The sequence below is a fragment of the Phasianus colchicus genome, chromosome 13 (genome assembly GCF_987193195.1).
Source record: "Phasianus colchicus chromosome 13, bPhaCol1.hap1.1, whole genome shotgun sequence".
NCBI lineage: Eukaryota > Metazoa > Chordata > Aves > Galliformes > Phasianidae > Phasianus > Phasianus colchicus.
The window spans coordinates 13,056,408-13,128,496 of record NC_143448.1 but is presented as its reverse complement, the minus strand read 5'-3'; the positions used below and the strand labels follow the sequence as shown (position 1 = coordinate 13,128,496).

The 72,089-nt window shown below is 35.4% G+C and overlaps 2 long non-coding RNA genes across 6 annotated transcripts in view; one reads left to right on the top strand and one right to left on the bottom strand.

Annotated features, from left to right (window-relative positions):
• Positions 1–16,111, top strand: part of LOC149916164 (uncharacterized) — an 18,862-nt gene extending 2,751 nt beyond the window's left edge. Inside the window, exons 2-4 of one of the 4 annotated variants that reach the window (XR_016470779.1) lie at positions 2,932–2,998; positions 3,634–3,685; positions 15,682–16,111. This is a non-coding gene — a long non-coding RNA (uncharacterized LOC149916164). Of the gene's footprint in view, positions 1–2,931; positions 2,999–3,594; positions 3,686–5,340; positions 5,537–15,681 lie in introns of those variants that run through there. The other 3 variants (XR_016470777.1, XR_016470780.1, XR_016470776.1) reach the window with 3 other exon arrangements.
• An 18,826-nt stretch (positions 16,112–34,937) lies between these two features.
• Positions 34,938–52,565, bottom strand: LOC149916163 (uncharacterized). 2 transcript variants are annotated; one of them, XR_016470589.1, is made up of 4 exons: positions 52,481–52,565; positions 44,733–44,822; positions 41,836–41,922; positions 34,938–35,000 (listed from the first exon to the last, which is right to left on the bottom strand). It is a non-coding gene; the product is annotated as an uncharacterized LOC149916163 (long non-coding RNA). The 2 variants fall into 2 exon arrangements; XR_016470588.1 differs by lacking the exon at positions 34,938–35,000 and adding an exon at positions 38,910–38,941.
• Positions 52,566–72,089: the final 19,524 nt, after the last annotated feature.

Below are 72,089 nucleotides of genomic sequence, written 5' to 3'. Positions count from 1 at the left end.
TCTTCTCAAGTACCTGGCTGTATGTCTCAACAGCCTCTGTCTACCAAAAAGGGGCAGATTTTAGCCACTGAATAGAAGTTATACATTGGATTAAAGTTGGTAACAAACTGCAGAGCACTAGTAAACTTCACCATTTCATGTAAATCATGTCTTGTAAAATACATGTGGCTTGCACATTCATCAGCTTACCAAGGAGTTCTGATGGGTTGCTAGCAAACAGGCAAGGAAGCAGCTAAACTATGCTCTGCAAATCTGACTTGATTTGTCTGCCAAATAACATTATTCATCTGGTTTTGCTGACCTTTGTGTGCATGTTGTGTAACATGAAAAAGGTCTTCTGTGGACCAGTTACAAACAACTTTTGTAATAAAATAAGAAAATAAATAGTGGTCAGCATCAGTTGCTATGAAATTTGAAGAACATTAATGATTTCAGAGGAGAAGGCCATTTTAAAAATTTTAAGTACAAATTTCAGTATGACTTATGTGTTCTTTTTAATACATTTTTTTAGAGTGCTAATAAAAAAACAAAACAAAACAAAACAAAAAACTGGCCAAAATATCACAATGTAGGGATATAATTTGGATGATTAATACCATGGAACAGTGCAAAAAAAGGCAGCTATAAAGCATACGACATGCTTAACAAGAAGCCACAGGCAAGCTTTGAGCACAAATCCCCTAATCCTATTGATCCTGCTTCTGAAAAAAGTGAAGCTTTTCTATGACTCAGAAGGGTGACAATATACAGTAAGAGCACACGGCAGGCAATGTATGCTTCAGGAAACTTAATCGTATAACCTTCTTCATTACTTGAAAAATCACTTCTGTCAATACTCAAGCCACATCCTCACTGACTGCTGCTGTTTAAGATGCTGTCAGTCTTCCGTATGATTTTGTGAACCAAATAAATTCCAAGTCATTTAAGGCATTATTATCTCTGCTGATTACATTACCCTGTTCAGGATTAGCAAAAATAGGAAAATAGAACTTCAGTTCTGGCAGTTTCTCAGCCTCCCAGCATTAAGACATGAGGTTAGAATGTAGAACTGGAGAATGAGTATTTAAACATATCCCTATAAATGTACTTGTAGCATTCAATCCTTAATATATTTCTATTATAAATCAAACAGAAAGGTTTTATTTAATAGATATAATTATCTGTGAAAGCACATATTTCACTCATACAGAATATCTGATATGCTTGTACAACCTGTTTGGTTAATTGTTCTGTACATTATACCACTTGATTTTATACACATTTCTCAGAAGAATGTAAATTCATCTCCCTAAGTTATTAGCCATGTCACAGATTCCTGCTGCTTTATATGGTTTGATATATCACTTAAACCAAAAAGTCATTATAAAAATTACTGTTGATTCTGATTTGATTAAAAGCATGTTTAAAAACTCGCCCATTTGTGAGAAGAATTTTATCAAAAGCTTTTTCAACTAGTATAATGCTGCTTAGTTGTTTGGTGGTTGTTTTTTTTTTTTCTTCAGAACTTTAGCAATACAAAATCCTTATCAAAATGGAGACTGAAATTACTGCTTTAATGGTAATTACTAAATGACTGTTTCAGAAAATAAGATTTTTAGTTTATGGAAGGAAACTAGGGAAGAGATTGTAAATACATTTTCTGACCCTTGAATAAGAAGGAACAATTGTCTTATGTAGTCGCAGCAGCAAGGAAGAATAAAACATGACTTTGATCATCACAAAATACACGTATCTCCCTATGCTGCAGAGGAGATAATCTGCCCAACATTTCACATTCTTTGTGTCAGAATCAAGGTAAGTGATAAAAATTAAAGAAAAAATTACTTATCCTTTTATGGCTCTCTACCTATTATGAGCATTAAAAAAAAAAAAGTGATAATAAGATACTTGTTCTGCCAGGTATATTGTAATTATTTGCATATCCAGAAAAAAAAAACAAAAAAAACTAGCCCACTATTTATTCCTACTTACTGTTCTGGAAAGAACAAAGAATTATAAAAGGTGAGGAGAAGAAAAAAAGGAGATGATGGTTCATCTGTTTCTTGACTCAACACGTAGTCAACAAGTGGCAAGCAACAATATAAAATATACATAAAACAACAGTGCAAAAGTTATCGATGGCTTTGTCACTACATGTTTTAACTCTTAAATTTAACTACTAAAGTAACAATTATTTATTTTGTATTAAATTTAACTTTAATTTAAATACATATAAAATAATTAAAAATATCTTCCTGGAACAGTGGAAAGAATCAAATTCTGTTCAAGGAATAGCAAAGATACTACAGTCTGAAAAAGGCAGGCATTCTGTGTATGGTTTTTACACAGAGAGAAATTGATAGACCTTGAACCAGATCTCAAGTTGAAGGTCATAAGAGTTTGGAATGAAAACCAGACTACAGTAGCATCATTGTGATGTTTCCAGAAGATTATCAATGGAAAAATCAAGCAAAAAATCTTCTATGGAAGCTTCCTATTCTCTTGAGCAGGCATTATGTAATCCTGCACTGGAAAATCTGATTTGCAATGCTCAGATAAATAAACACAAAATTCTATTAGTTATTTCAGCCTTTCCTGAAATAACTTTCCACCAGAAGCCTGCTTCCATGAATTTCATATGGACTCAACATTCACCTATGTATCTGGCAAGAAAAAACATGTTAATACTTGACAGACAGAAATATAAAATGCCAAAAGTCACGAGATCAGGAATGTTCAACAGCACAAAAAAGATTACCATCTTGGAGATACTTTTCCCATCCTCTTAATTTTGCATGAGAATAAAGGATGCAGAATTTTTTTCCTGCATTTACATATTTTCCTATTTCTCTTACTGTGACTGTGATGATTAGTTAAGCATGCAAAATTGGGTTACAATGCCCTTGAGGAACTGAGGACCTTCTTTCACCATTGCCACATTTCCTCCTCCAGAGCGGAACATAGCAGCTGTGTGTATGACAGAAGACATCACATAAAATAATTGCTGGAGAGATTCTGGGTAAGTAGGCAACCCCTAGAGCTGGTGAGTAATTTGAAAGAAATAATTACATAGGCAAATTTAACCTATTTTCAAGTTTAGTACTTTTCACTGTTTTACAAAAATTCACCAATCTTTTCAGGTTATACCAGAAGATACACTGCAAATTGACATTAATTCTTACAAAACATTTAAGTTTAAAGTTGGACACTTAATGGGCATTCTACTAAAGTTTGAGTGCAAGGATACTTCTTGAGATTTATTAAAAAAGCTCACTAAAAATAGTGATACATTTGCTTTGAAATTTAAATGAGAGCTCACCACTTTATTATTGCGCAGTTCAGTCACTAATTATTTATTAGGGCTAACAATCACTTGGCCACTACACCAAGGTTAATGGTCAGGCTCTTAGCAGAAGAGATCAATGGAAACTTGAGGGCCTACAAATCGCTATTAATATCATGTTGGAAAGGCAGCACCTTCATTGCTCTCTATATGCCAGAGTAAGACACTGTTCAGAAGAAAAAAATGGCACTTATTGAATCACCTTTATGATTTTCTGTGGTCTACTTAATGACTGTTCAGATTTCAACTTCTGTTTGGCAATGATGAAACAGGTGTCTTAGAGATGGTCTGTGCTACCTTCTATTCTCCAGAGAAACTCACTGTGTGGAGTGGAGTTCTGCATGAAAACAGGTTGGAGCTGAGGTAAGCCAGGAAAAGCTGACTGGGTTAGAAAGACTAAGTCTTTTGGAAACAAATTGTATTGGGGGAGCAAAAAGTTTCTATAATAACTTACAAGGTAAAGCTCTTTACCGGAGCTGAGGCTGTTTTCTAACTATATAGTAATTACTTGGATCAGCACTGAAATGGTTTGAAGGACATTATTTGCAGTGAATCCTACTGACTAGAACTGAAACAACTGTATTAAAGGAAAGGAAACAAAATAGGAAAACAGCCAAAAAGCATGGATTTCTGGTTTATTTTATTTGCCCCTCTATTTCATCTAAAAAAGATCATTCCCTTACTTAGTCTTTCTAAACTAAGCTTCACCCCAAGTGGAATTTCCAAAGGTATCATAAACCTCTGAAAAATAGGGTTTATAACAGGAATGTTGACAGCTGGCCCTTAACAATAGCAGAGTTACCCACCACTACTGTAGTGTAGTAGTCTCTAACTACTCTAATTCTAATGAAAAGTTATTGCAATGTGACTCCCTATCTATAATAGGCCCCACCATTTTTCTTCTTTATGAGCCTCATTATAGTAAGGAAAATGCATTTGCCCCTAGAGAAAGCTGGTAGAAGAGGATCTTCTAGTTATAAGCTTCATTTAGTTTTGTTTTTTTCACGTTGGTACCTGAATATAAAGTTAGGAGATCTAATGTGCTTACTGTAATGAGAAACTTTATCAACACTCCTTAGAAAATGCAGACTTAAACGTACTACAAAATTCTAACATAAGATAATCTATATTGCTTTTTATCTTGAAGGATTCCTAGGTGTTTTAATGAATAGTATCCCTGGGTAACTTCACTTATCCCAAAAAACACAGCTGCCTGTGGAATGCACAAAGCATCTTTTCTCCATCCACAATACTGTAATTCTCCCACAGAGGAGGAAGGAAACAGAAAACAGGTTCTCAATTGAACACAGAGCTTTACATAGAATATACTTCTAAAATTAATTACCAAGTGGGAGGCACAACAGTTTTGCATCGAATGGTCTCCAGATAATTTCTATACATGAGCCAATTGGGTATTTGTTTTTATTAGAAAACAGAATTCCTAGTGTTAATTCCACCATTTTTCGTATGGAACAGCTGTACAACCACACAATGCCACTGTTATAACTGTGCAGTTGCACTTGCTGTCTTTTGTAAAAAAAAAAAAAAAAAACCAAAAAAACGCAAAATGATGTAAAGTAATTTTTGTGAAGTTAAAACGAAAAGATGTTTCTACATTACTGTTTCCCATGCATTTTAGTACACTTTTCTTGCACTCCTAAATATTAGATATTTTTGACTTCATGTTTGTGTTCATGAACACTATGTATTTATATGTCTGTTGGAGGGAGGGAGACTTTTTGCACATAAACTGTCATTTCAAGGTCAGATTGTGAAATGCAATTGGTACTAATGACAGTAAACAACGGAGGTAGATAAATATGGGTTGCTTTTAGCAGATGAGCAGCTTAGACCATTGTTTAGTATTTTTCAGAATAGACAAAACTTTTTGATGTGCAGTAGAAAACTAGGAAAGACAGAGCAAAGTCAAACCTATAATCAGAATGTACTGTGATTAAAAAAGAATAAATCAGATGGATATAGGAGATTATGACCATCTGTGTATTTTTGCCTTACAGGCTACTCCTACTCTTCCTTAAGGCCCCAAAGATCTGATCCCCAACATATTTGCCAAGAATACATCCCATTTCAACTTTGTGGAGTAACTTCCCTTCAATAAAGCTCGCAGATCCAAAAAGGATTGATCAACATTAATATCTAGTCAAAAAAGGAATTACTAGGAAATTGAGCATTCCAGTTGTCTACACTACATCACCTAGCAAAAATCACCTCCATGAAGTAAAACTTTGTTAAATGTGAATTATCTGATATCAAATCTATAATTGGTCTGGCCTGTTCAGTTGTGAATGCTCTTGGACAATACTCAAACATTCACGGTAATTACCGGTATAATTCAATCACAGTCAGCTGTAAGTATAACACTAATTCTACACAAAAGATAGAATGTTCTGTTATTCCAGTCTATTTCACATTTTGAAGTAAATGCAGCAAATTATTTACTCTCTTCCAGTGGGTGACCAGACCTTTTAATCTTTTCTAAAATCACACAGCCATGTGACACAAGTAAGGTCACTTACATAATTAGGATGACTCATCTAGCAACGTTTGGCAGATCAGCATTTTGAATGGAAGATTAGACTTTTTTACTAGGAGACTGCAAATTTAGACTCTGATCAACAACCACTGAAATATTTGAGAACTTTCATACACATCCTCTCCCTACTTGAAGGATCAAATAATCCATATTTGTTTTGCTTTTCATTAGGGAAAATATCAGTGGCCAGTTGAAAGTATTAAGGATTTAAGACTACAAAATGTCAACAGGGCATATCAATGGCATAGTCATATCGAATATCTAAGTAGAATGTATGATGCAGCTGAATCAGGAGGCTTATACTGGAAACCATGCTCCTAGTAAAACACTCTTAATGAGCTACAATTAATACAATATAAGGTACACATTTTTTGCAGAGGTCAAAAAAACATTAATTATTTGTTGCAATTCCTAGCAGAATTACTTTCCATACATTTTTCAACAGTAGGAGTAAGAAACTCACATACTTAAATTACTGAAAATTTGGTAAGAAGGTTTACTTCTGTTGCATTTAAATGAAATCATGCAAAAATATTTTTAGATCTTGGGTACTTTACATTTATTAATAAATATTTTATGAATTTCTACCACAGATGCTATTTAAACATATGATAAGCCTGAATAATTAGTCTACAGCACATATCATGTATAAAACAGATTACTGAGAAAAAAGAAGAAAAAATGCCAGCTTGCCAAAGACACAAAATGAGGATCTGAAATGAGGCACTAAAATGACATTAACCTTGACTAACCTTTACTGCCTAAAACTGATTGTCAACACAGGATCATTCATTGCATTACTCTTACTCCTGCTCTTATAGTTCATCTTAATCTGAATGAAATTTTAATGCACTTAAAAAAACACATTAATAATTACATGAAAGAAAGAAGGTGTTAGAATTAAATATAAATTCTTCACATAGTAATTTTCTCTTCATATTACTCTCCCCTCTGCAGTGGCTTTATTCCATTAAAGCAGGACTTGTCCATAACTGTCAGGCTACGTACAACAATTTCAGAAAGAGTTTTTTGGGTCACTCAGCTTTGACCATCTTGGATCTTGTTTTTATGTGAGAGCTGGGTATCTGACAGGCTGACATGATTACTGCTGTGTTTTCTTCTGCTTTTTTTTAAGCTTATCTGCAAGACACACTGGTTCTGAGACCCTGCCTTGCTAACATCAGCCTGACAAAAACCATCCTGTTAGTGACTGATTACCCTCCCTGCCAAGCTGCAATGATCAATGAATGGATGGACTTGTCAGACAGTTCTTTAGACATCTTCATGGCAGGGTGTGTGGCAAGTGTAACCATGGAAAGAAAAACATTTAGGGACCTATTTCTTCTGTTCTAATGTGTTTGTGTGGTCCTCTGCTCCAGAGCCAGTGACTTCAACCTGGCCAGAGAAATGGCTTTAGACCTTTGTATTTTAGAATGCAGAGCTGCAAGCTAGATATGCTTAAAATATTCCATTGTAAGTGTCTGCAGAACTGTAGTACCACAAAAGCTATGGGCTTGTCAGATGTTGATAAAAAGAAAGACATGGAAGAATGGGACGAAGGACATGCTAATTGTAGTACTAGTGAAGAAATCAAGCAGTAAGAGAATTTGATTTGACTTTGTGATGAATAGTGAAGTCTTAAACTGGAGAAACTGAAAGAAATAGTACAATAAATTGGGCATATTATTAGGAAACATAAGACTTTCTCTGTAAGGATAACTCTGACGGTATGTGATTTTCTTTTATGATCAAAGTGGAAAAGCTATTAGCGAATATACAAGCAATTTAAAAACAGAAAGAAAAAAAAAAAGTCACAACCTTGTGTCTGCAAGTAGTCCTATTAACATTTTTAACTATTTTTAATATATGGATAAGAAAATTTGCCTTTCTTTCTTGCATTATTCTGCTGGAAAAATCTCATACTAAGGACAATCACAAAATCTTAGACATCAATTAAATCCTTCAGCCCTGAAAATAAGACATAAGTAGAGTAGTCATTTTGCTGGTCCTCCACGCAGACATTTATTTCATCAGATTTTTTTTTCCTAATCTTAAATGAAAGGAAGAGATTAGTATTTAACATGAACAAACAAAGACTGAACAAACACTGTAAACAAATCTGGTCTTGTTTTTCTTTCAGAAGTCCCTAAATACATAATGGATTTACTCTTTAAAGCATCTTGATTATACATTTCAAAATAAGCATTTAGTTTGTGGCCTGCTAGTCTTGTTTTGATTTTAGAGTTTTGATATTTCGTGCTTAGATGTGATTACTCAGTATCTGTGGCCTGAGTAGGGAACACTGATTGAAAGAGAGGGAAAATTAAGCTTGATGAAGTAATACAAAGTAGTCAATCTCAAATTTCAAAATGAAATTAAGACCTCTTTTTTTGGAGTATTTATTGTTATTTTGGTTATATTTCTAAAACATTTTTTAACACCTAGTCTTTCTGCTCTTACTACTGACATTCCTAGAACTGCTTGATATTTGTCAGCCTCGCAGATGTAAGAACATCTCTAGTTAAGAAGCAGGGTGAGCAAGTCTGCAATATGGTCAATACAAGGATGCTTTGGAACTATCTTGAGAACACTTCAGCTGAAATGCCAAGGGTAAAAATTCAGGATCTAGTAAAAAAGTGTGAAGCAGGCTTCAACAAAGCTACCCTCTGACCCCTGTGCTGAAGATATGCTTGTCCTTTGGGTGCACACTCTTTCCCAGGCATTCTGAACATAAAATTGAAGAAGTTGATGCAATCAAGCTGTGGATATGCCTCTACGTGCTCACTCATGGGAACTGGAGATGTCTAGAACAGAATTTATTGATATCCTGTAGGATTCTAAGGTTCTTACAGTGATTTTAAGAACTGGGTAAAACTGTGTGTCCCATCATTGGCTCTAGCACAGCTGGAATGTGTTACATTATGTGTCACAATACAATTACAGTGAACTTACAGATGAATGAAGCAGTAGATCGATAAACTCAGAAACTACCTAAATAACAATAGCTGCAATGGACTCATTAATGCTAGACGGCTTTAGAGGTGGCTTATGAGTTTGGCAGGCTCAACAGCTCCTGGATTGGGATGGGAGCCTGCAGAGAGGAATCTCTGCAGAGTATCCTGGTCCTGTGAGGGGAGACTCAGATCTAAAAACAACTGCATGGTACAGAACAATGTCAGAATATTTTATATGGGTTGAAATAAAATAGTGGTTCCACAGTTACACACACTCATTCTGTTAAGACTACTCCAGGTTCAGTTTTTCCTGCATTTTAAAAAGATACAAATTCCACAACAAAGTACAGATGCTTATATCACCTATCAGGACAGAATTATACCTTGCAGAAGCCTCACAATTTTAAAGAATACAAGATTTATCCACCTTTCTTTGTAAGATTTTTGCTTTCCTCTGGGCTTATTAATTTTTTCACTGCTTCTGTAATGTATTCTATCTATTTCTAATAAGTAATGTTAACAAAAGGCCTTCACTGCAAATGCATATGCACACATTTATTTCCTTGACTCATTGTCACATCTATTTTTAGCTTCCTGATGAATTTAGCTTTTTCATAAAATGCACAGGGAAATAAAGGACCAGAAAATCCACAGTACTTTAGACAGAGGTAAAGCAAAGAGTAAATAGATTCATTGCTTTCCTCAAAAGAAATGTATTGTGCAGCTCCTGAGGAATACAATATTGAGATGAAAATGAAGCTGCAATGGAAATGGAATGAGAAATAGGTATTTGCTTCTGGGTGAGCACAACAAACCTATCAGCTACATAGTTAAAGAGCAGCAGCCCTATCACACCAATTCCTGATGACTAAATAAACTCCAGGTAGAAAGACAGGGGAATAAGACAGAAGGAAAGAAGGGAAATGAAGCTGCCAAATGAAAGAGAAGTGTTTCTGCAAAGGTCAGTAAAGGATAAGATTAGTTTGGAGTAAGCCAATACTACAGTGTAATTTGCAGTATTTTCAAAAGCTACAGAATAAGCATTCCTTGCTATTTCTAATACAGGCTTTGAGCCATGACTATCTACGTAAACAGAGTAGGCATTAAAAGTTCATAGGGCTTGATATTGCCTGTAAAGAGGGAGCCCCTACAGAATTTTATTTTATTACTAACCTTTATTAGTCTTGTAGCCAATGCTGATTAAAGTGTTGTGGCATATCTGTCAGCATGCATGAATGCATAGAGATTATTAGCATCTGCATTTAAAAGTCTAAGAGCCAAGAGGTAGAGTCACAAGCCTGGAATACTAATTCCTATTTTATTCAATGTAAACCGTCAAAGGGATAGATAATAGCATATTTGCCTTCTTTTATTGGCATGTTTACCTATCCTTTTGCTCTTCTCTCTCAGAATGTAACTAAGACAACAGAAAATAATACAAAATATGAGATATCCATGCATGGTCTATATAGATTTCAATGCAGAACATCCAAATTTGGATGGTCAAAAGTAACAATTTCTAGCCTTTCTGGGCTGATGTCTCTGTTCAAGCTGCTCACAGAGAGATTCATGGAAAATATGGATTCTGCAAAGGCAGCCTTTTAACATAGGCCTGTAGACACATCCTAGAGTTTTACTGAAGTATTTGGTGACTGTAGGCATAGCTACTAAACAGTTAACTCAGTTTTTTTGCACTGAGAATACCCAGACTTCACCACTCAAACTGATCTGCACAAACACTTCCTTGATTCACAGTCAATTGTTTTGTTTAGGGAGTGATAATTTTAAAAGTTACTTAAATTATCGGTTTTAATCCTATGTTCATTTTTTGTGATGTCCCCAAAAATATTTGTTCCACAGTTAAGTTACAGGAAAATGTCTGTTTTAATCAACATTCAAATTAACAGTATTTATGAATTCAAACCAAATGTAAATAAAGAAGGTAGCAATCTGGTTCAAAGCAGAAGCCCACTTGAAAATGACTAAATGGTGAATAGTATCATTTGTTATTTGTGATGCTCCATTCAGTGATGTGGTTTATAAAATCCAGGGACAAGTAAATCAAAATTAGACAGTGCTCTACTGCAGAATTTAAGAAAACACTCTGAGCACAGTTCAGATAACGTAACTTTCCTGATATACACCAGAGCTGTTTTCAACTCTGTGGAAAGATAAAACCCTATGACTGGAAACATTTCTGTCTGGCACAGTACAGAGTCATAAACCACTGCTGAGCATTAATTTAAATGAACAAAGAGATGGCTTCTACCCAAGACAAGCCAGTTACTCAAATGTGAATCACAGCGGTAACTAGAGATCACCAATGATGTTTTTGTGCTGGATATCCCCCCCCCCTTTTTTTTTTTTTTTTTTTTTTTTAGAAAACACTCCATTTTGATGAGGATGAGCATGACAGTGTAGCACAGGGTCTCAAAGCTTTAAATAAATATTCTCTCAAGTTCCCTTTCAAAATATCGTAGAGAAAAAATAATGGAATAACTGCAACTATGCAGACTGCAAAAATATGTATAACCTTAATTAGTTAAATAAAATTAATCAAGACAATACACCATGTTAGCAAATTTATAAATTAAAATTTCAATAATTATAATGGAAAATGTTTCTGAAGTTAATTAAGAAAGCCGAATGTAGTCTACAAAACTGTGTGTGTCTCACAGTTCTATTTCTGAAAGTGTTCTGTAATTTGAAGTTGACTGACAAATTTCTTCATTTTAACATATGAGTAAACATTCTTTCATCTTGAAAATGTAAGCCTTGTTAATTTAACATCCTTTTCTTCTTTATCACTTAATGATTTTTATGTCTGTCTATAATAGTTTAGGATACTCATAATTCCAATTCAAAGTTACATTTTAATGTGTTTCTGTAGACAGTTAAATATTTTTTGTTATCTCTATTCTAATATTCCCTAAAGACACTAGTTAAGATGAAATGCTCTACTCTAGGCAAACTATATTATAATGTCTAATCAGTACATGCTATCACCCAAGTGATCTTTGGATCCAGCCATTAAAAATGGTTGTAGATCTAAGCCTGACAGACACCCAATACTCACAGTAGCATCTGGAGAGGTTGATCTCACTTCCTAAGCCTTTAACATTCTAAGATGTCAGAGGAATTGATATCATGAATCACTACTGTTTCTCTCCTGAAGAAAAAAGTAGTTGAATTAAATTTCCCTAGTGTTCTCCAATCCTCTGTAGCATTGCTATTATGCTCTCTAACATGGATTACTGTGATTTTTCTGCTCACTTTAAAAAGAGCTATCTGTATTATGGTTTTTCATTTCCTTTATGCACCACCATTTAGAGACCTCCTTGTCAGCTCATCATAAAACTTACTGGAAAGTTCAGATTTGTAGTTGATATATTCATATTCTTAATCCTGAATATCTACGTAAATTCTATTCAAATGTCTGACTAATGTGTCTTCTTACAAAATATGAAGTCTTTGTTTCATGATTTTATTTATCAGCTGTGGTTTGCAGTTCTATTTACTATCTCCTGCTCTTATTCTTCTGCTTTACTTCCTTAAGAGCAGTTTCTTAATGGCCTCACCACATGCTCGTATCTGATAAACTAAGAGTTTGAAGTGTTAATTTAGATCTAAGATTAACGATTTCTAAGATAGGCTGTTTTTGTACAGCTGGTCAATGCTGCATCCATAAATACACTGGGTTTAAACTATACAAGAGCTATGCTTTTCAAGTAAATGACTCAACATGAAGATGAATACCAAATGAGAAGTGTAAGGACAAATGTTTTTTAATTAATGTAAAAGTTACTTAGTTAATGCATGTTGTTTCATCAGTTTGGCAACTATATCAGTTTAGATAAAGTAATTAGGAGTTTAGATGAAGTGTTGATGTAGCATGGCCTGCAAAACTCAAGCTTCCAAGATATTTTCCTTAATGCAAACACTTATGTTAGTCTGTTGGCTTTGCCAGAAAAAAATATTTGAATTCTTTAAAATGCAAATATGAATGGCAAAGATTACTTCTTTTTTCCTCTGTATACCAGCTAACTGAAGTTTTATCTTTGAATTTTAGGCCCATCTATCCTTTTCTGTTTAACTCAGATTTTCTGGCAAAGCTTGTTTACAAGCCTGCAAAAAATATGTTTAGTATATTGAGAAGCAGTATTTTTATTGACTTAAAAACAGAGAGGAGATGCACTCCTTTTAAATTTTTACTTTAAAGTATCTGCAGAAAAAAAAAATCTAACTGGATTAACTCAAGTTACATCAATAACTAACACTTTAAGATAGTTTTAGAATAAATATTAAGACTCTAGATGTTTCATTAAATCTTTAGCACAAAATTCTTAGCTGCATGTCTAATCAATGAATCTCATAAAGTATGTTTCTGCTGAACTTTTACCTGAATTAACTCTGGTATGGAATCAATGAACAAGGCTACTATGTGTTCAATTTCAGTGCTAGCACACCCTTTGGGTTGATGTTTCATCTAGCCTAGAAATGATGACATGAGCAATGTCAGTACACTAAAGAGCAGGACATTCAGTGTTTGTGTCAGATACCTTTACCTACAAGAAAAAAAAAACTCTTTTAGGTGTCCTTGTGTAAGCCACTACACTACCCAATTATTTGAAACTAACATTTGATTTTTAATTATATTGAATTTACTGCATACACCTAGAAGAATAACCAGCAAAAAATATTCAATGGCTACATCAAGAACAGTCAAAAATTGAAGGTTACTTTTTTACATCAGAGATCAGTAATGTAAAATGTAAAACAAAGCAGGCCTGTTTTAAATGGGGATCTAATTTTGCAATCCACATTTGGTCCAGAACTGAACAAAAACAACTGAGGGTACTCCACTTTGATCCTGGCTGGCTACCAACATGCTTATTTTACTCAGTTATTACTATTATCATTATTTGATACTTAATAGTGCTTTCAAGTTCAAGTTGTAGCTTTGTGTGAAAATCAGATAAGAACTGTGTACACTGAATTGTTAGGTCTGTTCTTCTGGAAACCAGGGGAAATGTCTTGCACTTTGCTGGATTTTCTTACCACAACACACGCAGATGCAGAATCTGTAAGAATTCTGTATTACACTTTTAGACACTGCATTTCTAAACGTTTCATGAAAATGGGAAAAGGTTTTCCTCAGTTTCTTTAGAATCCAAATTGTGTAAGGAGTATTTAAACTTTATGTTCTTTGTACAGCTGCACAGCACAATTCCTGGAGCACTACAGTTAGCTCCTGTAATCTTGGTGGGTAGAATGTAAATTCACTTATCTATAGATAAATGTAAATTGGATCATATATTAAAAATGGATTAAAAATAGAAATATAATTATACTAGCACATCTTTAAAGATGATTGCTTCTGTTCACTTTAAAAACACATGACAACATAATGTGCACTTTATTTAGCTGTTGTGAGAACAGTTTTAGTTTTAAGAGACCTAATGAGAACACATATTACACAGGTTTTATCTCAGTGTATTTAAAATGTATATTAGACTTTTTAAAAAAAATTATTTCTGATATTTGACTTGAATCAAATATATAGAGATCCATCTAAAACTCAAGTGGACACCAAAATTAGTTTTTGTTGCTGCTGTGGCAACAACTATAAGATGAGGCAAACCTTACTGATGTAGTTCTTATGTTGCAGTTGGAACAGTAACTTCATTTTTTCCATCATCTCCATTTCTTAAATATTCTATTATCTATCAGTATTTCTATGGTAGACTCATATTCATAAGCTTGTAATTGTGTATTTATTAACACCAATGTTAATTGTATTGCCCTATTTTGCACGGTTAAGACCACTTGATATGTTTTCCTGGACAAGATGAACCTAAATAGATTTGCTTCCTATTCACTTGCCTTTCCCCACAATACAGAAGGTACTGGTTCAAACTGGAACATAACTTTAGTATAAAATCTTCTTCCTGTGAAAATTAAAGTGGCCATTTCTTTCCACTCTTTTTTTTCCCCCTAAACTGTTATTGATTTGTGAAAATGCTGTCTTACACTACCCAGTCATAGCTTTTCAGTAACTTCTGTGATGCTGTCATTGGGCCCTAAGGAGTTTAAAAGGTCAGGTGGTTCTCCTTTACACACTGTTTTACTGACATCTTCAGTTGATGGAATACCAGGATTAACAATGGTAAATAACTGTTTGCTGAAAGCAGAACACTTCAGACCCACTTTTCTGGTTTTATAACTAATTCAAAAAAATTGAAGCTATTTGTTGAGTAAAGCTATTAAGTTCATTGTTCTCCTAACTTTGGGTCACCTTTTAGTTATATTTAGAGAATATACTTAGAAAATATTACTGCTACAGTTCCATCAGAATGTCAGTCTTAAAGCAGTACACTCCTACGTAAGTATAGCTGCTGCCTCTCTCTCCGAGTCCTTAAAATGACAGGCTTTCTCTGAAATTAAATAGTTTATCCCAATATAAATCAGCATTTTAAGAGGATACATTTTAGTATAGAGCCATTGTGCATCACATAAGCTATAGAACAAACATTTTCTAACCACGGAGTTGAAATCCAAGGTTTAATTACATGAATAAAGGAAAATACACATTTCAGGTACTCTGTGAGTTCCATGAAGCCTTGTTTGCTCCTTAATTCCTCAAGACTATGTCCTACCACCTGACCTATACAAGTGAGCAGAGTAAGGCTCTGCTTCTCGACAAACAGATGAACACTACTAGCTAAGGAAAGTAGTTTCTCCTTTTGCTTCTGTACAGCCTTTGATTTTTTGTTTTTCTTTTCATTGATCTGCTCCATATCTCAATGCACAAGCTTTTATTTATTTGTTTGTTTGTTTGTTTGTTTCCCAAGGTTTTTCCTCCTTCTGTCCTTCTGAGGAGGGGCAGTGAGGAGCAGCACACTGGTGCTCAGCTCTCTGTCAACTGTTCAACAACCACCAGAAGTCAATTTTTTGCACTCTGTGACAACTGAGCATGTACATCTGATGACTCCTCACCACTCCTTATAGCACCGAGGACTCCATACACCTCTGTGGTCAATAAGTAGCTGAAAAATGTACCTATGCTGAGTACTTCAACATTGTCAAGTGGTCGGTCTGCATTTGATTAAAACCTACCATTGTCTGCAGGCTCCTTTTTACTACACCAGCTGCTCGAGGAGCAAATGTCTGCTGAATCATACAGCAGTTGGCAAGGTGGTATGTGAAAGAATTTCTGCTTTTTGAAAATGGAGAAAACTTTAACCCTAACATTCAGCTTTTCATTAATGGAATTATATTAAAAGAGCTTTTCAGACAACTTTAATTCCAGCACTTCTGAACTCTTGACTGTCTTTGAAACCTTAACTTTCTTCTAACATGTTGGACAGGGCCGAGTTTTCTAGATTAGAACAAGTACTTCTAAAAACACTCAATCTTTCATGTTTCTAGGAGCAACACTTGCAAAACTTAGATGACTGTTTTTACTTTGCACAGCCCACACTTTAAGGTAGCACAGTATTACACAGAAAGGGAAGGCTCATTTATCTGCTAATTTAGGAGGATCTAAACAGCTGTGAACTGCATAACCTTTTGGACATGATATATGTCAGCAGGGTCAAACACACACACAAAATCCACTGAGATGCCTTTCAAAGGCTGCAGAAAAGTCAAGCCAGTCTAGCCTTCATACCTACTTTTCAACAAATACAAATATTTTAGATCACCAAGTATTAAGTCTAAAACTGGAATTGGACTATAAAAATATTAATTCCTATATCACTTGTGCCAATAATTTATTTTTTTTCCTGGAAAATCCCTCTCTGAACACAAATGGATTAATATCTATAATGGTATGCCCTTGTTCTAAAAACTTTAATATGGAAAGTGCTATGCTAAGCCACAGCCTACTTAAAAATAGATGTTATAATGAAAGAGCTTTGGTTGTAGATGTACACTTCAAAAAATCTGTTTAATGCAAGGTTTCACAGTACACAGCTGGTGATTTTATATCCAGTAAACACACTTGCCCTATTTCTAAAAATGGCGTGTGGATGGACTACTGAATACATTATGTAAATAAATACTGTAGCACACTTTTCCACTGAAAGATGGTTTGATATCATCCTTATAAACAACCTTCATATTTATCCCTACAGCCTTACACTGACAACTTACATGCTTATCTTCATACCAACTAAGAGAATGAAAAGACATTTTCTGGCAGACTAAATTTTATTTCCCATCCTCTAATACAGCTGACTTGGACTATTTCATTTTAGTTTTAAAATCTGTGGCTGAAAACACAGGGTGAGAATTTGCCTAGAAGAAATGGATGAGAACAGAGACAATGAAGTACTACTGTTGCTACAGTGCATACATTTAAGTGAGTTCGTGCAGAGTTTTAGAGGAAACTGTGGTTAAAAAATTTACTGATGGATTTAGTATATAAATTCATCTTGAAACCCTAAATAATGAAAGACAATCACAAACTAGAAAGTAATAACATATCCACAGATAATATAAAAAACCTAGGAATAGATTCTAACATTGATCAGTTATTTCTGGATAATTTGTTGTTTCATCAATAGTTATGAAAGATGGTGAGAATTGATCAAATACTGTGCAATATGAGGCTATCTTGGGAAATATATATACACAGATCCATTTTTAATTTTAGAGACACTGTAATCTCTTTTTATGTCAGTATACAATATGCTGATGGAAGGTTGCAAGAAAAAAATGCAATTAGGATTACTTGTTCATACCGTTTTCCTCACTTAAATGAATTGATTTTCCTACTTATTTGATTTGTGACTTCAGAGTTCTCTGTGGTTTGTTCAAGAACGTAATCTCCAAAATTCACAGAAAATTTGGCACTGGGACTGACACTGAAAATAAAGAAAAGGTGCAAAACATTTCCCAGCATAGTTCTGATATATAACATACTTACTTTTCCTTGTACTATTCTTATTCATCTAAAGACATTCCTAAGCCTTGTTCCAATGTTCTCTTAAATGAATCTTCTAACACAGGGACTGGGATTCCAATACAGGTAACCTTCAGGTTTTCCATGTATCGAGTTATTACAACCAATGTATCTGAGTGTTACAGGGAGAGCTATAAAGACAGAAGTTCTGATTATTATTGATCCTTTAGCACCGTTTTCAAATTATTCTCTTTAAGAATTACCAGCATGTATTTCACAGAGATAACTTAAGGCTATATGCGTACCAGCTGAAGGAAAAAATGTTAAAAGCTGAGGAAGAACCAAGACAAAGAAGGAGGGCACTAAGCTTTTCAAGACAGGCTTGGAACATCTGAGCTAAATAAAAGAGAAACCAAACAAGATCAATAATACAACACAACTATCCAGTTTGAGTCTTACTTGTAAAGGTGATTTGTTGGTACTTCTAGTTAATAATCACAGTAAAAAATAAAAAGAGAAAACATGGTTAAAAGCAACTGTTCTGAGAATTAGTAACATTTTGGGGAACTGAAGTAAAAATGAACTTTCTGAGGGAGTGCTGGAAGTCTGCAGCTGACAAAATGATATTTTTTTTGTATGGATTTGTGTAATGCTGATATACAAGCCCTTATTTACCAACATAAGCTTCAGAACAGATACTCTGACTTAGACTGTAATGTGTTTTTGCACATAATAGCTATCAAGTCTCTTCAATGACAGGCTGGGGAAAGAACTTTGAAGATTATACATGCATATTGTTTTTAGGTAATGGTGAGAACCATGTAGAAGAATATTCCAGAGAAATAAGACTTCAGGTAAGTTATTACACAAGATATCAGTTGTGCAGAAGAGTACACTGAGGTAACTTTCCAAGTGAGCTTATGTATTACAAAAGTAAAAGAATGAGATAAAAAAGTAGAGAGAACAGAAGTGTGTCTCTTACTCAATCATTTGGACGAAAGACCACTTGGATTTGGACACAGAGAATTCCTGAAATTTTCTGGTATATGGTGCAAGCTCTGATAGGTACCTAGCTGTATCTACAAGTGGGCCTGAAAGTCTATTTCAGTAACTTTATTTCATGGTACATTTTTTGTCAATGTTAAAAGCAGCCTACAAAGGGTAGGAAAAGAAAGGATAAATCCATAAAAATATTATTCTAAAATCTCTCCCATATGTTTGGCAGTTTACTAATGGTTTTTGTGAGATTTTTTTCTTTTTTTGTGACTGACTTTGATATAAGTGAATTTCTCTAGAAAAATCTGAATTCACACTACAAAAACAACTTGATTATAAACATTTCCAAAGCAATCCTGAAATCTTAGAAAAACCAATTGTGTTTATTACTGAGCAATAAGCACTAGTTCTGAGTGGTCACAAGATTCCTAGCAATTATTCCAAAAGCAGTAATTTGAAACTGAAGATTAAAATAACTACAATGAAGGAAACTGTTGTTTATATTTGAAAAATAATAGACTATAACAATTTTGTCCCATGCAAGGTGCTAGCACTGTTTATGAAATCTTGAAAATGACAAAAACTGAAGCGAGTAGTGTCAATTACATACAAATCTTCTGATCAGACTATATTAAGTACAATTGAATCCTCATTAATGTCTGGTCATTGCTATCAGGGACCAAAAAAGGTACAAAGGCAACTAACTGCCTGTCTTCCAGGACAGCCCTGATGTTGTAGCGCGTACGCTTTGATAAGACTTTTGTTAACAAAATAAAACCAAAAAAAAAAGAAAGACAAAAAGAAAGCTTGAGAAAAACCTGTAAGAAGTCTTGCTGAGGGTCCACATTTAATCTCAGGCTTCTGACCTGGACCTTGACTGAGTTCCAATAGCATGTCTGTGTGTCTGGTCATGCACATTGCTGATCCTGCTGCTCACCTGCTGATTTGACTGCAGATCTACCTCACTGCAACAGACACATCTGGCAATCACTGGGCTGTTGGCTGACCTTGGTAGCAGACCTGCCATGCTCCTCTTTGTTGGTTACTGTGCGACTGAGCTTCTTGGTGGTGATCTCTGTGACCAGCAGGTCTCAGCTCACCTGCTCTAGCAGAGCTGCCCTCTCATTTGCTGCCTCCCTGACATTGAGTCAGGGAAGTAATTCTCTGTTAAAAGCTATTTGTGGTAGACCCATATTGTCTCTACAATAGGACACTATCTCACAGAGATTAGTACTAAACATTGCACTAGTCTGTAGCTTCGCAAAAAATAAGAACTGGAGAAAATTATTTTCTATTCATTGCTGTTTGAGGGATTGCAGAGATGCTTATTGTTATTGTTGGTTTTATCTGAGACCTTGGTGCCACTCAAGTGTTACTCTTACAGCTGAGAGAATTTGCTCTGGAGCAAGCAACAGAAGGTTCTTACCCTCACTGCAGTTTATGGGAAAAATCATCTTGGACAAATACTCTGAACATCATATGTTCTGCACTGAAACTGCTGAGCACAGCCAAAAATTCTTAGCTGCTCCGGCGAGCATGGGAGCTCTCTGATGTCCTTCTTCTTGGAGAACAGCATTTGGGCAGCAAAGAAACACCGTGTACAATCATATAATTAGCTCTGACTGCATGTGTGTATGTTTGTGTGTGCATGCTTATGCTGGAGGCATGGAAGAGTGAGAATAAGTAAGACTTCAGTATCTGAATTCCTAAAAGTAAAAATTCTATGAGCGCTTACTAGCTCTTCTAGAATTTGAGAAATGATAAAATGAGGAAAATTGAAAACAAAGAAATCACCAGAAGAGCACAGGCTGAGTATAAAAGTATTAGTAAGCTGAAGTGAAACTGCAGTCTTTCCTTACACTGCTACATTCAGTTAATAACTGTTACATTTAGAGGAGTCCTTACCCTTCTACTGATCACTGTATGGTACTGAAATTGTCAAATTTGTGAAATCAAACAATCCCTTCCCCAACTCAGAGTCTTGTGCTCAGAATGCCAATAGTGTTCTTATTCACAAAATATGCACAGCTAGTTATTTGCAGGTTCCAAACACAAATTAATCAACTCTAATGGTACCTCTCTTCAGTAAGCTTCTTATATTTTAAATACGTACTAGTTATATAGTATGTAAGCCCCAAGCTTAGAAAGGTCTCTGATCTGAAAATAGTCTCTTACAGAAAGGGACAAAGGAAAAGATAGAAGGCTACCTTGACAAGAGGAAAAAAGGTAATTTTATTATGTTGCATTTTCAACATTCTTAATATCTGAGTTTATTTGTATATATGTCCCCTTCTCTTTGTAAGAATGTGCCATGGTTTCTAAAACCAGTATTCTCATTCTGAACAGAGGTTTCTGTTCTGGGAAATAGATATATTAAAACAAAGAAACTTAACTGATATTTGGGAACAAACGGTTGCCCAAAATGTCAGTGAGAACTTTCTTGCACAGCTGTGCACAAATGTCACATTTACTTGAAGCAGATAATGCTTCAGTTTGCATTTAGGACACCCTCACAAGCAGCAGACAGCACTAACTACAGGTGTTTTCCATCCAGCCACACAGTGACACAGGAATAGGCTGCAGTTTGCTGAAGCTGACCCTGCTAAAAGGCAATGCGTATGTATGTGGAATACAAAGTGCAGATTTCTTTCTGTTGTAAAGCTTGTATATTTGGCAGAAATTCAGGGCTGGACCCTTCTCTGGTTATTTTTTACTTTCACCTTGTGGCCTCAGAGGCAAGAAGCAAACACACCTTAACACAATGGGCAAGAAACAGACATTGTGGCTAACACAGCTGTTGTGAGGTCATGTTTGTAATTCCTTTCTTTTGAACTTCCATAATTTATTAAGCAATATCCAGAGAGATCCAGGGAGTTTTTACATAGCTACCACAATTAATATATAGAAGGGAAAAGATGATCTCATTTAATTGAAACAGAACCCTTTTTGCAAGTTAATTTACTGATACATAAATTACATTTTTACACTCTACTTGCTGTTTTCCGTATAAATAAAAACTGACCTAACTTACACTAACATCTAAATTTATAAACTAATGTGACATCTCAGTGATGATAGAAATGAATTTGGAATACAGTTTTTACTCTGTAAAGCATTGTCACTAGCTCTATAGACAGTGCATCTCTCTGCAGCAAGATGAGCAAGGAGAAAGCTTGCTACGTACCCATGGACTGGAAAACATTCTCGGAAAATGTAAAAAGCTGTTCTGAGACATCTCTGGATATTGATCATCAAGAGGGAATTTAATTCAGATGTTCCATATAAGTGTCAAGGTCTGAGAAGCTCTTTGGATCACAACAGCAGCAATTAACAAATATACTGTTGGCAGTCAAATTCATCCCACAGGGCATGGGTTCAGAAAAAGCACAAATCTCGCAGCTGTTTTACATTTCATTTTTAGTGACCTAATTTTTTAAAAATGCTTTGATTTGTAGCTGGATTTCTCCTTCTCACCTAAGAAATACTCTGTACTAAGTTTGGAAACCAAAGGTCTGCAAAATCTTTAAACTGCAACATTTCTATTTGTCCAACACTGCAGTTTTGACAGGTCTCAATAGGTATAGCATCGCATATTGAGCTTAACAAATCTGCAAACACTTCAATCTGCATTAACTACTGGGACTTTTTATTGTCTAAATACTACAAAGAAGCCATAAAGTTTTGCTGACATACCCAGCACAGTCAATACACTGCGACTTTAAACGAACTGGTAAAGCTCCACTTCAGGTGCCTGGGATTCATTAAGTGTCACAAATAGCCAGTCTTCTCTCACAATCATAGATTCTGTATTACTGGGCACATTTACCAAGTAATTGTACTTATTCTGTCATTTCAACTAAGATATTACAGACAAATACAGATACAAAATCTCTTTTTCTGTAGTACAATACAGAAAAAGCTTTGCACTGAAACTCTTCCCATTCCTTCAGAGAGCAATGACAGAATACAAGGTGGAAAGAAAGAAAATAAAGTGCCTGTACTAAACTATGGTTATGAGTAGCCCAAACTAATTAACAAAACAACACAGCCTATCTTGATCAAGGAGACAAGAAAAAATCCTATTAAGGAAAGACTGAAGAGATGTAAGTGACTGCCTCAACGTTATTATGCTTAACGTATAAAGAAATTAAGTAATCTGATTTAACTTTTAGTAAGATCAATCGAGTACACAGAATGTATAACTTTATAGAAGGTAGCAACATAGCACTAGAAAGTGATGGAACCAAGACAGTTACTAATGACTAGCATAGGTTTTAGAAAGGAAATAGAATGTCTCATTATCACTGATATCCCACACGAACACTCCTTCCAAATTAAAAAAAAAAAAAAAGTCTTTAATCTATAAATTAACACTTTGGTTATTTTGTTTCCACAAAAACCATCACAAGGTTTTGTATTCAATGAGAAAGAAACAGTAACAACATTTCAACAGCATCTGCAAAAAATATTCTCTGATCTGCTTTACTGAAAGGCAGTTCACTGAACAGCTCTAGAGGAGAGGAGGTCATTTTGAATCAAACGAGATCATGATGAGATATTTTGGAAAAGAAAACTAATTAAGGGTACTAAGATAAGTTACTTGATTTCTGAGGTTTTGAAGCTTTATGTTTGAAGAAAACCCTTGTTCTGCATCCTGGCAGTACTTCTTTGGGCACTATTTTATAACATTAACAGGACAAGAAGGGAAAAGAAAAGCTACCTGAATTAAATTAGTACTGCCAATTATGCCTCTTCTTGGAGTATAAATAATGAAATGGCTGGAAAAGAAGTACTGTGGTCTGCTAATGCTTTATTAACAGGCTTAGGTCCTCTGTTAGTTACCAGAATCAGTCACAAAAAATATTGTGTTTATTTCTCCCAAAACTCTGAGAAAAAAGTGAAGAAATAATATCTCCTGCAGCTGTCAACGTGACTTCTGGCCAGCAGTGGAAGAATAACTCCCTGCAAGCTTTCATATTTCCTTTTCTTTTTTCTTTTTTTTTTTTTTTTGGTCAGAATTAATGTTTACTGTCAGAGTTACTTTAACATTTCAGTGATAAACTAAAGACCATAATTATTGCTTTCCATTATGTTCCTAAGATCAGGACTTTGTGTGTACCACTTCAAAAGAATACTGAACTCTGGTGGGTATTCCTATATATTTGTTGCACCCTTCTACTGAGGCAGTAATTGTACCTGCTGTTTCTTTGTGGCTATGACCTTTCGTTATCCAAAATTAGTCTAGATAAGGCTATGCCTCTGGCACAAACATTGCTTTGGCTAACTTTTGAAAAGGGCAGTGCCAAGGCAAGACACAGCCTTGACAAAATTGAAAGAAGTCACAGACAAAATAAACTTTTCATTTAGGTGAGATCTGACTAATGAATCTTCTAATTAGGGGAAATACTATTAGGAGAAACAATTGTGCTGATTAGTGATTTGGAAACTGTGAAGATATGGGGAATTCTTTAATCATAGAAAAAGAAAAAAAATACGTAATGTGATGGCCATTTTAAATATTATTGGCTTTAATGCACAGTATCATGTCTAACTAGTAATTAAAAAATAACAATAAAGTTAAAAGTCACCTGCCTCAACATGCTTTTCTGATTTTAGAGTCAGAGCTCTTCATATACAGGTCTCTTCACTAGAAAGGGGCAGAATTTATTCATTTAGTATTTTATCCTAACAGTTCAGATTTTATTTAACCTTTTTATATTGTCTATTTTGATTTCACAGTTTCTTATCCAGACAGAGGGAACTCATCAGAATAAAAAACAAAATCTTTTATTTCACAAAAACAGTGGTGTCACAAGTGCTACCTTTCTGGATATCTTTGAATTACCAGAAGGTAAATTAATGTAGCAAAACAGGTAGATGAAATACTGTCAAGGTGCTCTTGATACCAGGCTGGGTTGCCAGAGGCCATGGAGATCAACTTTGCAACTCAATAATGTATGCATATCTTTGATTATTTTAGCACCTCAAATAGATATCTATGGTTTTACCTTTCCTTAAACTAGATTTCACGCCTGATGACATTTCTAAATTTAGTTCACTGGTTCTAATTTAAACTGGTAGGTGGAAGTTGTCCCATGTGGACTACAGCTGTGATGTAAGAAATTAAGGAGATAGAATTTATATTTTGAGAAAGTAGATTGCAAAAACAACAGAGTTTTTGTTGATGAATACTCTATACACAAAGAAGGCAATTGAGGGGGATGAAAAATATGTGCAGTAGATAAAAGACTTTAAAAAAAGAAAGCTTTTTTTTTTATACAAAGCTTATGTCATAAAGGGAACAGCAAATCTCTGTATTTCTGCAATAGACAGATCACAAAACACTTCATAGAATGACGATAAAAATCCTCACTGAAGAAACACATACTCTGTTTATCTGAATTACTGCAGAGAAATACTCTTAGCTAAAAAGCCACAGCTCCCTCCACTTCCCTTCATATATTATATGCTCCAGCCCCTTAAGCATCCATGTGGCTCTATGCTGGACTTGCTCTTATTCACATGGACTCACAAACAGATAAAACAATCCAAGAAAGAGTTTTCCCTCTGTAAAACTAGAGGAAAGAATTTTAAGTTATTTTACAGCAAAAATGCAAGCTTCCTTTCAAGAAACAACCTTTTGTACTAGTTTTGAAATACTTGCTACATAAAGCTAGATAAAATCTACTAGTGCTGCTTCAAGAAATCTGGCATCTCTACGGGGGTAAGGGTAGTCTGAAATAGTAAAAGTTGATAAAGATGGAACATAGCAAGTCATTTACCTTCCATTTATGAAGACTTTCACATGAATGACTGCAAGATTGAAAAATATGATGACTGAATTGTACTCTGATAAGGCCAAAACACGAGACAATACTTCTACCTTAGAAAAATAAAGAGTTGAAATGTGCAAGTATATATATATACACACACACACACACAGGTACACATGTACATAATTATTGATTACAAAAATTCTCAAGTGACTACTTTAGATCATTCAATTTTTTATTTATTTTTTTATTTTTTTATTGTTGTTGTTGTCTGAAGTCATTAAAATATGCATTAGTGCAATTGCTAGGAAATGGAGCATGTGTATGTGTTCAAAATGGTACTCATACATTACATTAACCAAAAAAGATAGGAGGGACTGTATTTTTAGCATAATGAAAATGATAAAAGGTTAGGTCTTTTGTTGTACTTCTTCTGAAGTATATAATTTGTTACAAGTTATATTGTCTGTGAAACGAATCCCTACTGCAACTCTAATGTGTTTTTTTAGTATCAAAAACATAAAAGCACACCAGAACACATCATGTGCAAACCATGGCATTAAACAGATTAGAAAACTAAATGTCATACTGTAACTTGACCACGGTTTTTTTTGCAGTTAATTTACAAGAAAGACAGAAGAGCTCTGCAGGAAACACTTTCTCCAAATATACACCCTGCAGCTAAAATACTTCATATACATTATTGTTCTTATGGGAGGGGGGAATATAAAAAATATCTCCCCCATTTTTCCTGCCCTCCCCCCAAAAAAGTTGACTGAAGTGATAAATGTAAAGGTGATGCAGATTTTTAACATGACTAAATAGATTCCAAGTGAGATCATGTATTCTAAGCATCAAAAAAAAAAAAAAAAAATCACAATTTTAACTATAAAATACTTTTATAATATACTATTCAACAGTTCACACTGCAGTTCTATTGAAATATTCGTAACGTTCTGAATACTTCAATTATTAGTAAACTTCTTACTGAATTGTTATTTAATTGTATTTTATTCCATGCCCTTCTGTGACACTGGGTTTCTGCAGATATCCTTGAGAAATAGGCCACTCTATAGTCTGTTCTAGCCACAAAGACACTGTTATTGCTTTATTCACTAACAAACTGGAATTTTAAGTATTTTTTGCTACCAGACATGGAGAAATTAAATGGGACTCTGTACACTCTTGAAGAGACTTCAGTAAAAAGGCCATCAGTCTTCTTAATTAAAGCTTTTCATGTAAGCTCTGCCTGAAATCACATTAGCTGCCTTTTCAAGTTCTCACCTGATTCTAATTAAGCTCCCTGGAACATTAACCTGGATTTTTCCTTATGATTCATCTCATTAAGAAAAAAAAAGGTAATGACTCAATATTTATGGTGGCCTTCTACTGGAGTTGGTGAAATCCTTGGACTGGGACCTTAAAGTAATTTTTCCTTGGAAATTAAGAGATCAACAGGTTTAAGGAAATCCCTGATGAAAAGGAATAGTTCTCTAGAGTAATTAACTGTATAATCACAGTGCCCACTCCATTTTACTTTCTGACAACTAGACATGTCAACAATTCAAATGTCTCTTTCAACAGACCTGGTTGAGCCAAATACCAAGAAGCATCCTATTTAATTAAGACTTCCTGCAGAAGATTTATACTCCCAGTCCAAAACCACATGATCTCACCTGTGAATATATGCAGTCCTTGAAGCTTAATAGGCAACATATGTTTGAATTTTGAGAAGGAGCATGGGAAAGACTTCTCAAACTTCAAAGTAAAGAGAGCAATGTTGTTCAGGTCCCAAACCATTTTTTGTTAGTAAGGAAAAAAAATGATATTCGTCTTGTAATTTCTTGGGTGCTTTGTTTCCTTAATTCCTCATTCAGACTTTTGACATACTAAACTGTATTATACTACGGAAATGAGATACAGTCATTTTTTTTTACTTCCATAAGTGGCTGGTGATTTTTTTAGTTTCTTCCATGAAAAGTCTACTTACTTTAGAGACTTTTTGAACAATAACCATTTAGCCAACTAAATGACAAAGCATAATTGCTTCCAGCTGTTACAAGAAAGAAAATTTAGTCAATCTGAAGAAAAAAACACAAATTTGGACCTTGTCAAAACACAGTAATTTTCAAAGCTGAGTGAAAACTACTTTCCTTTCGTTTCACAGACGAAAATAGCAGAAAAAGTAAATAAGTTAGGGCAAGCTGAAATAAATCTTCCTTTTTCTATCAGTAAATTTGTTTCAGGTCTAATGAATAATATTGGATTCAAAAAGAAAAAAAGTTTGTAAAAAGGATGTTGTAGTATTTTTTTCAACTGTATGGATATTTACTATGGCACATGTGAGTATATACTACCCATCTGAAAGTTGTGCTTTTGAGTCACAAAAACAATAGGCTAAAGACATTTAATTAAAATTAAACATTTTAATTTGTTTTCAATTCTAAGGAAGCTGTCCTAAGTACCAGGCAGTGAAGCCACTGTTTCACTTCTACAAATAAATGGAAGGCCTAGTTAGATGTATGTTATAGCATAATTCACATTCACATGTAGTATAACCCTCCACTCCCAATTTGTTCTTAATTAATATAAAGAAAGAATGCATTTTTAATAATTTCGTGTTGACGCCCTTTCAATATTGTCACATACAGCTAGTCTAGTATCAAAACAATGATTGGATAGCAATGATGGGACTTCCCCCTTTCAGTAGAAATCTTATTAGAGACATTTTTTTGTTATCAATCTAAAGGTTTAGCCCTATTTGAACAGAATGTGTTTCTTTTTTTTTTAATCCTTTTAAGTGCTGTGTATAGATAAGACATGCTGAGTTTGGTTTACTAGTAACTGAAAAAACAATCTAGTTTTTCCACTGAAAAAGGTTCAACAGATAAACCATCACTCCAGACTAATCTATATTCTAGAAGTAGCTGGGATATAGATGTCAGAATTTTTAGAAACTTGTTAATGAACATCTTGGTTTATACCAATTATTTAAGAACCTAATAAGAGCTCCTGATTATTACGAAACAGGTAATTTTTCACTTCTTGTGTTCAAATAATCATATTATTACGGCTGTAGAAAGCATTCTAAAGAAGACCGTATTTGCCAGAGAAGAAAACCTGCTATTGTAGTAGGTAATTTTCCAAGAACAGCAACAACAAAGCAAGTCTCTCTGAGACCCAAGGCTTATGGCACAGATGACAATAGTGAAGATAATATTGGTTCAACATATAAGAAACTTAAAACATTATTTCTCATCTGTATATTACTGTTTGAGACTAAAATTCTGTCTGTTCTGAGCTTCTTCTGTGGCATATGTTCCAACCAGCATTTCTCCTTTCTTGTTTTCCTCGACCTCCTTTGTATTTAATTGTACTTCAGTTCTTTTTCTCTGAACACGTTCTTTCAGTGTAAAGTGCTGAACAAGTTTAAAACACATTAGGAGATAAGTGAAAATTATTTCTATTTCCTGTGATAAAATTTTCTCTCCTAGGGAGAAAGTATGATAAACATTTTCGTATTAAAGAGATAGTTAAGGGCAGCTACTGCTCTTTAAAACTTTTTGTTCTAGTTCATGAAGTATAACATGAAAAATGATGATAGCGGTACTAACAAAAGAAAATTTTGGCTTTTCTTAAATATTGTGAATTCTATTGCAAAGTGTAGTATTGCATGTTAGCTACTATACTTGAACATGAATTATCACAAGTTGACAAATACATGTATTCATAGTTATATTTAATTCCTAAAACACTTGTGTATAATTCCTCTGTTATTTCCAAATATAACCTTCCTAGGTACCCTAAAGAATACTTTTAACTTAGCATACGATCTTGTATGACTTATGGGTTCTACTATTTCCTTCATGTTCATAAACACATCATTCAAATTCTGAGTTCTGAAATCTGCAGTTCCAAGCACAGTTTAAAAAGTTGATAGTTTACAACATGTAATATAGACATTAAAATTGTGTATATGTATGTATTTTATGTGTTTCTTAAAATAGGTGTGTGTTTGTGCCTGAATATATACACGTACAAAGAAAAGCCCTTGGGTAGAAGTCTAGCAACAAAACTACTATGATCCCTTGCTGGAAGCAGCTGTTTATTCATTTGTTCTATGAAAACTATGTATTTAATGTGGCTATCTCTGCAAACCATAGTACTTACAGTACTTCTGGGATAAGAGATTTTCTTACAAAAACAAATGCACAGTGATATGTGTAATTGTTGAAACATGTTCAAGGCAAGATTTGATATTCTTCTCTGAGGGGTGGCTTACAGCTGATGTAGCCTACTCTGCCTCAGTGCAGCGCAGTAAGGCAGTCTCTTCCAATTAGGACCAGGCAGGATGCCAGTGGGAAGGAGAAAATGCTATGAAGACTTCACTCATTGCAAAAATCTTACCACTATTCATCAGGTTGAGGGCTTTTTCAGTCTGCTGTGTATTTCAAAAGCTACAAGCACAAAACTTCAGGAAGCAGGGGAATCCCCCACGTCTGCATGAAATCAGGTTCCCTGTCTCACAAATAGATGCTTGCAGACTGCAGGTTTTACCCTCTGTTATTTCCTACACTAAAGGACTCTGATTTGTAACGCCTCATTGTTTAGTATACATTTATAGAATCTGTATACTATCTAAAGCAGGTTTCAGCTGACAATTTAATTAAAGCAAATGAGCAGAAGTGAGAGAGAAATCTGATTAACTCACTATGGTTCCGGTCTGAGCAATTATCAGCCAACAACATTAAATTGCCATATTGCAGCTAGTATTCTGGAATCTCCAATTTAAGGGAATCCCTGTAGCTGCATCTGAAACTACAGCATTTGCTCTTGACTTAAAATAGCCATTAGTTAATGCTTATAAAAGAAGAAAAGAGGAGCATTATGTAAATACTAAGCAGCATTTTATTTGAATATAAGTGTTTTTTAAGAATGTTCATGATTACCATACGGAAAACTGAGAGGGCTATCAGCATAATGTTTTCTCTTACAAAAAAAGATTTTGTCTGCTAAACCAAAGTACTGTGGACAATATTGGTTGGAATATTTTCATATTGAATGCATTGGTAAAGATTATTTTATTTTTTGTCATATAGGAATCAATGGCTTGTTTTGCAACCTCAATATGGATTAAATAATCTTTCTTGTGGAATAAATTTCTAAATCCCTCTCCATAGCACAACAAAAATAATAGGTAACAATCAGTACAAATAACCTGATTCTGATCACTTATGCTTGTCTCATACTCCCAATCTATTTCTCTCATCCACTTCTTTCAAAGAAAAATTCATTGTTCATGTGGAACAGATATCAGCCACACTACACAACCTTCATTTTCAAAACTTGCAACACATCTGTGTAATATTCCAAAGATAAACAAAAGTGCTAAACTAACATAATCAATTCTGTGGCAATAATAGCTGTTTTCTTCCTGGCAATTTCACGAACAGTTGAGATGACTGAGATTTTTTTTTTTTTTAAATATTAGAATACTTTCAAGAAGTCTGTCACATGTTAAGCTTTGATCTGTCTTCTCTTTCCTTCTACTTGGTCCTCTGCACTCAGTTTAGTCTCTTGCCTGAACCATTCTTCGCCTGCAGTCTTATTCAATGCATCTTTCAAGTCACTGCAATTCATTCAAAACCCAAAAGGAACGTATGTCTCAAGATTTCCTTTGAGAAGAAATCTAAGCCTGCAGTGCTGTTGTATATATAACATGCTGTCCTACTTTGGTAACCCAGCATTTCTTTATATCTTCAGTTCCAAGTCCATGGTGCCAAGAGTTGATCCAATCTGTGCAATCGTCTATGAAATAGTAATTTTTCTCATGATGCTTTTTATGATAAAAGTATAAAATGCTCAGTAATATATAGGGTAGGAACTTGAAATTTCAATGGTCTAACCCTGCTCCAAAGAAAAGTCTAAGAAAAATAGGTGGGGGAAAAAGGAAGAGACATGCCTGAAAGACTGCAAAAGTCACGAATGAAGGCCATAGCAATTCTCATCTTCTTGAGAAGTTGTTTCTTTATTTTGCCACTGCATTCAGTTCGGCTCTCTTCAAATCCGGGAATAATGTCAGTTTCAAAAACTACTGCTAGAGGAATTAAATCACCACTTCCAAGGTAGGAATTTTGAAAAACTTGCTAACGCTTTTTTTTGTTTTTTAACCTTAGTGAAGCTTTAAAATCCATGTTAGTAATTGTAAACATTTCTCCATCCAGCACTGATCACTGACATAAAACTTTAATTCTATAAAATGTATGCATATTAAAATGAAAAATGATATCAAAAGAATGCTATACATTCTGCCTTTTGCAGTCAAGTCCTACTTATTCTTATCTTTTATTTACTTGGATTCTTACTTTCGTTCATTTTGCATTACTCCTATTATAAGTCACCAAAATAAAATCATTGTATTTTACTACTTTGAATACTAAACCTGGAAGTTTACCATAATTTCTGTGATACTGAGTGAGTTTATGAACACTGAAATTTTTCAGGTTCTTCCAGGCAACAGTGGAAAGATTAATTAAATGACTATACACACACACACACACACTTTTTAGATAAAATCTTTCAACCACTGAATTGAAAATAAATCAGGATCTTGGCACTTTATATACAGTTTGCTTGTTAGTGGTTTCTACATGCTTATTATTATGGAAAATCATTTCTCTTTGGATATAATTTCTTTTCTGCATTCACAGAAGTACACTACGGTACTTTTTTTTTTTTTTTTAAGTGAAAGACAGAAGAAATAGAAGAAAAACAATTAGATTCTGGAGGCTTCATGCAGCCTGGTATACACAAAGAAGGAGACTTAGATGAATCTGTAAGTTTGAAAAACGATTACAGTACAGGAAGCAATGAAATGTAGATTGCAGTCCAGGATAAGATTAAATAGGAAACTTTTAACTACAATGCATCAAAAATAAAAGGTCAGAGAATAAGAATGAAAAGTGTGGTAAAGGACATCTTCCTGACTTAGATGATCTTGTAAGAGAGACACGTTAAAATAAGAATAAAGAAAAACCAAACAGCAAAGAAAAAGCATTAAGAAACCAGACATTACAAAAATCAAATATGAGAAAACATGCATAGCCACCTGAACTGACCTTAAAATTATTTTAATGTGAAGGAAATAGATTATATTTGGTTCTATACTACACCATTTGTAAAAAAAAAAAAATATATATCAACAGCAACATTAATATACCTTTAAGATTTAAGCTGTGGGTCACTTTATATTCCATACAATAAATATTAAAAGTAGTTCTGGAAGAAAAACAGTAACTGTTTCCAGTAAAGTACTGTCTCCGTTTGTTCATCTAACCTTATTTTTAAATATGAAGTTTAATGAATACTGAACAAAAGCACTGAAGGAATAAAATTCTCTACCAAATGGTATCAGTTGAAATGTAAGATATGGCTGTGGTTAAACTAGCTTTTTTGTTGCTGATCATGACTTAATAAGAATTTGAGAGTCAATCCTCTTCCCACAGCTATGCCTAACTACTACAAGAGATACTTTTGTCACATTCTTTGATAAGATACGTATGTCACATTGATAAAGAATAAGAATCAAATACATCTTATAAATATTCAAGGCAAGTAACAGTCCTAAAGCGCCTCTGAGGAAGTCAAGTCTTTGAAGCCAGTTTATTAATAAGCAAATGCCTCTCTTGGTCACTTAAGGTTTCAGTCTTTAGTTTCCATAAACAGGGAAGCAAGCTTTGTGGAGAAACTCATCTCAAGAATTCTAAATAAACTCTGAATTAAAGTAGAACAAGAAATCAAATGAATAAGATGAGACACTGAAAATCAGATCATGACTATGCAGTACTTTTTCTGTGCTAAAACCATGCAAATATTCACTGGATGGAGAGCTGTATAAAAGTAAATGCAATATTACTCAACTTATGCTGATGATTTTCTGCATTCATTGACTTATTTCCATATCATCTTATCAGACTAAAAGAAAAAAAGTCAGAAGGGATGTTCAGAGGCCAATGAATATAAAGAAGCCTTGATGATTGCAGTAGGACTTATTGTAATTTTGAAAGGAAAACCGTCTTATCTGATGATTTTCATAGTGGTGTTTTATTATTGATTTCTAAAGCAGGAAAAATACAGAAAAAGTTCTTACAATAGACAATGATCATATAATTCTTCCAACAGTATTTTGGTGGTGGTGAAGAGATCCTCTCACACTGAAGACATTGAGATATAATAAAATATAATGCATATTAAAGTCAGTTACTTGGTTAAGTACTAGCAGATTAATTGTATTCACCAACACCTGAGTCGGATGCATCCTAGATACAGACGTACTGACCCCACAGTTTCACAGGTTTTCACATGCTCATGTGCCCACTAAGTTATTTTACCTGACTATTCTCCACAATTAAAACCAGTTATGTAAAGTAAAACTAGAAGAGACATCAGCATGCATCTACTTAAACTGCAGCTAATTTCCAGCTATACCAGGAAGTACTTTCCAGGCACCTTTCCATCTTCCACCTAATCATGGGAAGAGCTTGAAACCGAATAATAGTTTAGACTCCTTCACTTTTTATAGGTTAGTGCTAGCATGCTAAAGAATATCATTTTCAGTAAACAAGTGTCAGTGAAGAACATGTTTTGACTGTGTCTCTCCAATTGCAAATCTATGTTTAGTGATACCAAGACGTCAGAACAGAAAGCACAGAACGGACAGCCCCTTCTGCACAGGATAGTAACTTCATCTTTCTTTATCATACAGATAAGTGAGGTCTTTGATATTCTTGTTTTGGTTAAGCAACCAAAACATAGGAAATATAATGCTACTTCCACAAAGAGTCAAATTTCCTTTTTTTTTTAAAAAAAAAAAAAAGAAAAAGCAGTACAGAGAAATCCTACTTTGGAGAATTCTCATTTTCTACATAAAATGATTAAGAGAGTATACATTCATAACATATTAAAATAACACAGTGATTCCTTGTCCCTTATTTGATAATGGAGCACAACTGGTATCATCTTCTTAAATGAAGGATTAGAATCATTTTACTCTTCCTATGTTGCATTATAAAGCATCAATTTACTGTGTTGTCACCACATTAAAGTATTGAAAACAAATAATCACATTTTAAATCTGGAATTCCAATTTATGTGAAAAAAAAAAAATGAACTACTTGTTGTTAATATCTGAATTCAAGAATGCAGGAAGATGATAAATCGGATCTGAGTGTTCCAGCTCCTTAACAATGGAATAAGAAAGAGGCTAACTCGGTAATTATGAACACAATACAGGCAATACAACTGACATGCTGAAGAGATGTGACATTTTTCCTTATTTCATTAATGTATTTAAATAAAATCATACTAATTTAATTTGAAGCTTCTTACTATAAAATTCTAGTGTTTGATACTTAGAATATAGAAATTTGCTGACCTTTGACTCATAGAACATGGAAGATACCGCCAAGGAAATTCTGCAAGACCCCACCTGTACTGGCTACAACAAAATACACAATCATACCATGGAAATAATACAGTACTTTAAAATCGTATGAAATGATGCAGGAAATATATAAAAAAGTATTTCAAAAGTCTTTGGAGGAGCTTGCGTAGTTTTCGAAGTATTGGAATGGCCTTAGATTCCCTTTTTCTCTTGTCTTAAAAGGCTTAAGATTACAGAGTACAACCAGGACATATGATACAAAAAAAGGCAGATACCATTTTAGTACCTTTCATTTTTCTCCCCACTTTCCAAACACAGCAGAACACTTACTCCCAGACCTTGAACTACAAGAGGTAATGAAAGCTCTTATACTTCCAAGCTTTTATACAAGAAGACAGCCTTTGCCTAATGAAAATGTACTTAAGAGACATGGCTATATACCAGCAAGGAACATTACAATCTATTCCCTGCCTATTTATTTCTAAGTCTTTGGTTAAGAGGAAGCACATGCTCCATAATTGCTCAAAAAACTGTCCTCTAGTATTACCCCATAGCACTTGGATGATAGGACAATAAATCAGGAGTCAATCATGACCCTTGATTTTTTTTATCTGAGTTCATGTATGTATGCTGATATGCAATAGGTACCTACTCTATTTATTTCTGGGGACTCTTTTCCAGACACATTTCACCAGCAAAAGCTCTTTCAGCCTGTTCAATCTCACTACCTCTGTTCTTAGAATGATGTCTTCATCTTCACACGAACGTGATATAAATGTCACAATCTAGTCAAGTAGCCCATGAAAATGAGAACAAAAAGATGGTTATGCCTTTGTGGTGCATCTTTAGTCTCAATATTTCTCATTCTGGAATCAATAGACTGTGATCACTTCTGTTTCACAGTTCTCTAAGAGGTAAAGTTAAGCCCATTTCAAAGGGTGACAAAGGATCTTTGTACTAGACAAATGATTATTGGAAGCCACTAAATATTGGGATGACAAACATTATACTGAAACACATCACAGTAACTCATCTCCATATGCATATTACAGAGTACACGAACAGAAAGGTACAGTTTAATTTAAAGTATAGCAATAGATTAGTCCCTGTTTTATATAACCTACACCTATTACTTCTTTGTACGATCTAATCCTAAATAAAATCAACAACCGAACAAAAAAGCATAGTTTCTGGTAAAGGCTTACATGTAGTCTCCAAGTATTCTCTGCAGTAAAACAAATGATGTTTGCAGAGACATCATCATCTCACACTGAACACTCATTTTTAAGTACAACTACTTCCCATTTTCTAGTTCCGTACAACTGCACTGGGAGCAAGTACCACAATCACTTTCCTTCCAGTTTCTCACATACGTTCTAATTCGCTTGAGAAACAGTTACATCTTCCCACATAATAATTCTCTTACTTGTGAGAAAGAGCTTCTCACTGATAACAGGTGTATCAATGCTCCCCGTCAGAATTATTAACAATACCAAATATCATTATCAATGTAAATATTCTGAAGACACAATATACTTTTGAATATTGGTGAGAAAATGCAAAGTAGTTACCACTCACAGATGAGTGCTGAACTTCCAGAAACTGGAAGTTCATTTTAATGTGACTACAATATTACACATTGTTTATTAAAACAAATTCAAAGACCTTTAGGCAAAATGTCACAGAGACCTCCTGTCAGTACAATCAATACCACCAGAGAAGATTTTCCCATGCCGATGAACAAAGCTCAGAAGCTTGGGCAACTGGGTGCTGAAAAAACTGGTTGTATGTGAACACACGCATCTAAACCACAAGGAGCATGGTGGTAATAATGAAGAAACAGAATGCTTTAGAAGTAGTTGGAAAAGAAGTTATCTGCAACTTGCCCTACTCCAGCAAATAGCTGTTTTTAAGTGCTGATTTTGACACTCCTTTCTTAGCTCCTATTGATACTAACCTCCATTATGTTTATTCCATGCGGTTCCCGAGAAGTGCTGTGTGGTGAACTAGCACTTTTCAACTCCGCAAATGCTTTTTCATACCTGGAACTTAGATTTGCTGCCATGAGGAAAACTGCTACATTACTTCTCACTTGATTCATGTACAGTTTTTTTCCCATCTGTATGTATTGAGTTGCACTTTTGCTTTAATTTGCTGTAAGCAGGAATCTGATCCAGGCCTGGTTTCTATAAAACACTTGACTAACATAGTTCCATCGTTATTAACACTAGCCTTTTTACCTAGAAGAGTTTTTACAGTTAAGAATTGGGATTGGGGAAGCGGTAGGCTTGACTTCTTACCCTGACATATGTCATAGACTTGGGCAAGCACTTCCCTGTGCACCACTTGTAACTGTCAACACATTCAAACGCATAGCAGCTATTAACATTAAAATCTGTGTGCCACAGCTACGTGTTAACAAAGACTACTAGATATTAATTTAACACCTAAGTATTTTCAGATTGAAAGATTCTTTATGTTTTAACTTAAGTAAATAAATCTACTAGAAGAGGTTTTATTTTCTCTTTTAATTACATTATATAGAAGAAATGAAGGATTGAAGTGTCAGTTTATACCTGGAAAATAACTATGGCTACCTTCTGTAAGAAGCACAATACACTTCTTAATCACTTTCTCTTCCTTGACATTTTCCAAAGCTAAATAAAGCAAAATTTCTTTAACCAGTAAGACACCAGACTACAACTTTGCCCTTTCAGCCAATGAAGACAGTGTTTATGGATTATTTTTTTTTTAAATAAAGGAACAGCCACAACTAAAATATGTCCCAGAAATCTGGCATCTGTTATTCTGTATGTGAGCTACAGAAAGCAGCCATAAGGGGGAACTTGGCAAAACACCAGGTTTACTACATACCTACTTCAAAATTGCATGAAGGCCAGCTATTAGCCATATCATCCTTAGGAAATGAATTCACAGTGAAAATTACTGGTATCATAAACCAGATTTTACCATTTAGAGATATTTAACCTGATTTCTCTCTAATTAATTATTTCATTACTTACAATAAACCTCTAAAAGAATAATTGTAAATGACACTTTATTGCTGATATTGTGGTAAATTATCACCAATGCCATATTGAGTTTACGGAGATGCTGGTAAAAATGCAAAGCCATGTTGAATTATTTAGAATGATCATTTCAGAATATTTTGTGAGGGTTTTAGCAAAATTGTTCTTTGCTGGCTAGTTAAATATGAATTCAAATGTATAGTAAGAGTAGTTATTTCTGCTACTATTACTGTCTTTTTATGAGAAAAAGCAAATGCAAAACTACTTTTTACTCATAAGTTCTCTTTAAACACATAACATGATATAGCATTACTGATAATGGACTTTAAAATTGGTGGGCAGATTAGCTCTGGAGTATCCTTTTGAAGATATCAAGTGGTTCCTACTGCTCTGCTGAATAATTTCCAACATTGTTTTCATCAACAGTAGCAATACAGTGATCACCAGTACAGCCTTAACACAAGAGACTTGCTTATCATCTTGCCAACTAATCCTGCTCAGCTAGTTTAAGGTACTGATAACTGGAATAAAGAACCAGTCTGCTTAAGCCTTATAATACTGATATAATAAGAAATGACAAAAGCATAGAATGTAAACAGAGCTTTGCAGAACATTGCTGCAAACAGAACCTGAAAGTGAGTCAATTGAGGAGAAATATTCTAAAATTAATTCACTGTTTCCTGGCCTGAGTCATACTATCTCTTCTATGATTATGGATAAAGTCTGGATAAAGACTGACAGGTATTCAGAATCAGCTACATACTGTTTTGAAAAGAGCTGCTTAGTCAAATGTTGCCCAAGGCCTCCCTACTCTGAAAAAAAAAATAATAATAATAATAATTCCAAAACTATAAACTAGAGGCCTTAGCTTTAATGTGACTGCTTATGTGATTAAACTTGAATCTGTGTTACAAGTGAGGATTGAATTACCTACCCTTTGCAGTCAATTTCTCCAGAGCAGTGTATCTGAAAGAAATGGAAACAACTCATAGCTACAAAAAATACAATCACTGGCAGCTCATTTATGTAACTGAAAGCAGGATGAAAGCTTAACCGCAGAACTGGGTATTCCTTCTGAATGCTTTCTGGCTGGACTATCATTTTGAAGCTTTGATTCTTTGTGTCTCAGTTCCAGTATTTGGTATGATGCTATGCTTTTGTTCTAGAGGAAAAAAAAAAATGTTTATAGCTGCTGTTTAACAGCGTTGTACAGACCCAAGGCCATTCTCAGCAAAGGGCCCAAGGAGCTGAGAGAGAATAGAATTAGGACAGTGGACTAAAATTGGCCAAAGGGATATTTCATACCATATGACATGTGTCAGGAGTATGGAAGGGTGTGGGAGCTCATCTTGTTCTCTTTCGCTGCTCAGAAACCTAGCTGGGCATCAGTCAGGGGGTGGTAAGCAGTTGCTAGTGCATCACTTGTTATATATACCTCCATATAAACACAGATAGATAGATATCTATTATCCTCTTCTTTTTCTCTATTTTAGTAATTAGTTTTATCTCAACCCATGAGTGAGTTTGGTTTTTTTTGTTTTACCCCAATTTTCTCCCCCATCCCACTGGGAAGGGGGGAATGAGCAAATGACTGTGTGGCACTCAGCCACTTGCTGGGTTAAACTACAACACCTTGGTATTTATTTTACAGAACATGTTTTCATCTCTATGTGCATGCACATATGAATGTCACATGACAGGTTGGAAGCTATAATTCATTCTTGTTTTGGAGACAAAATATTATGCCCTGAGCAAGCTTCAAAGAACAAAGCACGATGTGCGTGTATAAATGTGTAATAATACATTTGGTAACTTTAGCAAGAAAATAGGAATCGTTTGGGAGCATAATACATTCAACTGCTACTACATAGCTCTTGAAAGTGAAGATCAGAATACTCTGATTGCAGGTTAAACCCACAGAAAACAGCTCACAGGTAGGAAAATCTTCCATGAAGATTTGCATTTTCGCTTCAGCTGCATTCATGAGACCCCAACCAAGACCAAGCTATTTTCCACTGGTTTTAAAGCAAGCATTATGATGATTTTCTTACTTTTTAACTAACAATGCAGTTCATCTCTTTTGCCACTTGAAAAATTCATCCTTTAGGGGCAAGGTAGACCAGGAAGAACATGAATTGTGTTTGTGTGAGCACATTAAGACCAGTTACCAGTGGTGACTCCTAATACACACTGATTCAAAGAAAAACAGATTTTCTCCTTATTTTTGGTGCAGTACAGTGGAGAGTAATAATGATTCCTTTGAGTCCAGAAGTGGACAAACCTGCTATCTGGAATCTGTTTCATCACATCAACAAGGTTTTTGAATTTCTAGAAGATTACTCAGAAATGTGAACCATTTCATCTTACTGCTAAGTTGACTGTCCTCCGTGTTTTATCTGGAATGAGTACTAAAGGACTTAGAAAACTGCAACTCAGAAAGCTCACAGAAGTGTAATAAACGTTGAATATTTTGTATTGATTTAAATAACTTCTGAACATAAATTCATATCTCCACGAGAAGAAACTGTATTTCTTCTAGTTTTGTAGGAGTGCCAGTCAATTGTTATGATTTTTTTTTAAACTAGAAATTGTCAAGTATTTTCACTAAAATCCACAAATTAGGATGAATTATATTTTCTACAATTCTTTATTTTAACATGGATTTTTTTTCAGCACCTGAAGCAATCCTATACAATACAACTATCTAAAGAGCATATATAAATACTGTGATACAGAAAATGCTCCTCAACCTGAAGAATATTATTTTACCTAAAAACCATTTATTTTATAGTAAATACTGCTTTTCTAAATTTTTTAGAATATTTCTCACAGCTCTGTTTCAGTCAGGCAGCAGACAGGTAATGAGAAAATAGTATCATGTTTCCAATTCTAATTAGCACTGGACACACAGATTAAATATTGATCTACACTTGAAAGAAATTAGACCAAGCTGTACCAAGATGTTTGGTTAGAATATGGATAAGAATTTAGAGATTCCAGCTGATGGGAACCACCCCAGTTGCACATATTAAATACTATGGCAGGTGAACACTGCCATAGAAGACAGAGGCAGCTCTGATACAGATCAAATGAGGACTGAATGGTTGAGCTTAAACAGAGCCCCAGTGCCCATGGGCAGAGGACTGGAAGATGCCCCAGTTTCCTGTGGATCAAGGCCATTAAAGTCTACTTATGCACTCAGGACACATATTAAAGCATATTTAAAGAGAACTCGGATAAAAGTAAATTGTTTTCTGTAATAGGTTTGGTTGAGGAAAGTGCCCTCTCTTCAAAACCAAGTGTGCAAATAACATTTTGAGGGACAGCTTAAATTTGCATTTGATTAGATATACTTACATGAATTAATATAGATTAACAAACTTTAAATTGAAAAGGACTTAGAAGAATCATCTACACGTTTATTCATAGTCTCTGGGATTCTAACTTACACAATTCTCCCCTTTCTATGGCATGTCTCTACAATGTCTTCTACGATCGCAATTAGATCAGTACCTACAGGAAATGTATGCACTTAGAAATTGATTTAATCCACTATTAATAGTGAGTGCTCTTTGAATTCTGTATTAGATAGCAAAGAGTCAGATGCAACAGAAAAAGTTATTAAAATTGAGAATTATTGCAAAGGTTAAAAAGAACAACAAATAAGATTAACAGACTTTAGATGCAATATCTCACTTGGATTAATACAAGAAATAACCATCAAAAGACAAGGAACTGTATTCATAAATCACCTTTACATTCACAAAAACAAAACATAAAGCAGTTCATAATCTTTAAAGGACTCCTTTCTATAAATTGCAGACAATTTAAAGTGTTGCTAGATACTTTAAAGATCATACCTGAGAAGCTGACCTTAGAAGTGCTCTTTAAAATGCAATTTCTCAACTTTCCACTTCCTGTTTCACAGGTTTGAAGGGCTTGCCTGTCTGGTATGAAAAATTCTATTATTATTCTGATGTTGTATCATACAACTAATAGTTATTGGAAATCATTTACCATGCACTCCACAGAAGAACTCACCACATTGCCTAACCCCTGCTTGATCACTGAACTACCTAATATCAGCACTCTAAATTTGTTGTTTCCAGGCAGAGCTATTGACTGAAATCCTTTCAATTCACTCGATCTATAACATTATTTTTATTTCACTGATGCATGAGCAGTATCTGTTTTATATATATATATAATACTTATTAAATTTTACATCTCATCCCTAGAGGTGTTCAAAATCAGTTTGCATTTAGTGGTTGGTGCCTCTGCCCAAGGCAAGGGGATTGAAACTAAATGATCTTGAAGGTTCTTTCCAACCCAAGGCGTTCTAAGATTCTATGATTTTTGACTATTTGAAAGGAAACAGATCAGGTTAACAATTATAATGGACCTTAAAATAACAAATATTTCACAGATCAGACCTTCTTAAACTCTCTTCCTGTGAATGGCAGGACATCATTCAATTTTCCTGAAGCAGTAAGCTTCAAAAGAATGAATGGGACGCGTACAGACCAATGAACAGCTAAAGCAGTTGTTAAAAGTATGCCTAAGCACAGCAAAAATATGGTCAGTACGTAGGTCAACATATTGTGCTTGATGTTTCAGACTAACAAAGAAAACAATGAAGTACAGAAATGCCTCACATTCTCTTTCCTCTCTGCCGTTCAGCACAGCTATGTGTGTGTATCAGGTTGACTGGAAGACCTAAGATTCTCCTTTGCTTCTCACTGTCTACAGCCTTGATTACTAAGCACATATTATCAGCAGGCAGGCTGAACAGACAGTGCTTACAGTGAGAAGAGTTTCCTTGATCAAAAATACTTGTGCCCATTCTGCAGTAAAAGTCTTCATTAGATAACAAGCATGAAACAAATTGCAAATTTATATGGCTCTAAATTTTTTCTTTATATAAATTGACCAGGACCTCTAGCTTCTTCATTTTTTACATTCCTATCTCCTAATTAATGTGAGATACCTCCTAGAAATAATAGCTTCATATTCAGTGTAGGAGTGCTGGCTCTCCTACCACTATCCCTATGACAATGACAGAATTAGTGAATTAAGCCTACAAAGAAGGTCATAAAACAGATTGTGTATGCAACTAGCACAGCCTGAAGTCAAAACTTTTTGTTATCTACAGTCTGGGAGCTGTACGTGTCACAGCAATGACTGTTAAGTAAAGCAGTTTTGCATAACCGCCCTCTCCTCGCTGGGAACAGTCTGCAGAGGAGGTACAGCTAATGGATTAGGTTCCTAATCAAAAGATGGAAATTCAAGAAGGCCTGTAGAAGATATCAAGGATCTACCACATCATAACAGGAATAAAATGCATTTATTCTCTTGTTTTGTTTGTTTTTGTTTCTGTTTTTCTTTTGTTTGTTTGTTTTTAAGATGCTAGGAAACAGAGTAGTTAGCAAAGGTAATTACACTGGTTTTTGTTCTTGGTGGTTTGTATTCATTTTTAATTCTGGTTCATTTCGACTTTGTTTGTTACTCTTAAAATTTCATCACTATACTATCTCTGACTTCAGTGGAGTTTAACTAAGTAACTGAAGTTACTTTTGACGAACTGAATACTGCCTCTGAAGGTTGCTTTTTAAATCATTATATCAGACCATTGTAAACTGTATGTATAAACACTTCAGAGCTTCCTAATTCTGCTGTTGTTCAGCATAACAGGATGCCTAGTAAACCAGTTAGGTCTCATTAAATGTGAAAGATTCTTCCATAGGTATTCTTATATAAAATGATTCCTTCAGCTACTCCTCTCCCAGTATTATTGTTATAATACGAGGTTCATTTCTTACTTATTCTGTTTTGAAGACAATCATTGTACTGAAGTCTGAATTTGCCTGAAGTTTGTTTGCCAAACAAAATGGCAGTTTGCCAACTTGCATATTCAACACAATCAGAGGTGTCTCTGATAGAGTATGCAAAATGAAGTTGATAACAGCTAAGAAGTGGCTGGACCATTAATACTACTGCATATGTGAAGATGTGCTGTTTCATACTATGTGTAGATAGGGCACTGCTCATCTAGCCCACAGACACGTTGTTTCAAATAGTTGGGTTAACTAGCCTACTACAGTTTGGTTAACATAAGTTACTGAGTCTCAGTAATTTAAAAATACACTAATTCTTAACCGCTTAAAAATGACACTTGTTTTGGAGTACAACAAATAGTTAAGCAGCATCTCTGGGGAAGGGAAACAAAACACAGACCAAATATCCATATGTCCTTGCAGTCTACAAAAAGTTTTTACAACACATAATAAAAGATGAAACTGAGAAGTCAATTAATTAATCAATCACTGACTAACACATGATAGCATTCACATTATCCTAATTCAGCTCTATTTTCTCTGTGCACTATTACATTATTACATAACTGTATTCTTTTTGCTTTCCCACAGGACCACATCTTATTCAATAAATTGCAAGTTATTCATAGGTCTTGTAATTCACATAATGGTCTCTAGTATACAGGTTAATGACAGAACTATGCTGAGCACAACAGTATTAATTTCCTTGAGACCATTTCCTTCTGACGAAGTTATAGCTCAGTATTTCTAAAGCTTTATTAACTGCTGTTTCACAGCTACCAGCAGTGGTATATTATAGAATTATCTCTCTTTAATGCTGAACACTGTATTACAATGACAGAAAAGCTAAATTTGCCAGAAGTTTTCAATAATTTTAATTGCCAACTTAAATATTCAGAATATGAGGTGCTCAAAGCACTTACCTTTTTTATAGCCATGAGTATATTCAAGGAACAGTTTCCATGATTTCAGTTGCAGTTGTAAGCATTAAATTGCACTTCAGAAAAATCCAGCTATTAGGAAAAAAAAGAGCACATATTTAGTCCTATTGAAAACTTTTATTTAAATGTCTACTTTAATTTACTTTTTTTGAACATTTGCAGCATAAAGCAGAAGTTCTGTGCCACTGTATTGGGTGCCTGTGGTAACATTTTGGTAGCAGGGAAGCTTTAGGCTTGGCCTGTGCTGAACACTGGGACACTGCAGTTTCTGGAGATCCATCCCAGCACACAGCTGAGCTCTCTGGAAAAAAGGGAAACCACTGCACAGCAGTGAGAAGTGAAGAAAATAGAATTTAAGGAGCAACAAAATTGCATTTCGTTCACCGCGGAGAGCTATCCAGTCTTTGTTCTGAAGGGGGCTGTTATTCAACAAAAAAACACCATCTGCAAGAAAATTAACACAAATATGTAATTATTCATTCCCTGGCTACTGAATCCTAAGTCACAGTCCTTCTAAGTCTTCTTTGTCCCCTCTGAGCCCTGTGAGTGCTAAAGAAACAGTTCCAGTGTAGTAAACACATCACTGACCATTTGGCTACCATGAGACCAATTCCTATGAAAGCCCTGTATCAGCATTTGGAGCACAAAGCTAAAGAAAATAAGCAAGAAAATTTCAGTATATATGACTCTGTTGGTGAAGGATCTTATCCTGAAAGGGTCAAGCAAACTTTAAGAGGTGCCACTAATTCCATTGCTGCACAATTCAATGCAGTCAAGAAATATACAAGCGGATTTTATGGCTTTGGCTGTGACACCACAAGAAACACAATCTTTATTTTTATTAGCCCAGTAAATGACAGATATAGACTGTATGCAGCTATAAGGAACAGTGAACTTGGGCAGAATGCCTTTTCTGAGTGATGCTGTTCTCTTAGGAGTGCTTTGATTGCAAATAAAGAAAGACGACCACATACCACAGGAGCTGCTGTCTAGTAAAAATAACCAATGTAACAAAGCCATTCTTAAAAGCAGATTAGCCTTTGTAACTCAGGCCCCACCCTGTCATACAAGATAATGCCTCTTTGAAGGTTATGTTCTTTGCTAACCACTATGACACTGTTCAGACAAAAACTAGTGAGCTCACAGTAATAGAATCTTTTGTTGAAAATAGTACTTTGATCTTTTCCCTCTCCTGCTTTAAATTAATGATAATTTTTTCTCTTGAATAAAGAATTTAAAATTACAGATAGGCATTTAAAAATACACAAGTTTGTGCTGAGCATGCTTTAACTCAAATGAAAAACACAGAAAAGCATCAAAAAACGTATAGATACCTGCAAACAATAATGCTTTCACAGCTACCTTACAAGCTTTCTCATCTTCTGTGAACCACAAATGAATAAAGTCATATTTTATAACTCACTTGTGGAAAATGAATGAGAATGAAAAAAATGGTTTAACTGAAAGAAAAAAATAATACATATAGGAGTATCCTGTTGTGTGTAGACACTGTGACTTTTTCTCCTTTGTAAACAGAGACAAAATTCATCTCCTGGTGCTTGCTTTACATGTCTGCTGTTCTTGAATAAAGGATTAAAAATCCAGGCACTAAACTAATTAAACCATCTCAGAAAAAAATAGTCATAAAAAAGTAAAATGCTTTTTTGATATTTATGTTTGAGTTATGCATTCCGAACATGCTCTTGGAGTATGTGCCAGTTATCAAGTGTAATCCTGGGAGGGTAGATTGGTAAATGATTTCTACTCATTTGCACTTGTTTCAAAGGTGACTTCATCACTGCTATCTGAAAGACGCTCTGCCCCTCAGTAACAAATGATTACAGCTAAATGAATCCCAGAGGTTTGCCACTAATGCAGAACAAAGGCATAAGAATGAGAGCTGTGGTTCAAGATCTATTTTTTATACTAGCATAATTTTTTGCTTCACTGATCTATCACTAAACAACAGCTGCTGGGGTAGAGACTTAGTGCACTGCAGGAATGTTACCAAATCCTTTAGCGACTGGTCACATGTGTTTGCCTCAGGCCTTCAAAAAAGTCAGATTTTTGAAGAAGGGCTGGCAGGTCCATGTCACCCATTTCTGTAAAGGATTTGAATGGAATGACAGCCTGAAGTAAGACTGAATTTCTAATAGATTTATGTTGTGATTTAAGCATATGAAACTAACCCCTGTTGAAAAAGTAAGCGATGGGAGGATGAGGGAGGGAGGAAAAGGAAAATAAGTAAAACTGCATACATATGTACATACATATCTTAGAAATCCAAGTTTCACTGTATTGTTATGTTTGATGGTATTTTAATTTATTATTTGTTCATTCTTAATTATCAGAATTAGTTTTAATTTCCCACAATTGAAATAACCTTCCTATCACAGCTTTTTCTGGGAAAGGCTGTCTGGACACAATCCCGAGCAAGCAGATCTATGCAAACCTGCTTCTGCTGGGTATTCAGTCTAGATGACCTCGAAAGACCCCTTCCAACATCAGTCATTCTATGATTCTTTGACTCTGGGAAGACTCAAGCAGTCACTGAGGCCATTTCAGTGTTGGCTGTTGCAGGTTACAGCCATTGTCTGCCATGTTATAGCTACCTATTCTGTAGGGAGCCCTTGCTACCCTTTGGAACAGTTTCAGTCAAAGAGTGAAATGCAAAATCATGTTATATACTTGCATTTTTTATTTTGCATTTCTTACACCACACTTTGTCGCTGCACCAGGTGCCAGTATTTATTGTCGATCTATGTCACCTTAACTTCGGAGAAACTGGGAGATGAGAGGGATTAACCCCTTGATCCTTCTGGATGATTCAGAAGGACATAAAGACAAAGATCTAAACAGAGCTAAAGAAACATCAAGAGCAGTCTGAATTTTACGTATTTCTTTGCATTTCTCTTCTCAATGGATGATTAAAAAGCTCTACTATAAACTGCATAGAGAGGTTCCTTAAGCTTATTTTCATAAGGAGAAGTCTGCTGGATGACGGCCATTCAAACAGAAGATGCACGTAGCTGATGGATCAACTGTTCAGCTTTGCCTGACACTGTCCCTAATTCATCTAGGGAGTAAAAATTATTCTTTTCCAAATCAACATCTAGTACAACAACACTGAATGCTTAAAAACCTCAGGTATTCTGTCATCTCTCTTCTGTTTGGGAATGTCTGTAAATAAAGTGGTTTGGAAATGCTCTGGACTTAATTTGACAAAGAGGAGCTAGTAAGAGTTCAAAAATCAAATACCATGCATTGGGACTACTCACACAAGAAAAAGGTTTGATATAATTTCCTCAATTACTTCTAAGCATCAGAAAATGAACAGCCTGATGTCAATTCTAATGCAGAAAATGTGAGCTGAAAGTACTTCTGTTTGGAAAGTGTTTCTGCACAGCATTTCTCTAAGAAATTCACATAGTTTTTTTCACGTCAGTTTTGTGATCTGACAGCTATCTGAAAAAGATAAAGAAACAAATTCCTGCTGTCTATAAAGACCTCCATTAGAAGTAGCACTGCAGATTTGGCAATAGTTGCTATGGAGAACTGCAAGGAAACAAACCAGTTTGAAACTGACTGAAGGAACACATAAATCTGACTGTACCTTACATGTGCTGATTCCTCCTCCTGGAGGATACAAATGGATTTGGAACCACATGAAAAACTGGGATAGGCAAAGTGATTAACTATCCCTGTGGAGAAAGGATGTCCGCCAGGCTGAGTGCTTCAATTTCCCTGTGTTCTAACAAATCCAGGTTGTGTTGCTCTGAGTGACAATGTGCACAGATGTGTGGCTCCAAACATTAGCAGTGTGCAAAGAATTGTGAAGTTCACACTGAAAGCTCAAAAGATTTACCCTGTCACATGAAACATCCCCAAAGTTTTGAGCAGCTCTTGATATATTACACAAAGTTTATCTTAAAAAAAAAAAATCAGAATTTAGTTTTGCTACTGCTCTGATGCACAAAAGCATATTAAAGCCAGAGGGTGCCATGTCTGTGCAACAGCGGCGTTCCAAATATGATTTTCAAGATACAAAAAGGAAAAAAAGATTGGGGATGCAATGAGTGATTTTTTTTTTTCTTTTTACTTTTAAAATCCCACGGAAGATGTTGTAAGATCTAGTTTATAACTGAACTTGCTTTCCGCTCAGAAATAAAAGATACATGTAAAATGTAACTCAAATATAGTACTTAAAAACATTTAACTTATAAACTCAAGCTCAATAAATGAATTCAAATTGGTATTTACAAACTTGGTTATTCATATCTCTACAACCCCAGCTTATCTAATTATCATACGAATGCTTCCTAGTCTCTACAGAACATCTGCAAGCCACATAAAAACCAGTGACTATGTCTCTGCAGTCGTAAGCTGTTAAAGCTCTTATGACCAATCATTAAGCTATCTCTTTTGAAAGTGGAAAGGGAGTAAAAAAGGAAAATAGATGACAGGCTTTAAAGAAAACCTTTCCCTCCGGCTAGGTTACTCCATCTCTCAGACACTGATGCATCTTACTCTTCATGACTTAATGCTGACTATAAAAGAAAGTCCATGGATCTTGTATAACTGCCTGTTTTCATTTCTTATTCACAGAAGTGTAGCACCATCAGAAGAAATTGAGGGACATGAGAATCACTGTACGGTAAGTAGAAAAAGCAAACTTTTTTCTTTCAACATAGTTATCACTTTGAAATTTCTTTTTTTTTTTTATTTGAACTCCAGTAAGTTCCATATAGAATCACAAACAAGGAAGGCCAAAAAAGGTTTGAAGCAAAACTTGCTTAAGGCTTAAAAAAAACCTAACAATAAAAGCTTTTTCAAACACATAGAAGCAGAAAGCCTGCCAGAGTTGGTCGATCTGATAGATGATCAAGGAGTGAAAATAGAACAATTAATGTTAAGACCACAACAGAAAAGCTAAGCAGTCTTTCCACTATGAAGGAGGTTAGAGAGATTTTTGACATGAGGGCTATTCTTCAAAAACAACGAGTTCTGGATCCACCCAATCTGACATGTCAGTGAAGGAAACGATAGAAAAAAAGGCAGATAAAATAAGTCAAAGATTAACTGCACAAGAAACTATTCACCTAACTGTTCAAAACGAATTAAATACAAAATTACTAAACTTCTAGGAGTGATGTGTCATCTATCAGCTAAATCTGATAATCTAAACCTTCAATAGCTGAGCAGAACATGGTAAATGCAACTTCCATTTTCAAATAGGATCCAGGAATGATCCAGCTTTACAGAGTTCCTTAAAAGACAACACAGGCAGGTACAGAAGGGTGACCCAGAGCATTCCTTATAAACTTTTCAAAAAGTACTTTTTCTAAAGGCTCTGCAGGAAACATATGATAAATTATAAAAGAAAGTTCCTCTTAGGGACACTGACTATTTAAAAAGATGGAATAAAAAGGATGAGAAGAAAAACTTCTCATAACATGAAAGGTACCAGTGGGATTAAAGAAGGATTTATGCTAAGACATATGTTGTTATCATACAGGATACAGGAAAGGAACAGAATGATGAGGTAAAATGCTAAGGATAATTAGATATAATCCTTATGCTGAAGAATTTCACAATACTAAGAGGGAAACAAAAGTAATGATAAATGTAAATGGAAAATAACAAGCATCATTCAGTTTAGATTGATAATATTCAAAACAGAACAGAATTGTTCAAAAAGGTAAATAGAGCATTAAAATCACTGCAATAAAAAAGAAATTATAGTGTCACTACAGAAAATATTCATGAATCAACATTCCTGTCACTTCTGTCCTAACTGGATAAATTTTCAGTTAGACATTCCCCCCAAAAAGGAACTCCAAGTCAGAAAAAATAGTTATCAAAACAATTTCAGGATGGTTACCAACTTTCTTTTTGACAGAAAATCATTAGCTTTGTCAATGCTGGAATGTACATGCGTTTGCAATGGGAAAAAAATCAGTGAGGTTTTTCCATTGGTTTCTTTAAGGCCATTGCTCTCTTTCTTTCTTTTTTTCTTTCTTTCTTTTTTTTTCTTTTCTTTTTTGACATTATCCTTCATTACTCCAGAAGAAGTTTAGTATTGAGCAAACTTGTTTATTAACTTCTACATTATTTTGAGTCTTTCCCTATAAAGTGTATTAGTAACATGTCTTAAATTTATATGTTTTTGCTGAAGTTTGCTTCCTTTTTCCTATACTTAGACTGTATACAGAGAAACGTTAAAGATATTTCTTCAAATTACTGTTCTTTAGCTCTTCTGATTGCCCACAGGTTTCACTACAATCACTAGCAGCTGAGCATGAAATCATGCTGCTGAGTAAAATATGGTGGCTTCCTCATAAAGAATTCTTGATTACATTTCTTTTACATATTTATTTATATGTTAGAGAGAAGATGAGGAGCAGAATGCCAGTCAGTGAGCTGCACTCATTGGCAGGTGATATCCCCATGCCATTGAGCAACACCTGTGCCTACACAATGTTTACAGCAAATCAAGCCTTCGATGAAAATTAATTACTCAACCTAAACCTTGGAAAGGCCAAGTGACACTGATTGGGAAATCAGAGCAATAGCTGCAATGCTACCTGCTCCCTTCTCTGAAGGCACACTGCTTTCTCATTACTTGTTCAGTTTTAGGAGTATTAATTGCATTACACAGTGAGCCTCAGCTGCAAAGGTTCCAACTAATTCTAAATGCATCTGCCCAAGTTGTCCTTATTTTACACTGATACTAACACAATAAGCCTTCCTGAAAATCTTTTTATGGCTCAAAATTAGTCTGCAACACCAGTTCAGGGAGTTGTTTTGATATTTGAGCACAACTTGTCCATCAGCATGTAACAAAGTTTTATTATGACTCACTGAGACAGCTGAAATCCTATGGGTCACATTTAACATGGAGAAGAGCTAGAGATAAAGGCCTTTAAAGAGACTAAGATATGTACCAGAGAAAGAACAATAAGAAAATTTGGAATGCATTTCTCTTTTACAAAGAACAATTTAAAATTTAAAAAGTATATTTCCCTCAGAATTGCAAACTCTTATAAGATATCAGTTTGAAGCCCATAAAATTGTCAACTAAATGAAAGACGGCAAGCAAAATTCCAAACCTCTATGTAGAACACTTGTACTTTCAATAGAAACTTTGTAATCAGTATTTTAGAGAAAACCTATTTTTTAAATACACCCTTCCTTTCTTCATTTGTTGCTGGATTAAAGCAGTTATAATCAAGAATACAGCAAAAGAAGAAAAGAAAAGGTAAAAGAAAGAAAAGTCACTAACAGATAAATTTCCAGTGTTCTGTATGGCAAGGCACGATGTGCTTACATTTTAGAATTTCCTAGATAATAAGTATTTTTCCTCATTTTTATTGAGAATCACTTTTCTTCCCATGGAATTTGAATTCAGTATTTCAGCTTTTTCTAGGAAAATCTTTCCACTTTTTATGACACAACGTACAAATAGTGCTTTATCAATACATGCAAGCATATCTTAAATACAACTTCCTAACTTAAAAACAGGAATAAGCAACATTTCACCCCTACTGCTTTCAAATACATTCAAGTAACAGAAGAAAAAAAAATCCCAAAACCTACAGAACTCTAATGCTATAATGCAATGGAAAGGACAACATAGATAGCAGGGTGGCAAAGTCCTAGGCTACAGCAAGTGAGGGTGAGCCCAAATGCAACAGCCATGGATACAGAAACAGAGGAAAGAATCTGCATACCCTTGGAAGGCCTCAGATAGGCAGGAATCTCCAGCAAGAGCCCCTCACCTCCACTGCCAACCCTTAAATGAGGTTTGGGAAGGGGTGTATCCTGGCTTCACTCCTGGTAACTCAGGTGCACTGCATACACTGAGCTTTCTTGGGTTGGCCCTGCCTTCCCACCAGGTGCTCAATCACTACTTCAAGCCATGACTTAGCATTTCTGCTACAAGGACACTGAACTATTCTCTCTCTATCCTATGGACTGTAATCAACACAAGCAGCTCAAGGTACTTTGAAGAAGAAAGGAAAAGTTCTCTTAATTAACACTGGGCCAATAGTGCTAATTCATTCCACAAACCCTAAGATGTACTTGCTTTACAGGCCTACAGGAATAAGTGTTAAAGGGAAATTTTCCACTGCCGTATAATCTAATTCAATGGAGAAATACATATGTATGACTGTGAAGTGGTGGAAGAACCAGAGACTAATACACACAAGTTAAATGTAGGAATTTCCAATGCCTAAAATGAGAGAGAAAAAAAAGCAATGCCTTAAAACTGCCTTGTATGTGACAAAATCCACATATCACAACTTTGTGGTACAACTGTTAAATACTGTGTGTTCAAAGAATAGGGTTAAATGCTTTTAGACATTGATTTTTTGAAGCAAATCATATTAAACTAGGACAGCAATTCACTTCTACCTTCCTCAAATTCAATACAAATTGGGTGACCTCTGCTGCCAGACATCTGAACACACATTCCTTATTCAAGAGGCACCTAATTTAGCTATGATCATATCATTCTCGAACACCAGCATTTCAAATTACATTCAAAGTTCAGGAGCATTACTTGAACACCTAAGAGATGATGTAAATAAAAAGCAAACATATAGGAATCATCACACAAGAACATCAAAGATCATGGAAGGAAACTGCAGACATTTTACAATTGCAGACGAATACCTTTGGTGGATATGCAGTAATAAGAGTCTCAGAAAAAATTTTTTTCTTTCACTCTGGTTGCAATATATTTTTAAAGCCTTATTTTTTCATATCCTTAGTAAGTATACAGTAAAGCAAGACCCTACACAGATACTAGATTACACGCTTTGTTGATGTTGATCTGACTTTAGACCTGACCTAGACCTGACCATATCTAAACCACTTCAGTAAAGATCCACAGAATCACAGAATCACAGAATGACCTGGGTTGGAGGGGACCTCAAGGATCATGTAGTTCCAACCCCCCTGCCTAGCAGGGCCACCAAACATACACCTTTACTAGATCAGGTTGCCCAGAGCCTCGTCCAACCTGGTCTTGAACACCTCCAAGGACGGGGCATCCACAACATCCCTGGGCAGCCTGTTCCAGGACCTAACCACCCTCCTAGTAAAAAACTTCCCCCTAACATCCAACCTAAATCTTCCCTCTTTTAACTTAAAACCATTTCCCCGTGTCCTGCTATTATCAGCCCTTATGAAGAGTTTACTCCCCTCCTGGGAGTAAGTTCCCTTCAGATATTGAAAGGCTGCAATGAGGTCGCCCCGCAACCTTCTCTTCTCCAGGCTGAACAAACCCAACTCCCTCAGCCTGTCATCATAGGGGAGGTGCTCCAGCCCCCTGATCATCTTCGTGGCCCTCCTCTGGACCCTTTCCAAAATCTCCATGTCTTTTTTGTACTGAGGGCTCCACACCTGAACACAGTACTCCAGATGGGGCCTCACAAGAGCAGAGTAGAGAGGGACAATCACCTCCCTATCCCTGCTGACCACCCCTCTCCTGATGGAGCCCAGGATCCCATTTGCTTTCCGGGCTGCCAGAGCGCACTGCTGGCTCATGTTAAGTTTCTCATCTATCAGGACCCCTAGGTCTTTCTCTGCCGAGCTGCTCTCAAGGACAACTCCCCCCAGCCTGTACAGGTGCCTGGGGTTCTTCCGGCCCAAGTGCAAAACCTTGCACTTTGCCTTATTGAACCTCATTAGGTTCACCCGAGCCCAGCTTTCCAGCCTGTCAAGGTCCCTCTGAATGGCCTCCATTCCCTCCACCGTATCGACTGCACCACTCAGCTTGGTGTCATCAGCAAACTTGCTGAGGGTGCACTCCATTCCCTCATCGATGTCATTAATAAAGATGTTAAAGAGCACCGGTCCCAAGACAGACCCTTGAGGGACACCGCTCGTTACCGGCCTCCACCTGGACATAGAGCCATTGACCACCACCCTCTGTCTGCGGCCTTTCAACCAATTGCTTATCCATCTAGTTGTCCACCCGTCAAATCCACTTCCCTCCAGTTTGGAGATGAGGATGTGATGGGGGACCATGTCAAAGGCCTTGCTCAGGTCCAGGTAAATGACATCAGTTGCCTTCCCTTCGTCCACCAATGCCGTCACTCCATCATAGAAGGCCACAAGATTAGTTAAGCATGACCTTCCCCTGGTGAAGCCATGCTGGCTATCTAGGATCACGTGCTCGTTCTTTATGTGATCAAGCATATTGTCCAGGAGGATCTGTTCCATAATCTTCCCAGGCACGGAGGTGAGACTCACCGGCCTGTAGTTACCCGGGTCCTCCCTGCTCCCCTTCTTGTAAATGGGAGTGACGTGACCCTTCCTCCAATCGTCCGGGACCTCACCTGACAGCCACGACTTCTCAAATATGATGGAGAGCGGCTCAGCAACCACCTCAGCCAGCTCCTTCAGGACCCTGGGATGCACGCCATCTGGCCCCATAGACTTATACTCATTCAGTCTAAGGAGGCACTCTCGGACTTGCTCAACCCTTACAGTGGGGAGGGATTTACCTCCTTGGTCCCCACATAGAGGTATGGGGGTGCAAGACTTAGGGACGTGAAAAAGACTAGAATCCTGGCCACCAGTGAAGACCGAGGTGAAGAACTCATTCAGCACCTCAGCTTTCTCTTCATCTGTTGAAGCCATTTCTCCTTTTAAATTTACCAAAGTAGGTACGCCCGTTTTGGCCTGTCTCTTCTGGCCAATGTACCTGTAGAAGGTTTTCTTATTGTTTTTCACGTCCCTGGCCAAGTTCAGTTCTGCCTGCGCCTTGGCTTTCCTGATCCCACGTCTGCAAGTCCGGACGGCATCCCTGTATTCTTCCCAGGTGACACAGCCTTGTTTCCAGAGCTTGTACACCCCTTTCTTCACCCTCAGTTCTCTTAGCAGGTCCTTGCTGAGCCATGCCGGTTTTCTACCTCTCCTGCCCACTTTCTTAATCAGGGGAATGGAGACCTCTTGTGCTGCCAGGAGGGCATCCTTGAAGAGCAGCCAGCTCTCCTCAACGTCCTTATCTTTGAGGGCAGCGCGCCAGGGGATCTTGGCCAGCATTCCATTGAGTAGCTTGAAGTCTGCTCTTCTAAAGTTCAGCGTCCTGGTCCTGCTCTTTACCAGGCCCACATCGCTTGAGATCACAAACTCAACCAGGGCATGATCGCTGGAGCCTAGGCATCCTCCAACCTTGACGCCTTTGATGATCTCCTCAGCGTTGGTGAGCAGCAGGTCCAGCAACGCTTGACCTCTGGTCGGTCTGTCCAATACCTGAACCAGAAAGCTATCATCAATGGATTCCAAGAGCCTTCTGGAGCTCTTGCAGCTCGCCGTGTGGTTTTTCCAACAAATGTCCGGATGGTTGAAGTCCCCCACCAGGACAAGAGCCCGTGAGGCAGACGCCTCACGCATCTGGAGCAAGAAAGCCTCATCAGCAGCCTCCCCTTGGTCAGGTGGCCTGTAGTATACCCCTAATACCAGCTGACCTTTATTAGTCCCATCTCTAATCCTAACCCACAGGCTCTCAACCTGTTCTTGACTGTTTCTCATGGGGAGCTCCTCACAGTTTATCCAATCTCTGACATAGAGAGCAACTCCCCCACCCTTCCTACCTCTCCTATCTCTCCTAAAGAGTCTATAGCCGTCGATGGCAGTATCCCAATTGTGGGAGTCATCCCACCATGTTTCTGTGATAGCAACAATGTCATAACTTTCAGAATGCATCACAGTTTCCAGTTCCTCCTTCTTGTTACTCAGGCTTCGTGCATTAGTATAAAGGCACTTCAGCCGGGCTGTCCGTCTCACCACCTTCATAAGCGATCCAGGATCCGCTAGAACAGCAGCATCCCCAGCATCCCCCTGCCCTACTCCCTCCTTTTGCACTCTGCCATCATTGCCCACAGAGTTTGGTACAATCCCTCGAATGAACCGTTCAACCCCAGTAGCCTTTATTTTGCCCCCTTCCCCCTTCATTCCTAGTTTAAAGACCTGTCAATGAGTCCCGCTAATTCTTCAGCTAATACCCTCTTACCCCTCAGGGACAGGCTGCTTGCATCAGCAGCCATCATGCCAGGTGCAGTGTAGATTGCCCCATGGTCAAAAAAGCCGAAATTCTTGTGTCTGCACCAGCTCTTAAGCCATCTATTTAAGAGTTGGGTTTTTCGGATCCACCCTGTACCTTTTCCCGACACCACGGGCGTAGAAGAAAAGATCACCTGCACCCCAGCTCCTTCTAGTATTCGCCCCAGTATTCGATCCCTTTAAATCTAGTGAATTTCTTTGTAGAATTTCTTTTGTTATTATATAGAAAGGTTGGAGGGGGTAGAGGAAGTTCTAAATTATCAGAAAAGAACAGAATATAGAAATACCATAAGACATGCAGTTCAAATGAAATCTTGACAGCTGCTATTCACAAATATTGCTGACATAGTTTGTATTATATTAAAATCTAGAATTACTGCATTTTCATCAGTTTCTCATTTCACAGCTGGCATTTCATGTTGTCAGCATCCTGTGATTTACGAGTCTGTATGTAGTACAAAAATGTTGTTTTAAATGGCCAATTTTCATAAGCATGTTTACTAATTGATACGCTGTGGGAAGTTAAAGTGTGAAAATACTGTGTGTTCCAAAGGTCAGACTGTTCTGCATAAGACAAAAGAGCAGAATATAACAGCTTCAGTTTCATTAAACTTTTACGAATGTTACTCGAAAACAAACATTTCCATGGAAATTTGAAGAGAATGTCTTAATTTGTGAGGCTGCTTTTGCAACATCAAAAAATGTAATGCAAAATGCGTTAAAAAAATCATATTGATACTCATTATTATATGATTTAGAAGCTGTTAAGCAGAAAGAGAATCATAATAAAGCCCTGTTTACAAACAAGACTTACATAGGATTAATTGTGATGTTTTCCAAAGGGCTATAAAGCAAACATAGAATAAAATATAAATGCTCTATTCTAGCATCTTCTTCTTCTAATATATGTAGAAATGATGGAAAGCACAGCTTTCCTGGGAACTGAGTCAGTATTTCATACATTTCATTATGCTTTTCTATTCCAGTCTTCAGAAGGGATATAGGATACAACCTGTAGTCTTCCAGTTCCTGGTGACATAAAGTGTCATATGTTCAAATGCACACTAAGTCATCTGCATATAAGTGATGTTTTAAGTTTGGGTAGACCAACAGAACTGGATGGAATTGACAAGCATAACAGCAAAGGAAAAAACATACTGCCCTTTCAAAAGCTGCCTATTCCTCCTTATACATAGAAGCTACTATTTAGCACCTCCAAGTATGGAATAAACACTCTGCAATTATAAAACAGTTAACAAGACAAATGTTTGAAAGTTATCAAAAACCTCTAAAATCAGAGGTATTACAGCATTTATTAATAGAGCTAAGAGAATCAGGAGAAAGAGGAGGCAAAATGACTCCAAGCCTAAGCCTGCTTCCCTATGCAATCCTTCTACTGAGAACATGCAGAGCTCTGAGGTTCTCCCTGACACTTCCACTTTTTGTAGTCTTTTGTGTTACAGACCGTCATAGAGGGGCCCAGTGTCCTCAGCAAAGTCTTTTCCCACACATGTATTCACCAATGATTGCATCCCAGGAATTATTTTCCTAGTATGAATTCAGACTCATAAGTGATTTTATTTCCTAGGCCGCTTTTTGTTGTGTTTTTTTGTTTGTTTGTTTGTTTGTTTTTCCTCTGACATTTTATTTCTGCACAGCAATAGCAAAGATGTTAGCCATTTCATAACATCATCTCTTCAGAGTTTTCTTGTAGTTTGCCTGGGGGCAGGTTTGTTTTGATACAGCTAAAGCTCAATAGCCTTTGTGTATCCTCAGTAAGTTATATGGGAATTAGTCAGCTAAAACTTTGGTGGCTATTCTTTCCATACACGTGTATCATTACTGATTTGGCCTTCACCTTATCCAGAAAGTTTAACTCTTTTCAATAACATGTTTAAAACTGTTCTTCCTTAAGGTTACAACTAATACCACACATAAGCAGAAAAATGTTCAGAATGAATAGGAGAATCAAATCCAGCATGTTAGCACCAAGTCTGAAAGCAAAATTAGTATAATTTTATATAATATCTCCTTTTTTATGTTAGGAAGAGGCTGAATGGAAGCAGCCCCTAGCCTACAAGAGAACTTATTTTTGTAACATTCCAGCAACCTGAAAATATTCATTCCAGAAGAGTACAAACAAGAAGAGAACCTTCAGAATACTCACTGTCTTACAGAGAAGCTGGCAGTTGGCTATTACAGGTCTCCCCTTTTAGATAGGAACAGAAATGCATGTATCTTCTGCAGAAGCCTAAGCATGGAATTTTCTGGTTGCTTTATGTATTTCGAGCACGAATTAACTGGAATATGCTGCCATTAAGAGTACCTAATTAGGTAAGAATAAACAGGTTCTCCTCAGCCATGACTACACAAGAGGCTTTTGTATTTTTATGAATTCTTTCAGAAGTCAGCATAGAGTTTTAATTATAATGAACTATGAATTAAAGATCTAATCATTTTCTTAAAGATAGGTGTTTAGGGGGAAAGAGATCAACAAATTACTTGAAGTACACCTTCTGTATTCAGACATTTTAACGGAATAAATATGGCTGTTACTCAGCTTTTTTTTTTCAGAAATTTCTCAAGCTTCATTACAGGTTATTGTTTTTGATTAAGTACTGTGAAATTACTATCTTAGCTGGAATTTAGTTATCTCATTTACAATTATTATTTTTTCATAGTTTTCACGGCAGACTGTGCTTTTACATATCTGGGTAAATAGGGCCTTGAAGCAGCAAATTATAATATTTTATAATCAATAATGCTACAGTGTTAAGAACTAATGTAAGGTTTTCATTCAATTGGAGAAGAGTGTGGTTAAAGGAATGCTAACAAGTATTGATGTTTAGATTGCATTTATCAGTGTTGTTAAATCTCTCCCCACTGTACTGAGTTTCTTTTTCCACATTAAAAATATTTTTTGGCATCTCCTGGGCTGAGTTTTAAACAAGATAAAGCACCTTGTGAATTAATTTATTTTGAAGAAGAAAGAAAATACAATTTGTGGCTTCTTTTCATTAAATTATCCTTAGCTGTATTGATTTAACCCAAGTTTAAAATTTATTTAGTTAAAAAGAAATAAAGCAAAAAATCAAACAATGTTACTTGCTCTGTATTAAATTATGAGAGTCTATTCTTGTGGTATTACATAAAGATTTTTTTAATAAACTGTTTATCTTAACCTAATAACTGTGTATCTTAGATATATGAGGGAGCAATGCTCTAATATTCATAGACAGAAATAGTATTCTTCCCTATATTCTGACTGCTTTATTAGTTTCTCAAATACCATACTGGCAACCAAATCACATATTTGTGCTTGAAAAGCATAATATATTGGAGCATTTCATACTAAATCCAACTTAAACAAACAAAAAAACTTTTTGGGTGCGAGCGTTCCTTGGTTATAAATACACTTACCAAAAGAGTCTTCCATTATATTCCAGTTTTACTCATTCATTTATATATGTCATGTGTACCAGGAAACACTTAATGGCAATCACAGTAAATACATTTTGATTAGGAAAAAGGCCCTATAAAGAGGTGGGAATAAAACTTTCCTATTTAACCAGAGGTAATGCCTATACTCAGACCACAGTGTGACATAATATTTTCAAGATTTCATTACACACTGAAAAAAAAGTGTTTGTAATTAACTTGAAACACTGCACATAAACCCCAGCTACTGTACAATTCTTTTTTCATACTGCATATACCTGCCAGATTTACAGAACTGTATTAGATTTTAATGAGATCTATGACCTCATTCAATAATTTAATTTTTACAGTTGAAGGAGAAGTTCCAACTAAGATTTCAGAGGAAAATGGTTAAAATCAACCATGATTAACTATGTAGTTTTTTTTTTTTAGAAGTTACTTGGACAGACTTGAAAAGTGGGCTCAGTAGAACCTAGTGAGGTTCAGTTTGGCCAAGTGCAAGGTGTTGTACTTGGGTCAGGGCAATCCCAGATATGAGCAAAACTTGGGAGCTGAACTTCTAGAGAGCAGTAAAAGAATTGAAGCTGTTGTAAGAGATTTCTTTGAGTTTAAATAACATTTTTCTAAGTGTTTGTTTCACTTCAAAAAGAAAAACAAGGAAAGGCTGCAAGGAGGGCTGTACCAACACATATTAAAGCACTGTGCTATGTAAAAACAAAGAAAGTTTAAGTAGGTAATAAATATTAACATGATAGTCAACATTCTAAAGCTTAAACCATTTCTGATGATGAAAACTTGTTTCTGTTTATGTGAAGATGTATTCAGTCATTTCTACTTTGTGTAGTTCTTTGAACTTCTACTGATGTTTGTCTAATCACAACAGTGGAAAATGTGGTAAAATGAACAAAATGACAGTTAATTGGTTCATTTGCTGGGGAAAATAATTTATGCAAAATACAATATGCGACACTCATACAACACGGGGTCTGAGAAGCTACTTTGAAATAGTTTACCTTATTAACAACTAGCAGTTAACAGAATAGTCATCTTTTCTTGAAAAAGACCAACTATTGTAAGACCTCGTGTATTTTTGACAACACAATATGACACTTTACATAACGATTGCACATAGTTTATAGAATTCCTATAATTTAATTTCTTATATTTTCAATTTATTTAAACTGTTCTACATAACATCTGTAATAACATTTTTGTTAAGTAGAGGTCACAGTATAATTGGAACAACTGAGAATTGTGGAAATCTGTAGTGATGCTTTTGCTGAGGTTACCAAAACTACCTTCACAAAAATATCATCCTATAAAATAAAATGAATTCAAAAGTCATTAAATCACAGAAACATCAACACAGATAATGTTGAATAATTGCACATATATTGCCTATATATACCATCTTATATTACTGCTATGGATCTGAGAAAATGAAAACTTAAAAAAAAAAAAAAAAAGAAAGAAAAGAAAAAAAAAAAAGGTATTGTTATTAATTGTATGGGACTATTACTGTAAATAAATTGACCTTACCTACAGGAATGCCACAGTTCTACAATGTGGACCTTATGGGTAAAACAAAAGAGGTGAGTTTTTTTCTGCAGTATTCAGAAGCAACAGTGATGACTGATAGAAAACTTCCGTGCCCTATGAAATGGAGTGGTCCTCATTTCCTCCAACTTCAGAATGCAATGGCAAGGAAATGACTCTGAGACATGAAATGAAACCTCTGCCAAAAAAAGGTGATTTTTCAACATCCTCATCACTTCTAATAGTTCTCCATTCCCTATACACTACAATACATAAAGAGCCATTACTATTTTGGAGTTTGGACTTACATTCCCCAGAAGGAAAGTATTCATTTATGGTCCACAGAAACTAGTGAATGTTTCTTCACTAACAAGGCACCATAGAGGTCAAATCCTCAAGTTGCATGAACTGGCTTCACTCAAGTCAGTACAGAATACAATACTTCCCATGAATAGTCATTTTAACAGAAATTTTACTATTGAGTAGCTGAATATTTTCTAGAAGAAAGAGTTTTAAGAAGTGAGACTGTAAATGTGCTATTCATGAAAATAAATAGAATACATATCTGCTTAAAAACAGTGGCATGCTGACTTTTAGAGCAAAATTACAATATGTCTTTCATCTTTTAAGTATAGCCATAATTTCACTTTTCCTGAGAAATCCTGTCTCTTTCCTCCTCTGCACTCCCCACACAAAATGTGGGGAGCCCAACAGGGCAAACAAGGTATGCCTGTGGTGGGAAAAAAGCCTTTTACATCTCACACAACTGGTCAGCATAATATGAATTATGATCCTGAACGTTAGATAGCTACAATCAAACAGCATTTGAGCTTTTTTACAGAAAAGGAATTCTGAATGAATACTCAATGACTCAGAGATTGTCAGAGCACACGCATGAACATTTTGCAAGCAGATAAAAACAAGGAAATTAAATGAATTATTTATTAGGACTCTAATATTGGAAGTCAGAAATCTTAAATTCTGCTCCAATCTCTACCACTGCCCTTCTTTGTGGCCTTGGACAAACTTTTTTATCTGTTTGTGTCTGTTCCCATGCTGGTTTTTTTTTTTTTTTCTGTCCTGGCTAGCTAGCCTGACTTTTTTTTTTTTTTTTTTTTTTTTTCAGCCCAAATATTGTCCTTTCCTCCATACAAGCACTAAAGATCACAGTCTTGACTTGAGTCTTTAAGTGTAAGGGAAATACAAGTAAATTACAAAAAGGGGTTAAATAAGACTGTACATTAAAGTAACTGAGCACACATTTCATTTTATTTCTAAGTACCTTCCTACCTCTTTTCTTGTTACACAACATTTGAAGGTGACTGTAATTTGTCTGAAATTTTCACAACAGCTTTGAATAGCCTTTGGAAAACTCTGAAAGTCCTCCTGTGCAAGGACCATCAGTTAAACATACACCCTAGTGGTTTTTATGTATTTAATATCTGATACACTATCAACCCATTGGACCAACTGTGGAGATTAATAATCAGACAGTACAGACTGCTTAAAGCAAGAAAGGATAAAAACCTCAGGATTCACTGCTTGGAACAATATACATAACATCTCTGGACCAGGAAAAGTTGAAGTCCCAAAGCTGATGGGAAGAATAGCATCACAGCAGTTCACATGGGACTGTCCAGCCTATAATCTTCTAAGCAGAAACTTAAGTTCAGTGAGACTATTCTAAATTTTTTTTTTCCCAACAAGTATGCATTATATTGGAAAAATAACCATGTTTTTAGATACAAGATGTATTTTATGTTCAAAATTGAGAAGGTGGTCTCATACATCCCCCTCAGGTTCTTTTTCAGTGACTATGAGCAGATGACAAAGCTATATGAAGAATGGAAGGTCTTGCAAGATGTTCTGTGAATGTTTTCACATTAAATGGATGAAATATTTACTTAATTTCCATACCATAGCTTTGAAAAAGTTCTTATTTAATGTAGAAGAGAGAACTGATGTTTAATTTTTGTTTTATTTAAACTTCCTGAGGAAGATCTTCCTAAATGTCTTGGTCTTCTTTAATATTAGAATAGAAAGTATCCAATAGCCATCAAATTGTTAACTGATTTAGACAAACCATAGCCACATCTCTGTTGTTATTTTCAGTTGAAGTAAGCAATTGAAGCAAGACATAAAATAGAACATTAGAAGAAGAAAACACCTTTTTTAATATCATGAAACTGGCATTTACAGTATTTGCTATTTCTGCATTGTCTTCATCAGTTTGAGCCTTGTCACATATACTGTAATACATGATTTATGGTTATAAAATCATTTTCCATTCTCATTTATAATATGGTGTCACATTTTATCACAAGTGCATTTAATCATCTCCTGTCTGCATATTAATAGTTACAAATATGATACCGGTGCAGAGCTAGTAACCAGTGGCTGTAAATGTCTCAGACAGCATGGCTGAATGCTTTGAAAAGTAGTGATAAATAGACATTTTTATGTTTGTCCCATTTTAATAGCCAAGATAAAATTCCACTGCTTCACTAAATACTCGATTCTTCTGTCCTTTTGAAAATGTTTTGTACATAGGTTGTTCTGAAAGCAATGCCTCTTATTTATTTTTGTGGAAACTACAATAGATATAAAGAGCACAATAACATGATTTGACAGAGCACATTCTCAGCTACAAAGCACTATTTTTCAACACAGTCACCACTATTAGCTATGCATTTTCACTATTGACAAACAGAGCCTGCATCCATGCTTGTAATGATCAGCACTAGCAGAGGTGATCTACTGTTATTGTTGCCACATGCCATTCACCTCCTCACTGTGCTCACATTCACTGTTTGGTCTCCATCAATGCTCAGGAAGCATTGATAAATGTCAGTAGGTGCCATCAGTCTCTACTGCCATACCACCAACATCCATCTCTGATGTTGGGAGGCAGTATAATAAAATAGAAGGCTTTATATTCAGGGTAGACTTTATATTTACATGTCTTTAGAACAGTGTCAGTTCTGGGTTTAGGAGAAAAAAAATGTTGATAACACACCACTGCTTCAGTTGTTGCTGAGCAGTGCTGTACAGAGCCAAGGATATTTATTTCTCAGCTTCTTAGACTGTCCTGTCAGCAAGGACTGGGGGACCTAAGGAAATGGGAGGGGCAGAACCAAGACCACCGACCTACGCTGGCTATTCCTTAACATATGGCATCATGAGAACTATAATACTGAGGGAAGTGGCCAGGGTGGGGTTTCCACTGCTCAAGGACTGGCTGGGCATTTGTGGATGGGTCAGGAACAATTGTTTTGAGCATCACCTATTCTGTATATATGTATATATACAACAAATATACATAAAATCATCATTACTGTTCTTTCTCTCTCCTTTTTCTACCTTAATAAATAGTTTTTATCTCAACCTATGAGTTCAAGTTTATTTTACTTTTTGTCCCTGATTCACTTCTCTCATCCCACTATGATGGAGAGGAGTGAGTGAAAGGCTGTCTGGTATTTAGATGCTTGTCTAATTAAAACACAACAAAATATTTTCTAAATTACTGCACTGTGGTCTCCTTAGCTACACTTACAATAATTCACTTGAAGTCATTGGTACCTACTGTCCTATCACAGAGGATTTGAGCCTACAGGAACTAAGCTTGTGAATATTTTTATTTGTACATTTAATTGAATGTTTGACACTTTTTCTGTGTTCTGTCAGGAGCAAAGTAATTTGTCATACTTTGTAACAGACAAGCGTGTGCAACTGACAAGCCAAATTCTGTTACTGTCATTCATGCAATATGTAAGGAACATCCTGCAGAAGAACAGAACCATAAATGTTTCTCACTGTGGAGAAAGTACATAGTATGTATTAGTCATAAGGCAAAGATAAAAATGAATTAGATATGTGACAGATCCAAAATGCTAAGTTTTGATTTTTACTTTATGCTTCAGAATAAAAGCTTTTCAAAATAGATTATAAATACAAGAACTGCAGGAAGTGCACATCCTGAGAGAATGCAGAACTCAGGTGAATGCCTATTTGCAATTATTAAATTTCACAGAGCATGCAAAACTCAGCAGAGAATAGGCCAAATTCAAAGTGGGAATAAGCTGCTGCCAAAATTCTGAATTTGAATTGCAATGAATCAGTTGCCCCACTGACCAGGAAAACAGAAGCGAAACAGTAGAAGTTACAACAGCAATTATACAAGTTATGTCAATGCAGAAAGATTAATATGGTCTTGAATTCATCAGAGGACAAAATTTTTTGCTACATGCCATCAGCAATCAGTCTCAGAAAAGTCCACTTCTCAAGCAGTTGTTCTTAATTCATTTTAATTAATTCTCAAAGTTTTTGAGACTTTCAGCATAAGAGAGTGGTGCAGTTTACTTAACTCAAACAGCACTCTACATTTCTCACTGAAATCCTTCCTTCTTTTTTTATGGTTCTTTTTTTCTCTAGTATTCATCTATTTAGTGTCAATATTTAATTTTTAAAAATGAATGTCCAAGCTGACATGTGATATTTTCCCCCAAGTCTCACCACTGATGAACAAAGTGCTAAAAAATCAAACAATTACTTCTTAGAACTTTGTTTAACGTAACTAAAATTAACTAATAGCAATAGAGAACTATCACTAAGCATCTTCACACAAAAACATATTTCTGTCAAAGATCACCTTCCAGTTTTGAAACATCTACTGGTCGCACATTTTAAATTAAAAAAATAAAAATAAATAAAAAAAATAAAAAAGACTCATAGCTGCAACAAAATGATTTCCTTTTTGGACATAAATTCCCAGTACGGTCAGCTGCCTAATATGAAGGAATTCAGCTCTGTGAGGAATTTTCCCTGGCAGAACTTTCACACAGAAAGTTTGGCTATTTGTTCACAGATTTGTAAAGTTATAAGTAACTAAACCCAGAATCTTTCATTCAAACATTGTAAATTCTAACACCAGTATCTGCTCTATCTGTAAGGATAACATTACTTCAAAAAGCTGCAATAACTAAAATGCTAAGGTTTGTTGGTGGGATCTACTTTGTGTGTGTGTGTGTGTGTGTGTGTGTGTGGTTTGTTGCTGTGCTTGTTTGGTGGTGTTTTGTTTTGTTTTGTTTTAATGGAAGTTTTTAAAATCTTTGAAAGTACGAGAGGTCACATTACTGTTCTGGAAGAAAAAAATTGAACATTTTAATTATGCATGATTTTTAATGTGCTACTCATATCTGTTTCTCTTTATTTGTATTATTTCTTTGGGATTCCTCAGTGTCAGCAATGTGAAGATATCTGTATTCAGAAGAAAGGACATAAAGACTAATCTAAATTTTTACCATATATATGCATATTCGTGTTTGCATAATGAGTCTATGCATGATGAATCATGTATCACATCTATTATCTACTCTAAATACAGAGAAAAGATTACTGATAGTTTTAGCAACAAGTTATCAAGTCTTGGCTTTTAAAGATTATTCTACAATATAATTTAAGCAACATTTCTCCAATCTTAGGCAATTGAAGATGAAACAGTTCAAAATAATCCGCAGGTGTTTTCTACAGGAATTTCTTCCTGTATTATATTACTGTAACACAGTATCCACAGGAAGAAACTGTATCTCACTCTGGGGAAAAGCAGTTTCATGATACCTATCTTTCCTTCATCTAGTTACAGTATATTTCAAAAGTGATTCACAGAAAACTTTCACATCTTTCCTGAAAGAAATGCATTTGAAAAACTAAGGGGATTTTGAAATGGAAAATATTTTGAATAAAACACACATTTCAAAATTTGATAATTCTTGACCAGCACTCTTGTTTTTACCTATCTGATCTGTTCAATTTCCTTTAAACTTCTTCCATCTTTCGATTCTTAAGCTGAGCTCTACTTGGTCATCATGCTTACTATGTAATGTCTCTGAAGTCACTCTTAAATTAATTCCACAGAGAGGATACTTTAACCAGATGCAGAAATGTAAAGAATTCCACCTCTGTGAATATGCAGCACTAATATGTCAGGTTCTGATAACTTTTCATGAGTAGATGATAAATCAGAGTCCCTGATACAGTTCAGTCAGGAAGGGAAAAAAAAAAAAAAAAAAAAAAAAAAAAAAATGGGGAACACTCATTACTTAGGAGAAAACTAGCTCTTCTGTCTATTGAAAATGTCTGCTACTCCCTATTTTCATAGGAACATTTTGATTTTTTCTACTCTGCATCTTCTATGTTTTGTCTTACTAACCCTGATTACAATTGCAGCAAGTACACAGTTGGAATAGCCTCACTGAAAAGGCCTCTTTGATCCATATTTCCAGTCGGCTGACCTCTGAGGTATATTCCTTCTAGTGAAGCTGCTGTTTTAAAAAATAACTCTGAAGAGAGCAAGAGAATTGCCCAGACGGCAGCTGCATTTTCAGGTGTCATACATGTCACTTTGCTATGTCAGACAAGTAAACAAGAATGCTTTGCCAAGTTTTGTTGTTGTCGTCACTCCTTTCCCCAGGTAACGTGGTGCAGACTAATTAAATCATCCGGATAACTCTTTTTCTTGACTACATTCTAGATATTTATCTATACTATGTCTTTGAGCTGAGACAACCTCACTTACCAGTGACTGCATGGCACGGTGATGCTATGGCTGAGATAAACAGCCACAATGTGATATATTGACAGCAGTTTTCCTAAAAATATGTTCCCTACAAGCTTAAACAAACAAACAAACAAACAAACAAAACCTATTAACGCATGCATCATAATTGTTCCACTTCAGCAGTTTTTACAATCAGCACAAATTTAAGATAGCAAGTATAGAGAACAAAATGCAAAGAGGTGCTCATACATGAAGCTGTTCAGGGTGGATGTGTCACAGCTAATCATCATGAAACACATTGAAGAAATATTCCAACCAGTGCACCAAACAAGTTCTCTCTTTGCCATCACAATCTTGAACTGTGTAATTCGATTACATTTTTAATCTTGTCATAGGAGGTTAATTAGTATGTGCAAAAACAGAGCATGTTTCCATATTGGGGTTAAATCTACAAGAAGTGTACAACTGCAAATTAAGTATGCTGTTAACTCATTATTAAAGTTATCTAATTTTTGCAGCATTTTTCCTGGCTGGGCAAATTTTTAGGTTGAGGGGAAACAGGAAAGCTGTCCTTTTTGTGAAAACCACCTACTTAAAAGCTATTTGAAATGCAGTCTGTTTTGTTATATTGCATAAAAATCAAGAAGTAACATAATGATACACTATTAAGTGTATGGTAAGATTTCTTGTGGACTGAAAGTATTACAGAATCTTTACAACTGAGGAAATTTGTCTTTGTTAATTGCCACTTAGGAAGACTTCTGGCCATGCCTTACAGCGGTGACTAAATCTTGTATGATCATGTGTCCTAGCATTTCTCACATCCATAATATACAACATAACTTCAGCATCTGTTTCCAGATTCTAATCAGGAATCTTGCTAGCGTCAACACAAAATGTGCTTCTAATGGAGTCACTGAGAGCAGAACTCACTGTCAGTCTGCCCCCTTCACTGTTTGCCTTTTTGCCATCACTCTTCATATTAAAAAGACTTTCTCAGCTAGGATACCTTATGCTATGTGATCTCCATATTTCATAATTTTGAAAAACAAAAGCAACAAAAAGAAATCCTTCTAATTAAAGAAAACATTTTTATCAAATAGACCTTTTAAATATTCACCCACCATTTCTGTGTCAACTACATGAATACCACTGATGAATAATACTGAAGTCTAAATTTCTGCTTGTACTGTATACCTGGAAGGGATATAGAGAAGATTGCATTGCAGTATGTCAATTTCTAAATAAACCAACACAGTAAATATCAATTATTTCAGTGTTTCCCTTTAATTAGAGGTTCACTGACATATCTTAATGTATTTCAGCATGTCTGTTACCTTGAGGGCAAGGAGAAGAGAAAGGGAAAATGTTATTAAACAAACAACTCACACTTGCTTTATGTCTAGCTCATCATCTATTTCTTGAATGATCAATACTTTGAGGTAAATATATCTGGGATTTTCCAGTATCTTTATTTTATTACTCAAGATCACAAAGGTCCTTCCTATAATTCAATTCAATATGCATACTCAACATAAATAAGCTGAGATAATCATACCTTAAGTCTCATGATCAGCACTGTTAGTTTATAACAATCAGACCCTAGTTTGTGTTTAAAGGGCAATAGAGAAAGGACAATGGCCTTCTACCCAACTTAGATGAGAACAGCCCAAGGAGATCTGAAATACAAATGCTGTGGATATCAGAAAATTAAGTATAATACTGTTAGGAAGGTATGATATAAAGTCATACATTTTTAAAAAGCTGTTCTTTAATTATTACTGCAGGTTCAAAGTAATATGTTTCAAGGACAAAGCAATGACTCCACACTGAGAAAGCATATAAACGGATCATCGTACACACATTGTTTCTCAACATTTCTGACTAATCAACCATGGAAAATCTGATTTGAAAAGTGGAATTTGGAATACACAGTGTGTTTAATTGACATAAATTTCTAGGAGTTCAAACCAAAAGAATTCAGAGAAAGAATTTAAACACTATAATTAGTTAATATAGGAAAATATCTTTTTTTCCCTTTGAAAAATCAGAACAGTTCTACTCTTTGAGAATAAGTTCTCTGAAAAGGGAACAAACAAACAAACAAAGGAGTGCATTCTCTGTCCTGGATTAAGATAAAGTATATTAAAACTGTTGCTGAAGAAAGAACAGCTAACTTATTCCTATTTTACAGTTAAATTCTGTAACAGTCCAAGATAAGACTCCCTTGAACAATATTTTTTCCTAATGTCCAACCTAACTTCCTATATAATCACTCTCCATAAATCTTTTCAGTTAGACAGTGCATCCCTAAATCTACATCTTGAATAGATCCTCTTAGACACTTCATAACAGTTTCTTCTAGAGTACATTTTTAGCTTACTAATACAGTATGGTATTACGGTATTACAGTACTGCATGCATTATAAAAATAAGGATATGTACAATATTTATTGCTTCACACATATTCATTCACTATTTTATAGAAAATTGGTTTCGAAATGCCTTTTTTCCTTATTATGTACTATCAATCCTCTCACTATTTTTATGTTTATAAACAGCTTAATTATTTGTTGCGCTTTTGATCTAATTCATACGTCTGGCCATATTTTCTCCTCTTTCTAAAAATATGCAATGTGCTTTTCATTTTGCACTTGTTTGGATCTTCAGCCAACACTTACTTCAAAGATAACTATGTATGACTCAAAACAGTTTTAATCAATTCTCTCAAGTAATTTGAGGAAATTTCTTTTAGATCAGCTGATGTATAAGCATCTGGTTTATGAAGTCTATGTTCTGCTCCTTCCCTATTCTGTAACAAGTTCTTTTTATTTTTCCACTAACATCAGTAGCTCAAGATGTATTACAGATGATCTTTTTAGTTCTGATTTAGTTTCTGATGTAGACAAGACATTAGCACTTTAGCCTTTCCAAAACATCAGCTATTTATTCTCCTTCTTATCTAAGAGGCAGAACAACTCTTTCCTTCATTTTCTTCTTACTACTGATATACTGAGAGAATCCTGCCTTTTATTCTTTATGTTCCTTGCTAGTTATTTGTATCTGGTCTTTTGATGTTACTCATATATCTGAGCTATTTTATCAGATTTATGCTCTTAATACTTGGACACCTTTTCTGCTTTCTATATATCTCTCTTTCACAATAAAGTCATTAAGGAACTAATTATTTAGCCAGCTTGATGCTTCACTGAGCTTCCCGTGCCTTCATTGTTTTAGAACAATGGTTCAGGTTTTGCTTTTAGTCTTAGTATTTCTTCCTTAAGAACTGTCAGAACCTCCAGAATATCTTTTCCGTGTAGACATTGGATTTTACTCAGTGATTTGCTGAGCTTACTGAAACTTCAGTTCTGTTTTACTTATTCACTAGTCTTCTTTTTCTCATTCTGAGAATCATGAATTGGACGACTTTATTTTCATTCAGGTTCACAGAGACTATAATTCCTGTGATTATGTGGTAAATTATACCACTGAATAAAATACAAATAATGCATTGGACAATACTGTCTGATTTTCTTTTGTTATACTTTCACAGCTCTCAACTGTATAACTTGAGAGAGAAGTTTGGCTATCCACAGCCAGATAATATGTCTAATCAGTAAGAACAGTTCTAGAGTGTCACACTTATGGAAATTACAATGGTGGTGTTTTAATCATTGAAATATCTAAAAGCAGAAGTCGTAAAGATGGAGAAGGCTGGTGTTGAACTTAAAAGA